This window comes from Schistocerca piceifrons, chromosome X, assembly GCF_021461385.2.
Source record: "Schistocerca piceifrons isolate TAMUIC-IGC-003096 chromosome X, iqSchPice1.1, whole genome shotgun sequence".
Classification (NCBI taxonomy): Eukaryota; Metazoa; Arthropoda; class Insecta; order Orthoptera; family Acrididae; genus Schistocerca; species Schistocerca piceifrons.
In genome coordinates, this window is record NC_060149.1 from 789,932,293 (window position 1) to 790,004,381 (window position 72,089).

Below are 72,089 nucleotides of genomic sequence, written 5' to 3' on the forward strand. Positions count from 1 at the left end.
GGATTAACGGTCCTAAATAAAGCCATGAAAACAATCCCCAGGTCAAACTGCATCCCACGCTGCACTGTGTTGTTCTAGAAGTAGTTTCGGTTTTGTTCTGAGACGATTCTCGACTGACTCACTGCCATCCATCCGTTCTACGAAGCAGATAGCACCAATCATTTGAAAAAGCACGAATTGGCCCTTCGTAGCGCTAAAGGTTCAATAATGCCAACTGAGTTCAAGTTCTATCAGCCTGTGCATCACCCTTCTCACAGGTGCAGGCATCATCAATCTTCTTCGGAGAAAAACGCAGGGGAGTCCGAGGAACTGCGGTGGTAGACACGAGGTTCAGTTTCCCCCTAATTTACATTCATTAGTAAATAAATTAGAGACTGTTACTGTGTCGGAATGAGAGGACTTATGCCATAATTGAAAATGGAATGGACTGGCATTCACGTGACTGGAGATCGTCAAATGGCTGTCAGCCCGGCGATCGAGCACAGAGTGCGCAACATCTCGAAGAGATCGTGGCTGTCCGGCAAGCGTCTGGTAAGCCCGACTCTCTCTACGTGTTCGTGGAGGTAATGGAGTTTTCACGTGCTGTTGTATCAAGGGGGCACTGTGGGTACTTCGATTCAGGGTTCAAATGGTTCAAATGGGTATGAGCACTACGGGACTTAACATGTGAGGTCATCAAATGGCTCTGAGCACTATGGGACTCAACATCTGAGGTAATTAGTCTCCCTAGAACTCAGAACTACTTAAACCTAACTAAAATGTTCAAATGTGTGTGAAATCTTATGGGACTTAACTGCTAAGGACATCAGTCCCTAAGCTTACACACTACTTGACATAAATTATCCTAAGGACAAACACACACACCCATGCCCAAGGGAGGACTCGAACCCCCGCCGGATCAGCTGCACACTTCATGACTGCAGCGCCCTAGACCGCTCGGAAACCTAACTAACCTAAGGACATCACACACATCCATGCCCGAGGCAGGATACGAACCTGCAACCATAGCAGTCACGCAGTTCCGGACTGAAGTGCCTAGAACCGTACAGCCACCAAGGCCGGCTCTGAGGTCATCAGTCCTCTAGAACTTAGAACTACTTAAACCTAACTAAAATGTTCAAATGTGTGTGAAATCTTATGGGACTTGATTGATAAGGTCATCAGTCCCTATGCTTACACACTACTTGACCTAAATTATCCTAAGGACAAACACACACACCCATGCCCGAGGGAGGACTCGAACCTCCGCCGGATCAGCTGCACACTTCATGACTGCAGCGCCCTAGACCGCTCGGAAACCTAACTAACCTATAGACATCACACACATCCATGCCCGAGGCAGGATACGAACCTGCAACCATAGCAGTCACGCGGTTCCAGACTGAAGTGCCTAGAACCGTACGGCCACCATGGGCAGCTCTGAGGTCATCAGTCCTCTAGAACTTAGAACTACTTAAACCTAACTAAAATGTTCAAATGTGTGTGAAATCTTATGGGACTTGATTGATAAGGTCATCAGTCCCTATGCTTACACACTACTTGACCTAAATTATCCTAAGGACAAACACACACACCCATGGCCGAGGGAGGACTCGAACCTCCGCCGGATCAGCTGCACACTTCGTGACTGCAGCGCCCTAGACCGCTCGGAAACCTAAATAACCTAAGGACATCACACACATCCATGCCCGAGGCAGGATACGAACGTGCGACAGTAGCAGCAGCGCGTGACCGGACTGAAGCGCCTAGAACCGCTTGGCCACCACGGCCGGCTCGATTCAGGGGAAAACCACCGTTGCAAGAGTCGCGGCTATGAACAACAACGCCTTGATGAAAGGAGTCATCGCACGCAGGCATGGATTGTAGTCGGGCTACAGAGCAGCGAGTCACTTGGTAAGTCTCTGCTGTACAGCATTAATCAGTGTGCAGCTGTGACGTTCAGAATTACCTTCCTGCCATATGTCACACACAGCTCAGCAGATATCACCAGACGCAGAGTATAGCATGGACACAGGGTTACTGATACTGGATGCCTCAATCATAGAAAAAGATCGTCTTTCTTGATGAGTCATGGAACACGTTGATAGATGCCGACGGCAGGATATAACAGTGATGAAAACAACGTGTGGGAATGGATCCTGCTTCCCAAAACCTCACCATTCAGGCAGACGGTTAAGTTTGTGATAACTATTGTTCCCGAACAGTGTCAGACCGGTTTGAGGACTAATCCACCAACCCCGCCCAACAAACTCCATGAGTAGTGTGCAGAAATTGTGGGGTTACACATCAGGGTGATTCCTTTCGGTGTCCTTTGTCATCCGTGTCATGAAGCACCGCCTCCATTACCATCGTGGTGGTTGTAAGTTCTCACGGGACGAAACTGCTGAGGTCATCGGTCCCTAGGCTTACACACTACTTAATCTAACTTAAACTAACTTTCGCTAAGGAAACACACACACACATGCCCAAGGGCGGACTCGAACCTCTGTCGAGGGAAGCCGCGGGGAAAGCGCCCTAGACCGCGCGACTAATCATCGTGCATTGCACGCTACGACGTAGGTGAATCTACACTACTGGCCATTAAAACTGCTACACCAAGAAGAAATGCAGATGATAAACGGGTATTCATTGGACAAATATATTATACTAGAACTGACGTGTGATTACATTGTCACGCAATTGGGGTGCATAGATCCTGAGAAACCAGTACCCAGAAGAACCACCTCTGGCCGTAATAACGGCCTTGATACGCCTGGACATAGAGTCTAACAGAGCTTGGATGGCGTGTACAGGTACAGTTGCCCATGCAGCTTCAACACGATACTACAGTTCATCAAGAGTAGTGACTGGCGTATTGCGACGAGCCAGTTGCTCGGCAACCATTGACCAGACGTTTTCAGTTGGTGAGAGATCTGGAGAATGTGCTGGCCAGGGCAACAGTCGAACATTTTCTGTATCCAGAAAGGCCCATACAGGACCTGCAACATACGGTCGTGCATTATCTTGCTGAAATGTAGCGTTTCGCAGGGATCGAATGAAGGGTAGAGCCACGGGTCGTAACACATTTGAAATGTAACGTCCACTGTTCAAAGTGCCGTCAATGCAAACAAGAGGTGATCGAGACGTGTAACCAACGGCACTCCACACCACCACGCCGGGTGTTACGCCAGTATGGCGGAGACGAATACACGCTTCCAATATGCGTTCATCGCGATGTCACTAAACGCGGATGTGACCATCATGATGCTGTAAACAGAACCTAGATTCATCCGACAAAATGACGTTTTGCCATTCGTGCACCCAGGTTCGTCGTTGAGTACACCATCGCAGGGGCTCCTGTCCGTGATGCAGCGTCAAGGATAGCCGCAGCCATGGTCTCCGAGCTGATAGTCCATGCTGCTGCAAACGACGTCGAACTGTTCGTGCAGATGGTTGTTGTCTTGCAAACGTCCCCATCTGTTGACTCAGGGATCGAGACGTGGCTGCACGATTCGTTACAGCCATGCGGATAAGATGCCTGTCATCTCGACTGCCAGTCATACGAGGCCGTTGGGATCCAGCACAGCGTTCCGTATTACCCTCCTGAACCCACCGATTCCATATTCTGCTAACAGTCATTGGATCTTCATCAACGCGAGCAGCAGTCTACATCTACATCCACATCCATACTCCGCAAGCCACCTGATGGTGTGTGGCGGAGGGTACCTTGAGTACCTCTATCTGTTCTCCCTTCTATTCCAGTCTCGTATTGTTCGTGGAAAGAAGGATCGTCGGTATTCCCTCTCTGATTTTATCCTCATGGTCTCTTCGCGAGATATACGTAGGACGGAGCAATATACTGCCCGACTACTCGGTGAAGGCATGTTCTCGAAACTTCAACAAAAGCCCGTACCGAGCTACTGAGCGTCTCTCCTTCAGATTCTTCAACCGGAGCCTATCTATCAACACCGTAACGCTTTCGCGATTACTAAATGTTCCTGCAACGAAGCGCGCTGCTCTCCGTTTGATCTTCTCTATCTCTTTTATCAACCCCATCTGGTACGGATCCCACACTGCTGAGCAGTATGCAGGCAGCGGGCGAACAAGCGTACTCTAAACTACTCCCTTTGTTTTCGGATTGCATTTCCTTACGATTCTTCCAATGAATCTCAGTCTGGCATCTGCTTTACCGACGATTAACTTTATATGATCATTCCAGTTTAAATCACTCCTAATGCGTACTCCCAGATAATTTATGGCATTAACTGCTTCCAGTTGCTGACCTGCTATATTGTAGCTAAATGATAAGGGACCTTTCTTTCTATGTAGTCGCAGCACCTTACACTTGTCTACATTGAGATTCAATTGCCATTCCCTGCACCATGTGTCAATTCGCAGCAGATCCTCCTGCATTTCAGAACAATTTTCCATTGTTACAACCTCTCGATATACCACAGCATCATCCGCAAAAAGCCTCAATGAACTTCCGATGTCATCCAGAATGTCATTTATGTATATTGTGAATAGCAACGGTCCTACGACACTCCCCTGCGGCACACCTGAAATCACTCTTACTTCGGAAGACTTCTCTCCATTGAGAACGACATGCTGCGTTCTGTCATCTAGGAACTCTTCAATCCAATCACACAATTGGTCTGATAGTCCATATGCTCTTACTTTGTTCATTAAACGACTGTGGGGAATTGTATCGAACGCCTTGCGGAAGTCAAGAAACACGGCATCTACCTGGGAACTCGTGTCTATGGCCCTCTGAGTCTCGTGGACGAATAGCGCGAGCTGGGCTTCACATGACCGTCTTTTTCGAAACCCATGCTGATTCCTACAGAGTAGATTTCTAGTCTCCAGAAAAGTCATTATACTCGAACATAACACGTGTTCCAAAATTCCACAACTGATCGACGTTAGATATATAGGTCTATAGTTCTGCACATCTGTTCGACGCCCCTTCTAGAAAACGGGGATGACCTGTACCCTTTTCCAATCCTTTGGAACGCTACGCTCTTCTAGAGACCTACGGTACACCGCTGCAAGAAGGGGGGCAAGTTTCTTCGCGTACTCTGTGTAAAATCGAACTGGTATCCCATCAGGTCTAGCGGCCTTTCCTCTTTTGAGCGATTTTAATTGTTTCTCTATCCCTCTGTCGTCTATTTCGATATCTACCATTTTGTCATCTGTGCGACAATCTAGAGAAGGAATTACAGTGCAGTCTTCCTCTGTGAAACAACTTTGGAAAAAGACATTTAGTATTTCGGCCTTTAGTCTGTCATCCTCTGTTTCAGTATCATTTTGGCCACAGAGTGTCTGGACATTTTGTTTTGATCCATCTACCGCTTTGACATAAGACCAAAATATCTTAGAATTTTCTGCCAAGTCAGTACATAGAACTTTACTTTCGAATTCACTGAACGCCTCTCGCATAGCCCTCCTCACACTACATTTCGCTTCGCGTAATTTTTGTTTGTCTGCAAGGCTTTGGCTATGTTTATGTTTGCTGTGAAGTTCCCCTTGCTTGCGCAGCAGTTTTCTAACTGGGTTGTTGTACCGCGGTGGCTCTTTTTCCATCTCTTACGATATTGCTTGGCACATACTCATCTAACCCATATTGTACGATGGTTTTGAACTTTGTCCACTGATCCTCAACACTATCTGTACTTGAGACAAAACTTTTGTGTTGAGTCGTCAGGTACTCTGAAATCTGCTTTTTGTCACTCTTGCTAAACAGAAAAATCTTCTTATCTTTTTTAGTATTTCTATTTACGGCTGAAATCATCGATGCAGTAACCGCTTTATGATCGCTGATTCCCTGTTCTGCGTTAACTGTTTCGAATAGTTCGGGTATGTTTGTCTCCAGACGGTCTAATATGTTATCGGCACGAGTCGGTTCTCTGTTTAACTGCTCAAGGTAGTTTTCAGATAAAGCACTTTAAAAAATTTCACTGGATTCTTTGTCCCTGCCACCCGTTATGAATGTTTGAGCCTTCCACTATATATATCCGGCAAATTAAAATCTCCACCCAGTACCATAATATGGTGGGGAAATCTACTCGAAATATTTTCCAAATTATCCTTCAGGTGCTCAGCCACAACAGCTGTTGAGGCAGGGGGCCTATAGAGACATCCAATTACCATGTCTGAGCCTGCTTTAACCGTGACCTTCACCCAAATTATTTCACATTTCGGATCTCCGTCAATTTCCTTGGATACTATTGCACTTGTTATCGCTATAAACACGCCTCCCCCTTCACTGTCCAGCCTGTCTCTGCGGTATACATTCCAGTCTGAGTTTAGGATTTCATTACTGTTTACGTCTGGTTTCAGCCAACTTTCTGTCCCTAGTACTATGTGGGCATTGTGACCGTTTATTAATGATAGCAGTTCTGGGACCTTTCTGTAGATGCTCCTGCAGTTTTCTATTAGCACATTAATATTGTTATTGCCTGTTGCATTTTGCCTACTCCTACCTTGCCGCGTCTCAGGAGGCGTCGCGATACGATAAATCGCAGTCGCGATAAGCTACAATCCGACATTTATCAAAGTCGGAAACGTGGTGGTACGCATTCTCCTCCTTACACGAGGCATCACAACAACGTTTCACCAGGCAACGCCGGTCAACTGCTGTTTGTGTATGAGAAATCGGTTGGAAACTTCCCTCATATCAGCACGTCGTAGGTGTCGCCACCGGCGCCAACCTTGTGTGAATGCTCTGAAAAGCTAATCATTTGCATATCACAGCATCATCTTCCTGTCAGTTAAATTTCGCGTTTGTAGCACGTTATCTTCGTGGTGTAGCAATTTTAATGGCCAGTAGAGTAACTCAGTCGTCGATGACTATATTTGGATACGGAGTAGCCAGTTGATCATAACGCTCCGCCGTAGTTGATGTCCGCCTTGGAAATCAATGCCAGAAGTAATTCCACGGTATCGCTTACGGCTATTAACGGGTCCATAAATCCCCTCGAAAAACACTTTCACCTCCGTGGATAGTGAATAGTTCAGAAATTTCTGAAACTATTCCTCTCCTCCTCCCCCCCACCCCCCCCCCACCCCCTCTCACACACACACACACACACACACACACACACACACACACACACAATGTCCCGAAACACGATGCTCATCCCATCTTGCTACTTTAATACATTGCTTCGCATACCCCTGACAGCAGGCGCCGAAATGCATGTTGGCAGTCTACAGTATCAGTTTTCCAATATAAATTACTGATAACTACACACGACACGACACATCATAACCTATGTGCTGTAGATGTTTTATCTAGAAGGCAGCAGTAATAATGTGACTCTACATCTGATGCAGTGCGGGCAACGTCCGTCATTGTGACAGAACAACGCGTATCCATGAGACACTGGCTTAGAGGACTGCTGTTCCACGTTACTTGCTTCAGTGAGACATGCATGTTTAAAACATCTCCGAGTGAGAACAGTATTTTAGTTTAAATATTACAGAATGACATGAACTTTAGCTTTTCTTTATTATGGAAATAGAACATCATTGAAATTCTTATTAAATAAAATTGAATTCTAGTTCATTCGCATAGGAGGACATATATTTTCTCTAGTTTGTAGCCATGTTTCATTATGGATATACTCTACTAGAAGAAGTAAAACGTGCCAAAATTTACCGTCAGTTCTCACATTAATAACTGCATCCCAGTCGCCATTTACTTGATTCTTGTAGTTAGCAGGAAAAGATCCGTCGTAAAACTTGTCAGATTAATGTTGTAGGCCAATGTCGCCTATCGTCACTAGAAGTGCCTTCTGTTCTTTTCTGCCGGTCGGAGTGGCCGTGCGGTTCTAGGCGCTACAGTCTGGAACCGCGCGACCGCTACGGTCGCAGGTTCGAATCCTGCCTCGGGCATGGATGTGTGTGATGTCCTTAGGTTATTTAGGTTTAAGTAGTTCTAAGTTCTAGGGGATTCATGACCTCAGCAGTTAAGCCCCATAGTGTTCAGAGCCATTTTATTTTGTTCTTTTCCCCCCACTCTTAAACATTCTTAGCCGTGACAGAAACATGACATTACCTCGCCTTCTCTCCTCACAGACTCTCGACCACGCTATTCGACATGAGACATTAAATACACTACTGGCTATTAAAATTACACCACGAAGATGACGTGCTACAGACGCGAAATTTAACCGACAGAAAGAAGATGTTGTGATATACAAATGATTAGCCGGCTGAAGTGGCCGTGCGGTTAAAGGCGCTGCAGTCTGGAACCGCAAGACCGCTACGGTCGCAGGTTCGAATCCTGCCTCGGGCATGGATGTTTGTGATGTCCTTAGGTTAGTTAAGTTTAACTGGTTCTAAGTTCTAGGGGACTAATGACCTCAGCAGTTGAGTCCCATAGTGCTCAGAGCCATTTGAACCATACAAATGATTAGCTTTTCAGAGCATTCACACAAGGTTGGCGCCGGTGGCGACACCTACAACGTGCTGACATGAGGAAAGTTTCCAGCCAATTTCTCATACACGAACAGCAGTTGACCGACATTGCCTGGTGAAACGTTGTTGTGATGCCTCGTGTAAGGAGGAGAAATGCGTACCATCACGTTTCCGACTTTCATAAAGGTCGGATTGTAGCCTATCGCGATTGATGTTTATCGTATCGCGACATTGCTGCTCGCGTTGGTCCAGATCTAATGACTGTTAGCAGAATATGGAATCGGTGGGTTCAGGAGGGTATTACGGAACGCCATGCTGGATCCCAACGGCCTCATATCACCAGCATTCGAGATGACAGGCATCTTATCTGCATGGCTGTAACGGATCGTGTAGCCACGTCTCGATCCCTGAGTCAACAGATGGAGACGTTTGCAAGACAACAACCAGCTGCACGAACAGTTCGACGACGTTTCCAGCAGCATGGACTATCAGCTCGAAGACCTTGGCTGCGGTTACCCTTGACGCTGCATCACAGACAGGAGCGCCTGCGATGGTGGAGGACTACTCAACGAAGAGCCTGGGTGCACGAATGGCAAAACCTCACTTTGTCGGATGAATCTAGGTTCCGTTTACAGCATCATAATGGTCGCATCCGCGTTTAGTGACATCGCGATGAACGCACATTGGAAGCGTGTATGCGTCACCGCCATACTGACGTATCACCCGGCGTGATGGTATGGGGTGCCGTTGGTTACACGTCTCGATCACCTCTTGTTCGCATTGACGGCACTTTGAACAGTGGACGTTACATTTCAGATGTATTACGACCCGTGGCTCTACCCTTCATTCGATTCCTTCAAAACCCTATATTTCAGCAAGATAATACACGACCACATGTTGCAGGTGCTCTACGGGTCTTTCTGGATACAGAAAATGTTCGACTGCTGCCCCGGCCAGCACATTCTTCAGATCTCTCACTAACTGAAGACGTCCGGTCAGTGGTGGCCGAGCAACTGGCTCGTCACAATACGCCAGTCACTACTCTTGATGAACTGTGGTATCCTGTTGAAGCTGCATGTGGGGATGTACCTGTACACGCCATCCAAGCTCTGTTTGACTCAATGCCCAGGTGTATCAAGGCCGTTATTATGGCCAGAGGTGGTTCTTCCGGGTACTGATTTCTCAGGATCTATGTACCCAAATTGCGTGACAATGTAATTACATGTCAGTTGTAGTATAATGTATTTCTCCAATGAATACCCGTTTATCATCTGCATTTCTTCTTGGTGTAGCAATTTTAATGGCCAGTAGTGTACAATGATTGCTGGAAAACTACCGCTAAGGTCTTGTCTAGGACGTCAGCGACGTATACCTTTCCATAACTGAATTTTCTTTTGGTGCATGGCAAAACACTTTTCTTTCTAGGACGTCAGAGAAGTATACCTTTCCATAACTGCATTTTCTTTTGGTGCATTGCAAAACACTTTTATTTAATAGTTATACTGTTTTCTTGTGCCTGAGAACGTTTGTTGTTGTTGTTGTTGTTGTTGTTGTTGTTGCTGCTGCTGTCGTCGTCTTCAGTTCAAAGACTAGTGTGACGCAACTCTCCTCGCTACTCTCCACCCAGATTTGTCAATCATCCAGGCTATTACCCCTGCAACTATTGAAAAGACTCAGTTCCCTCTTCAGGAAACACAAATCAGTCTGGCATCTCCACAGATCCCCTTCTATGGTGTTTTCAACTATCTGTATAGATGAGGCACTCAAGTCACTTCTCCGAGGCGGCAACGTCCATGGTTCATGGAGGTGGGGGGGGAGAGGGGGGGAGGATATTTATACAGCATGTAAACACACGCTAACAATGAATTTTAGGTAATTGTTCAAAGGTACCCGTTGTGCGTCGTGATACACTCAAACAGAATTTATTTCACAGTTTCAGCTGTATAATATTGACAACGTGTTCTTTAAATTAAAAAAGGTTTCGTGTGGTATTAAGTACTTCTTAATGTAAGATTTGGTGAAAATGCATTGTTCGTAGCCATTCAATTTCAAGTCCATTACCACCAACATATTTGACGCCGATGGATTTTTTATTCTAGGGTACTGGAACTCGTGCGAGAGTCCATAGTGAGTTGCTGTGCGCTTTCTCGTGATTAATGCGGTCGACAGTATGGACTGCTGTTTTAAAGTACCAATAAGCCTTGACCAGTAGAGTACAAATCAGCAAGCATTCTTATTTTAAAGGAAAAAGGAAGGTAGCTAAGAATGATTTGTCCATTGATGGTGACGTCACGACTGAGCATAAACGTGGATTGCCAAAGGAAATTGACCTCAAACATTCAAAGGAACTATTCATGTATTTGCATTAAATGGTTTAGGAAAGGAAATCCGGATGGCCAGAGGGGAATTTGAACCATCGCCCACCAGAACATGAGTTCATTCCCTTACGCCTGTACCACCTCACTCAGCGTTCAATACAAGAAATCATATATTAGTTGTGTTGGATCTTGCCCACTCGTCGCTTATAGTGTGCCTAAAGGATGCTACATTCTCGCAATGCTATACAACAATTCAAACAAATAACATTAGTATTTTATTTCTATAAAGCATTTGACAATACTTAGGAGTTACATTGGTGTCGCAAGTAACATGCAAACAGTAATAGACAAACTCCAGACAAGTAACTGATAAGGATCACAACCAGTTGTTCTTGTAGCACGCTCCACGAATACGTTCCACTAATGTGAGTACACTGAGCCGATCTGAGCGGCTGAGGATGGCAAAAGCGGCGCTTATATTCACTTCTTGTAGATGTCGCTCCTGGCGCGGCGCGGTCCTTGTCAGCGGACTATTGGCTGACGTTTCCTCACCGCCTGCTCTGGTCTTCCGGTCTTCATCTTCGTTCCGACGCTTGTGGTTAAGCCAGAACAAATTGCTACATAGAATTTTTCGTAAGTATCAGTTTTTACAACCTCAGATTTCAGTAGATTTCACTCCACGCATTTCTGTTCTTTTTTTGCTCTTATTTACTGTCTACAGGTACTGTGAAGATGGTTGATACCTGAAACCGGTTTTGTTAAAAAGTCAGTATATAGACAGGTATGCATTTCCTGAAATACACACCTCCCGCCTCCTTGATCCCCCTCACCCCCTGGCTGCTCCACTCCTCTCCCATCCCCACCCCCTGCCACGTCTTCACTGTTGTGTCCCCCCTACCCTCCTTTCCCAGGGTGGCTTCCATCAACTCCCCCTCCTGGATGATGCCCTCTCTCCCTCCATTTATCCCTCCTATCAACTCTGATCCTCACTCCCCCTCCTTTCCTCTGACCTTTTCCTGGGCTCCCTCCCCCCTTCCATCCTCTTTTTTCCCCACCTCCCCTCTCTCTGCCCCCTTCTCTCCCCCGAGTCCTTTTGCTTTCCCCTCCTCTGCCTCTTCTCATTCCCTCTCGCGTCTGCCCTGCCCCTCTCCCCCCTTATGAGTCCTCTCCCTCCTTGGTTCCCCCCCCTTTCGTTTTTTTCCTCTCCTCCCTCCTAGTTTTCCCCCTCCTCCAGGTCCCCCCCCAATCTGCCTTTGGCTCTGGAGTGTCATTTTGTGCCACCATTTTCGTGCAGTGTTTTACAGTGAGTTTTCTACAGTGAGTGTTCCGTGTTGTGTCTTTTGGGAAGTGTTGCGAACGGCCATCACACTGTCGCTGGGTGTGATTTTTTTATCTCTTGCGAACAGAAACCAGACTGTCGACATGTTTTTTAATTGTGTGCCTACTATGGTACTTGTCTGATTCCTGTGTACTTTATTAACATTGCCAACCCCTTTGCTTTCTGTTTTAACTTTCCGCATTGTTCCGCCATTTTACACTTTAAGTCACCGTTTTATTGCCTGTTTTTCTTGTTTCTTTTCTTCTTCTGTTTTTAAAAAAATCTGTAGGCTGTAGAGCAGCGTAATAAGCTGCTGCCAGCCTGCCCCCTTCGGGGGGGGGGGGGGAATTGAAAATCAATAAGAAAAAAAACAACCTGAAATGGTTCAAATGGCTCTGAGCACTATGGGACTTAACTTCTATGGTCATCAGTCCCCTAGAACTTAGAACTATTTAAACCTAACTAACCTAAGGACAGCACATAACACCCAGCCATCACGAGGCAGAGAAAATCCCTGACCCCGCCGGGAATCGAACCCGGGAACCCGGGCGTGGGAAGCGAGAACGCTACCGCACGACCACGAGATGCGGGCTCAACCTGAAATACCACCCCTTTTTTTCCCTCATCTGTCCAGCCCCCCCACATCAGCCCTTGACTGTGGTGTGTCATCTTCATGATGACTTTTTAGAGCAGTGTTTCCAGTGATCGTTCAGTGTTGTGCGTCTTTCCCGAAGTGTTGCAAACGGACATCATATTGTCGCAGGCTGTGATTTTTATATCTCTTGCGAACAGAATCCACATTGTCCCCGTGTTTTTTAATTGTCTGTCTACTATTTTCCCTGTCTGCTTCCTGTGTATTTTATTATCATCGCCCACCATTTGTTTTTATGTATTAACTTTCCACAATTTTCCGCCGTTTTACATTTTACGTCACCGTTTTATCGCCTGCTTTTATTGTTTCTTATCTTCTTATGTTTTAAAAATTCTGAAGGCTGAAGAGTGGCGTACTAAGCTGCTGCCAGCCCGACCCCTTCGGGGGGAATCGAAATCCAAGAAAGGAAAAAAAAAAAGATTCCTGAAATATATAACAGCTGTTGACATTCGCCTACAAAAAATGGCCAAATACTTAACCCCGTCGTTCATAGCTCTAAATCGCTAGGGTCAGAGATTTTTTTACCATGTCAGTTGCACTCGACAGATAAAAAAATCCTTTTCTTTGTTAAATAAGAACTTAAACTCACGAAACAGAATGTCATCTTTGAGATGTTCATATTATGATTCAGTACGTGTTTTCCCTGTAACGAGACACCGGACTCGTATCTGGCAGAATAGCTGACGGCAACTCGAACGTTGGTTTGAAGACAGTTCTTTACTAAACATGGTGCTATTAGAGGAGGTATGCCGTTGCCTTCGAACTGGCTGCCTCAGTTAGTTGTATGGGCACCTACGGCTGTCAGAGGTGAATGAAGTGTAAAGTGACGAGCACAAATCCTAGGATTCACCAGGGATGTAACACACTCGGGCACTTTAACAAGGCGCCATCGATTGGGAGTATGGGGTTGCAAATCCTTGCTAGTTTTCGTGATTACGATTTTTTTTCTGTTTCTATGGTACGTCGATTTTCAACTGCGGAAGAAGTTGTTGAAAGTTATGTACCACAACACTGTACTGAAATGAAATATGGACCATCACTTTGTCATCTGAATAGAAGCAACATTCTATTCCTGAGTGTAAATCATTTTTGCATCATTATTCCATTTCGCACCACACAGATTTCCCTTGCAAATAATATCTTCAATAAGCCTCTTCCACATTTTTCATAGGCACTTTCTGTCACATCCATGGAATGTGACGTACGAGATGTGTTAAATAACTGACTGTGGCCATCGTTCAGTTCGAAGGCTTTTCAATTCACATACCTTCTTACTTATGTAGCAAATTTACCTTTTCTACCACACTGCACAATATTCAGTTTGCCATTTCATATTTTTATAGTAACCGACGCTGATTACACAATTCAAACGTCAGCGATGTCATCAGACGGCGAGAGGTTTAGAGTAGATGAAGCATTCGATCATAGTCTTTCGGAAGTAAAAATCACAGTTTCACCTGCCTCGAGGCTCCTCAGCCCCGGCCATTAAGAAAAGGCCAATGATCGTGTATCGTGGTTTAAGAAATGCCCCTATACTTCTAAGAAAATTGACGTTTCGAGACCCGTGAACAACGTGTCAGCGTATCTTCAAAAACAGAGCTGGACAAGTACAGGGTGGCAGATAAATGTCGTCCGCGTATGTATAAAGGAAATACAGTGAAATTACACAAACGAGGAGCTGAAATGGAATCACCATTTATTTAGAATGAAAAGTACAGTGATACAGTGAAAAATACATTTATAAAAGATACTGAATGTGACCCCGTGCAGCGCCTATACACACCTGTGCACGTCTAAGCGTGTTCATACACTTTCGGCGTCAAGTTGTCTTTCAGTTCCTGTGTTGTGTGTGGATTTGTTTCATAGGTCTTGCTCTTCAAGTGTCCCCACAGGAAAAAAATCACATGTTGCTAGATCTCGAGAACGTGGTTGCCACCAATGTTACTGACAGTTCGTTTCTCAGTGAAGACATCATTAACTCTTTCCAGGGTACCTTAGACGTGTGACATGTTGCCGCACCCTTCCTGGAAAACGTAGTATTGTCTTTCGAATTTAGTGAGTTGAGCACAAAATGTATCAAAAGTGTTCATACATGCAACCGTGTTGAAGTTAATGTCAAAAAAGATCGGTCCAATGATGCGCGCTCTTGTTAAGGCCACCAAACGCCGATTTTTTCATCGTGGAGTGGTTGCTGACACATAATGTTAGGGTTCTCCGTTGCCCAGTACCTCATGTTCTGTGAATTCACATGACCTGAAAGATGAAAACATGCTTCATCACTTATGATGGAACGGAAAAGGTCTAACAAACCATCTATCGTGTTATTCAGAAGCCATGTGGAGTAAGCTACACGTTCCTGTCACACTCCCGTAATTGCTGCACAATGGTATGTCTTCAAATTAAGACTCATCAATCTCCGCTGGCAACTCCTCCCATTTACATGCGTTTGTTGAGCCAATTTACGTGTAGAATTCTTTGTACTCTGAATAATTCTTCGGCAAGTGTGTGCAATAACGTCCGGTGTGCGGACTAAAGGAATTCTTTGTCGTTTTATATTTTGCACAGATCCTCACAAGCGTCAGGTTTCATAAGGACTCTGTATTGCTCTCTTTGTTGGTAGTCCTCTATCAGAATACTTGACCCCGAAAATTTCGCGAGTTTCCTTAATCGAACCAGTTTTCACATATGCTTCCACAATTTCAGTTCTTTCTTCCATCGAGAGAGTCATTTTGCGGAACTCAAAGAGAAATGTCTAACTCCTCTGTTGACATAAAGGGACATCCTGACAGACGAAAGCTGAAAATCAATTATTGCATAAAACTTCCCATTGTTTTAGCTGTTTACTCTACTTCAGAAGCCGAAATATTGCATTCGCATTGAAAGGGGATGCGGGCTACTTTTAACTGCGTCACTCTGTAGAATGTAGTTGCAAGAAGAAGCCACGAATGTAGGACGACATGAACGCTCACATATCATGAAGGAAACGAATATTAAAAATGATGGAAATGGAACTACTGTAGTCAGAAAAAGAATTCGATGAACAATATAGCAAGTACTATAACGAAGACGCTCGCCGAGTCTACAATTCAGAGCCTCGTCCCCATGGTGCTCCGCTGACTAACTAGACAACGCAAGTAGAAAAACTCCATGCCACGACCTTCTCTGGTCATGAGTGCTGAAAATTCATACCCACCATTGGGGAGTATCCCTAAAATATCAAACAACTAAATAAACGACAGTAATGATTGCCTGCCAAACGCTGTAAACTATATTCACGAGTGCTCGTGGGAGATTCAGAAATCCTGAAGTAAAGTCTCTCTCTCTCTCTCTCTCTCTTTCTCTTTCTTCTTTTACCAAACGAGGTGGCACTGTGGTAGGACTTTGGACTCGCATTCGGGAGAACCAGTCGTTAAAATCCCCGTCGGGCCATCCAGAATTACTCGTAGGTTTCCCGTGATTGCCCTAAATCGCTTAAGACAGATTCTTCACGGCAGGACTAAAATGAACAGGTCGTCAACGCTCTATACTTAGTTACTAAAGTAAAAGTTGAAAATTATCTGGACGAGGCAGGCGTCAAACTCACGGAAGATAACAATAGATAATTTAAAAAAAAAAGAGGAACAGAAGTGGTTGTGTGTCTGAGTTCCCCCATTAGGTTCCAGGGCAAACAAGACTATCGAAAGCCGGCCGGAGTGGCGGAGCGGTTCTAGGCGCTACAGTCTGGAACCGCGCGACCGCTACGATCGATGGTTCGAATCCTGCCTCGGGCATGGATGTGTGTGATGTCCTTAGGTTAGTTAGGTTTAAGTGGTTCTAAGTTCTAAGGGACTGGTGGTGGTGGTGGTTAGTGTTTAACGTCCCGTCGACAACGAGGTCATTAGAGACGGAGTGCAAGCTCGGGTTAGGGAAGGATTGGGAAGGAAATCGGCCGTGCCCTTTCAAAGGAACCATCCCGGCATTTGCCTGAAACGATGTAGGGAAATCACGGAAAACCTAAATCAGGATGGTTGGAGACGGGATTGAACCGTCGTCCTCCCGAATGCGAGTCCAGTGTGCTAACCACTGCGCCACCTCGCTCGGTCTAAGGGACTGATGACCGTAGTAGTTACGTCCCATAGTGCTCAGAGCCATTTGAACCATTTTGAAGACTATCTAAAAATATTTTTAGAAGAAAATGTTATTTTCTCGCCGTATTTGCCACATACCATTAGTGGATACTGGGTTTATAGGTTGTATTATTAAAGTTAATGCAGCCTTACGCTATCGGTAATTAAGTTGAGAGTAATAAAATTTTTGTTATAAAAACTACTTCTGAACAACATTTTTTAGATAAAAATACGATTTACGTCTTTCTATGTTTCTTCAAGTAAAGAGGCACCTTTTCTCCCTTTACTGAGCCTAAATCACTCACAAATCTTCTTTGTGCAAAGAAACCAAACTAGGTGATAACGCAAAGAAACAACCGTACTTGAAAAACAAGAGTCTCCCTGTGTGCCATGTTTTATTTTTGGAAGAAATGTGAAAATTGTAAGTTTAGATAAAACTTCCCTACACCACCATTAGAAACCAGTCATTAAATCGAGAAGACGAAACCTAAAATTTTACGAAAGAGAAAAGTTTGCCAAGTGACAAGTATGTGTTCTACAGCTGTTCAAACAACAACTGGATACTGAAATATTGGCGGTCTAACTGGAACGAGAAATGAGCGACTACCAGAATTAGATCGAGACCGGCCACTCGAGACCGAGGCGGGAACGAGGAACAGAGGGACTAGATCCAGGAACTAGAATGACCGCAGTGAACAGTGAACGACCGTCCAGGAAGCGACACCGACAGCGAATGAAGTGATTCGTAAAGGCCTCGATTGAAACCCCTACTGTCGTCCGGATGACGGAGCGTGGAGTGCAGTGGAACAAGCCGATCTGCGCGCTGGGGGCTAATGATACAGCTTTAGCAAGGCCAGAATTGATTACGTTAAAATTGTCAATCCACACTACTGGCCATTAAAATTCCTACACCACGAAGATGACTTGCTACAGACACGACAATGACCCGACAGGAAGAAGACGCTGTGACATGCAAATGATAAGCTTTTCAGAGCATTCACACAAGGTTGGCGCCGGTGGCGACACCGACAACGTGCTGACATGAGGAAAGTTTCCAACCAGTATCTCATGCACAAACAGCAGTTGACCGGCGTTGCCCGGTGAAACGTTGTTGTGATGCCTCGTGTAAGGAGGAGAAATGCGTACCATCACGTTTCCGACTTTGATAAAGGTCGGATTGTAGCCTATCGCGATTGCGGTTTATCTTATCACGACATTGCTGCTCGCGTTTGTCGAGGTTCAATGACTGTTAGCAGAATATGGAATCGGTGGGTTCAGGAGGGTAATACGGAACGCCGTGCTGGATCCCAACGGCCTCGTATCACTACCAGTCGAGATGACAGGCATCTTATCCGCATAGCTGTAACGGATCGAGCAGCCACGTCTCGATCCCTGAGTCAACAGATGGGTACGTTTGCAAGACAACAACCATCTACACGAACAGTTCGACGACGTTTGCAGCAGCATGGACTATCAGCTCGGAGACCATGGCTGCAGTTACCCATGACGCTGCATCACAGACAGGAGCGCCTGCGACGGTGTACTCAACGACGAACCTGGGTGCACGAATGGCAAAATGTCATTTTTTCAGATGAATCCAGGTTCTGTTTACAGCATCACGATGGTCGCATTCGTGTTAGGCGACATCGCGGTTAACACACATTGGAAGCGTGCATTCGTCATCGCCATACTGGCGTATCACCCGGCGTGATGGTATGGGGTGCCATTGGTTACACGTCTCGGTCATCTCTTGTTCACATTGACGGCACTTTGAACAGTGGACGTTACATTTCAGATGTGTTACGACCCGTGGCTCTAGCCTTCATTCGATCCCTGCGAAACCCTACATTTCAGCAGGATAACGCACGACCACATGTTGCAGGTCCTGTGCGGGCCTTTCTGGATACAGAAAATGTTCGACTGCTGCCCTGGCCAGCACCTTCTCGAGATCTCTCACCAATTGAAAACGTCTGGTCAATGGTGGCCGAGCAACTGGCTCGTCACAATACACCAGTCACTACTCTTGATGAACTGTGGTATCGTGTTGAAGCTGCATGGGCAGCTGTACCTGTACACGCCATCCAAGCTCTGTTTGACTCAATGCCCAGGCGTATCAAGGGCATCATTAAGGCCAGAGGTGGTTGTTCTGGGTACTGATTTCTCAGGATCTATGCACCCAATTTGCGTGAAAATGTAATCACATGTCAGTTCTAGTATTATATATTCGTTCAAGGAATACCCGTTTATCATCTGGATTTCTTCTTGGTGTAGCAATTTTAATGGGCAGTAGTGTAGTATTCTTCTCTGATTCTGCGGCCAGGCCAGCGGCTGTGCAGCACGTGACCTCAAAACGTGCTGACCCGTCTCAGCAATCTGCGGAGGACGTCGGCCGGCGGCAAACATTGTGTGCGGGTAGCAGGCATAGCCTGTACAGAAGGACAGCGACTGCTCAGCAAATTGCATGGCATCGAGATAAACAACATCATATCCCTAGGCGTAGGTTGTACTTACAGGTACTAGTCGGGGGCAGTAATGGTTACTGCACCTCCACAATATTACAACAGGTGGACACTATACCAAACACCATCAGTTCAGCTTAGCAAGCTGGTGGTACAACGCTTCAGGTCTTTGCATCAGTGTTTGTGAGGTCGGCAGCTAACAGTGAGTGAACACTGCAGACCAGACAGGTATCAGTCTCGAAGGCGGCAGTCGTTTTGGCGAAGAGTAGCAGCGCATCACAGGTTCGGCCCCATAGCTGGTGTACTGTAACGTTAAGACGTCAAGTCTTGGAAGCCTGAGTATTTATTACTGCCTGTCTGAGAGAGTAACGTTATGGCTGGCCGGCGATGATTGAATGCGGCCTGCTATTCCGGGCTCGTCAGTTATCTTCACCGCCCCTCTATTTTGCAAGGACGGCTTTCAGGGCTTCAACTTTCTGCCATATCAGCTGGCTGATACGTGTTCTTGTGAAACTTTGACACTCCCTTGTGAAATCAAGCTGTGCAGTTAGAATGACGTGATATCTTCTCCTCACTGACGTCATACTGCTAAGTTTAGGATTCCGGCTTCTTGGTTGCGTGAGCTGAGGCAATATCTTCCGGGTTTATTCTGCTTCCCGTAATGTAGGCTTTCCGCCTCTGTTTCGTTTTGATTGCCACACAGAGCGATGACCTTGCTTGCCTTGGCTAGTCCTGCCAGGAGAGGACTTTGCGAAAATTTTACATTTTTCAATAGTACATTTCTGCTGTTTAATAGAATGATGAACGACCGTTCCTTAGAAGTCGTTTCTCCGTCCTTAATGTTAACTTTAGCGAATCGTTCCTTTGAACCCGTTCATTTGTGAACTACTCTGCTTTATTACAAGATCAATCCAAGACTTTTTTTTCTATCCTCTAGGTTGACAGCACCGACTCAAAGATAACATTCTTTAACCTCAGTTGTTCCTCTGTTCATTCGGTAAATAGACCTATTGATGGCGATTTCACAGCATTTTATTTTGTGTGGCTGTTGTCTGTACGCATCAAGGAAGAAAGACAAGGGGCACCTGCAGGCTTCAATGTCAGCAAGGACATAACATTTCCACCAGAAAGCCGCGCGGGATTAGCCTGTAGGCCTAGGGCGCTGCAGTCATGGACTGTGCGGTTGGTCCAGGCGGAGGTTCGAGTCCTCCCACGGGCATGGGAGTGTGTGTTTGTCCTTAGGATAATTTAGGTTAATTAGTGTGTAAGCTTAGTGACTGATGACCTTAGCAGTTAAGTCCCATAAGATTTCACACACATTTGTCATTCAGAAAATTTGAGGACTTATCTGCTCAGTATTGTCTCCCATCGGTTTCTTCAGTGCACTTTCAGAACCCGGTCAATGTGTCAGATGCTGGGTGTGCTGTGAACACGACCTCTTGCTTATCAGGTGCGCCGTTAGTATGCAGCTTAGACTGATGTTGAGTCTACCAGCTCAGATCGTACAAAATGATAGACTACCCACATGAGGCTACATCGAAAATCAACTGCCGAGCTCATTGGCAAACTTTATTTGGTAAGTTCCTGAATTATTCAGGGACCTCGCCTGATAATTTACTCTAATGGTTGCTGAATGAGAGAGTTTCATCTGACAAAATAACATTTATTCATACAGTGTATAAAAATTACTAATGACCCATAAACGTCGAGGTTATAAAACAATTTGAGAATGAATTTACATAATTAAAATAGGACAACGATAACAAAATGAACGCTTTTTAGGGTCGCCACCAATATAGTGCTCGACAATTACAGCTGAGATGGCGCCCAGACACATGGAGGAGTCGAATTGTGTTTTCAACTGTGATTGCAAATTTTTGTAATTACATAAAACATATGAATTCGAATACAGCATACAACAGATCAATGAATAAAGGAATAACCAGAAAGAAATATCACAAGACTGAGCTCCAACGAGTTAAGTCGATAATGAAACTAACATGAGTGGTTAAGGGAAAAATTCCCTCTCAAGCAAGAATTACACTACTGGCCATTAAAATTGCTACACCACGAAGATGACGTGCTACAGAAGCGAAATATAACCGACAGGAAGAAGATGCTGTGATATGCAAATGATTAGCTTTTCAGAGCATTCACACACGGTTGGCGCCGGTGGCGACACCTACAACGTGCTGACGTGACGAAAGTTTCCAACCGATTTCTCATACACAAACAGCAGTTGAATGGCGTTGCCTGGTGAAACGTTGTTGTGATGCCTCGTGTAAGGAGGAGAAATGTGTACCATCACGTTTCCGACTTTGATAAAGGTCGGATTGTAGCCTATCGCGATTGCGGTTTATCGTATCGCGACATTGCTGCTCGCGTTGGTCGAGATCCAATGACTGTTAGCAGGGTATGGAATCGGTGGGTTCAGGAGGGTAATACGGAACGCCATGCTGGATCCCAACGCCCTCGTATCACTAGCAGTCGAGATGACAGGCATCTTATCCGCATGGCTGTAACGGATCGTGCAGCCAAGTCTCGATCCCTAAGTCAACAGATGGGTACGTTCGGAAGACAACAACCATCTGCACCAACACTTCGACGACGTTTGCAGCAGCATGAGCTATCAGCTCGGAGACCATGGCTGCGGTTACCCTTGGCGCTGCATCACATACAGGAGCGCCTGCGATGGTGTACTCAGTGACGAACCTGGGTGCACGAATGGCAAAACGTCATTTTTTCGGATGAGTCCAGGTTCTGTTTACAGCATCATGATGATCGAGTCCGTGTTTGGCGACATCGCGGTGAACGCACATTGGAAGCGTGTATTCGTCATCGCCATACTAGCGTTATCACCCGGCGTGATGGTATGACGTGCCATTGGTTACACGTCTCGGTCATCTCTTGTTCGCATTGACGGCACTTTGAACAGTGAACGTTACATTTCAGATGTGTTACGACCCGTGGCTCTAACCTTCATTCGATCCCAGTGAAACCCTAAATTTCAGCAGGATAATGCACGACCGCATGTTGCAGGTCATGTACGGGCCCTTGTGGGTACAGAAAATGTTCGACTGCTGCCCTGGCCAGCACATTCTCCATACCCCTCACCAATTGAAAACGTCTGGTCAATGGTGGCCGAGCAACTGGCTCATCACAATACGCCATTCACTACTCTTGAATGAATGTGGTATCGTGTTGAAGCTGCTTGGGCAGCTATATCTGCACACGCCATCCAAGCTCTGTTTGACTCAATGCCCAGGCGTATCAAGGCCGTTATTACGGCCAGAGGTGGTTGTTCTGGGGACTGATTTCTCAGGATCTATGCATCCAAATTGCGTGAGAATGTAATCACATGTCAGTTCTAGTATAATATATTTGCCCAATGAATACCCGTTTATCATCTGCATCTCTTCTTGGTGTAGCAATTTTAATGGCCATTAGTGTAGATTTCAGAAGACTTGCATACCAGTGCGCGAAACCCATAGATCAAGTGAGGAAGACTAAACATTAGAAACCAGAAATGAACTCCTCTTCCCCCAATATATTGCGATTCCCGAAGACGGGGGTACATTTCAAATGTGATCTTAACAGTAACTGCCACTGACGTGGCTGCCGACGAGTCTGGGTGCTCCGAACTGAGGAGGACGCTGTTGCTGAGTTGAGCCGATGTGATGGGATTGCGAATCGGGGATCACACCATCCTCCTGATAACTCTTTGCGGATGCGTAAGTTCACAGTGAAATTTCGAATACTACGCAGAAGGCTGAAGTCAATAAAAACACGTACAGATGCAGAGTCCAGAGTAGCCTCACCAAACAGAAGTTCGAATCAGAATACCCATAAGGATCCCAAAACGACTACGAATGCCTCTTTTCATTTTGTGGTAGCCTTCCTTCGGACCTCGGAAATGCACCCTGCACAATCTTTTGCTGCCAATCTCAGAAAAGGCCTAAGTGCTCTTCTAATCAGGGATATGGAAGTCCGTTCCCTAGCCACCACCACAAAGTTGAAATATATCCGCGAATGACATACGTGTATATGGAAAGGAGAGGAGAGTCCCCACGTCCAGATTTTTTTGTCGGAAATTCTGGAAATATTGTTAAGCATCGCAGGCCGTTCCCACAGGAAGGCCAAAGTTTGGAAATTTGCAGACACACGAGTGGCTATATATTTTGTATGAGTAAACGTACCTGGAGACGACACACACAGCATAACGTAAATTGGACATCTGAGGACTCCACTCGAAGTTTATTAATAAGGCAGAGTTCTCACCCCCTGCTCCAGTGGTATCCCGTTCTGGTATTGAGGACATCTGTCTTACGTTCCGCCATTCATTGTTCACGGAAGCTTAACCAGGAAGATAATCCCTACAAAGGCTCGTCACTGTCCATGCGGCCTACTAGCTTGAGACCCTGCACTATAAATTCCCGACAGCTCTTCCAGAACGTGCGAAAGTTCCTCCTGTTTTTGTCCCAGCGAAAAGGGGTTCCCCTGGTCAAGACTAGACGCATTTAATGGAAAATACACTCCTGGAAATTGAAATAAGAACACCGTGAATTCATTGTCCCAGGAAGGGGAAACTTTATTGACACATTCCTGGGGTCAGATACATCACATGATCACACTGACAGAACCACAGGCACATAGACACAGGCAACAGAGCATGCACAATGTCGGCACTAGTACAGTGTATATCCACCTTTCGCAGCAATGCAGGCTGCTATTCTCCCATGGAGACGATCGTAGAGATGCTGGATGTAGTCCTGTGGAACGGCTTGCCATGCCATTTCCACCTGGCGCCTCAGTTGGACCAGCATTTGTGCTGGACGTGCAGACTGCGTGAGACGACGCTTCATCCAGTCCCAAACATGCTCAACGGGGGACAGATCCGGAGATCTTGCTGGCCAGGGTAGTTGACTTACACCTTCTAGAGCACGTTGGGTGGCACGGGATACATGCGGACGTGCATTGTCCTGTTGGAACAGCAAGTTCCCTTGCCGGTCTAGGAATGGTAGAACGATGGGTTCGATGACGGTTTGGATGTACCGTGCACTATTCAGTGTCCCCTCGACGATCACCAGTGGTGTACGGCCAGTGTAGGAGATCGCTCCCCACACCATGATGCCGGGTGTTGGCCCTGTGTACCTCGGTCGTATGCAGTCCTGATTGTGGCGCTCACCTGCACGGCGCCAAACACGCATACGACCATCATTGGCACCAAGGCAGAAGCGACTCTCATCGCTGAAGACGACATGTCTCCATTCGTCCCTCCATTCACGCCTGTCGCGACACCACTGGAGGCGGGCTGCACGATGTTGGGGCGTGAGCAGAAGACGGCCTAACGGTGTGCGGGACTGTAGCCCAGCTTCATGGAGACGGTTGCGAATGGTCCTCGCCGATACCCCAGGAGCAACAGTGTCCCTAATTTGCTGGGAAGTGGCGGTGCGGTCCCCTACGGCACTGCGTAGGATCCTACGGTCTTGGCGTGCATCCGTGCGTCGCTGCGGTCCGGTCCTAGGTCGACGGGCACGTGCACCTTCCGCCGACCACTGGCGACAACATCGATGTACTGTGGAGACCTCACGCCCCACGTGTTGAGCAATTCGGCGGTACGTCCACCCGGCCTCCCGCATGCCCACTATACGCCCTCGCTCAAAGTCCGTCAACTGGACATACGGTTCACGTCCACGCTGTCGCGGCATGCTACCAGTGTTAAAGACTGCGATGGAGCTCCATATGCCACGGCAAACTGGCTGACACTGACGGCGGCGGTACACAAATGCTGCGCAGCTAGCGCCATTCGACGGCCAACACCACGGTTCCTGGTGTGTCCGCTGCGCCGTGCGTGTGATCATTGCTTGTACAGCCCTCTCGCAGTGTCCGGAGCAAGTATGGTGGGTCTGACACACCGGTGTCAATGTGTTCTTTTTTCCATTTCCAGGAGTGTACTACCACGAGAATGAAATTTAGAGAGGTGGGTTACCTACATTGCTGCACGCTAGTCTCTAGGCACTCTTGTAAACAACACGCAATACAGATGGAAAGTTGACAAATAAAATTGAATCGGAAAGTAGATGGAGCAAGAGTCTCTTCTGCAAATTCAGTATGCAAATACAATAAAACGTGATGAGAAAGGCCTGAAACAGATCGTCGCCTCACACATATTATAAACATAAACAATGTAATTACAGTAAAACCTGTTTTACACTCCCGGAGTTTACGTTTTCCCATCATTTATGATATTTTCTGTTGGTCCCATCGTAAGCCCTATTCTCTCAATTAACTGTTTTCCTGCCTTAACGACGAGAAAACAGTTAATTTAATATGGATAAGATTTCTCACATTTTGCGCTTTTGAATCTCTACCGAAAAAAGTAACACAGATCTTCGAATCGACCGGCCGGTGTGGCCGTGCGGTTCTAGGCGCTTGAGTCTGGAACCGCGTGACCGCTACGGTCGCAGGCTCTAATCCTGCCTCAGGAATGGATGTGTGTGATGTCCTTCGGTTAGTTAAGTTTAAGTAGTTCTAAGTTCTAGGGGACTGATGACCACAGATATTAAGTCCCATAGTGCTCAGAGCCATTTGAACCATTTTACTTCGAATCGTTTTATGTAAAAACTACGTAGTGTTTCCGCTCATGCACATCCTGTAGGATATGAATAACATAAAAGTGTACAGTTTGTTTCAGAATCTACATCGTTTGGGATTCTATGGGAAAAGTAGGTGGCATTTTCAAAATGTTTCCTGAATGTTTCGTCATCCGAGTGTACTCTTAACTGCAATAAATCATCTAAACAGAATTTTAATTTGTTTTATCTCTCGATGGCAAGTCACGTACCGTAATGCATAAAACAAACGCAGGAAACAACTGATTTCAATTTAGCGCCATCAGTTTATACTAATTTTGCTCGATTCTCTTTGACGAGATATTCTACACTCTTAGTTTCCTTTGTCATAACATTAACTGTACCTTTATGCCATTCGGAATTCATATACATTTTTGAAGGCTGGTGAAACTCTTTGATACTAATAAATGGACGGCTTATGAGTGCGGCGTGATGACTGCCATGCATTATAGGTGACCAGAAAATCACAAAGAACTTACAAAGTCATCTACATAATTTTTGTTAGGTTAACATAAATTCAATGAAATCCTATGCTTTAGGGAATCGTAAAAATCCTTTCCTTTTCAACACAGTTTCCGACATCGGAAATTCTAACCAGGAGACTACTTGCTATCACTTGCGCCCTGTCTCGCAGTTACGTAGGGTCGGTCATGGTTAACTGGATTTGGCATGTTAATTTTAAGGGGTGCCTGGATGCCCTTCCTGCCACCACCCCGTACCCCCCAGGACGGAATTAATAAACCCCAGCTTTCTGCGTCGAGTTTAGATCGTGAAATAGTGTGAATGTGTTTCAAATGTCTGTGAGTCGTGTAACTGAGGCGGGACTTGGGGATCAGCCCGGTATTCACCTTGTAGGATGTGCAAAACCGCCTAAAAACCACATCCAGGCTGGCCGGCACACCGGCCGTCGTCGTTAATCCACCGGGCGGATTCGATCCGGGGCCGGCGCACCTACCCGAGTCCAGGAAGCAGCGCGTTAGCGCTCTCGGCTACCCTGGCGGGATTATTAAAAAATCGGAGGATGAAGACAAAATTGTTTAATGATTGCCTACTGGAGGGTAGAGTTCCGGCCATCTGGAAGTCGGCTAGCGTCATAATTATTTAAAAAATCGGAGGATAAAGATCCGACGGATGCCAAGACGTACAGGCCAATCTGCCTACTAAATATCTTAGGGAAATTGCAGGAGAGAGTACTGTGTGATAGACTTAAGACTCACCGGCAGCTGAGGGGCCTATCATCCCATCAGTTTGGCTTTCGCCCGAAGAAATCTATTGAAGATGCAGTTAACAGAGCAATCGATATTACCAAGAATACGGACTACAGTTATGTTCTGGCAGTGCTCATAGACATTTCAGGCTTCTTTGACAATCTCTGGTGGCCTGCAAATTCCAACTACATTGTACGCAAACTTGCTTGATTACTGCAGACATACGATGGTAGAATGGAGGGCAGGGAATCAGATGGCTGTCAAAGGGACATCCAACGGCTGCCCTCAAGGCTCCATCTGTGGTCCCATTTTTTGGGACATTGTAATCGAACCACTGCTGCAAATGATAGATGAGGATTGGAGGGCCTCAGGGTTTGTTGCTTATGCCGACGACCTAATGGTGTTAGTATCAGCAAACTCTCAGAAACACTAGAGATTATGACTACTGACTTGCTTCGTGACATTACTGACTGGTCTAAGAAAAAGAAACTGACTGTGGTTGCGAATAAGACTGTTTATATGCTCCTAAAGGGTCAGCTGCTACGTAACCCAATAATTAAACTTAATGACGTGTCCCTGAAACGACAAGAGGTAGCGCGGTATTTAGGGCTTTATTAGGATGAGAAGCAGTCTTTTATAACACATGCAAGAATAATGACGGAAAAAGGATTGAGTATTATGCATAAAGTGGCGAGACTGAACAGCGCCTCCTTCAGGTTGCCACTGAACTTCATGAGAGCGTATCACACTGCGCTATTTGAATCTACAGGATGATTCAAAAAGAATACCATAACTTTAGGAATTTAAAACTCTGCAACGACAAAAGGCAGAGCTAAGCACTATCTGTCGGCGAATTAAGGGAGCTATAAAGTTTCATTTAGTTGTACATTTGTTCGCTTGAGGCGCTGTTGACTAGGCGTCAGCGTCAGTTGATGCTAAGATAGCGACCGCTCAACAGAAAGCTTTTTGTGTTATTGAGTACGGCAGAAGTGAATCGACGACAGTTGTTCAGCGTGCATTTCGAACTAAGTATGGTGTTAAACCTCCTGATAGGTGGTGTATTAAACGTTGGTATAAACAGTTTACACAGAATGGGTGTTTGTGCAAAGGGAAAAGTTCTGGACGGCCGAGAACGAGTGATGAAAATGTAGCACGCATCCAGCAAGCATTTGTTCGCAGCCCAGGAAAATCGACTCGCAGAGCTAGCAGAGAGCTGCAAATTCCACAATCAACTGTATGGAGAGTCCTACGAAAAAGGTTAGTTATGAGACCTTATCGTCTGAAATTGGTTCAAGCACTGTCTGCAGCTGATAAGATTAAAAGAATCGATTTCTATGATTTTATCCTTGCTCAAATGGAAACAGATGAATCTTTCGTTTCAAAGATTGTGTTTAGTGATGAAGCAACTTTCCACACTAACGGGAAAGTCAACCGTCACAATGTCTGTATATGGGGCACTGAGAATCCGCGGGAAACAACTCAGTATGAACGTGACTCGCCTAAGGTGAACGTTTTCTGTGCCATTTCAGCCAATAACGTTTTTGGTCCCTTTTCCTTCGAAGGTGCTACTGTAACTGGACTACAGTATCTGCAGATGTTAGAGAATTGGCTGTTCCCTCAGCTCGAACAAGAAGCACAACAATTCATATTTCAGCAGGATGGAGCGGCACCACATTGACGCTTATCTGTCCGTAACTACCTGAACGTCAACTACCCGAGGCGATGGATCGGCCGCCAGGCAGCCCGTGACAGAGCACTTCATCACTGGCCTCCAAGAAGCCCTGATCTTACCCCCTGCGATTTTTTCTTATGGGGGTATGTTAAGGATATGGTGTTTCGGCCACCTCTCCCAGCCACCATTGATGATTTGAAACGAGAAATAACAGCAGCTATCCAAACTGTTACGCCTGATATGCTACAGAGAGTGTGGAACGAGTTGGAGTATCGGGTTGATATTGCTCGTGTGTCTGGAGGGGGCCATATTGAACATCTCTGAACTTGTTTCTGAGTGAAAAAAAAACCTTTTTAAACACTCTTTGTAATGATGTATAACAGAAGGTTATATTATGTTTCTTTCATTAAATACACATTTTTAAAGTTGTGGTATTCTTTTTGAATCACCCTGTATTACATGCTTTGCAGCTAGTGTCTGGGCACATCGGCTGCACCTAGGTACCCACGTAAACATTGTTAGGCGTAGCCAACGGAGTGTTCTGCTCCGATTGTCTGGGGCGTTCAATACCACTTCCATCAGAGCCTTGCGTGTTGTACTAGGTGTATGCCCAATTGATCTTACCATCATGCAACGTGCGGCAGCCTACTGGTTGAGCAGAGGGGAAGAAGGGAAGGTGAGAGATATTACAGGGCAAAATCTAAGGAACATGAAAGATTTAAGAGACTGGAAGCTACAGACGTGACAGTCTGAATGGGAAGCGACAGAGAAAGGACGACGAGTGTACAACTTTTTTCCCGATGTACGTGAGAGATTAAGATTGCGACACTGTGATCCTACGCGCGGTATGGTCCATTTCCTGACGGGTCATGGACCATATCCTGCGCATTTACAACGAGTGGGATTGAGAGAGTCAGATGTATGTGCAAGTCATCAAGTCGGTACTCTGCACTGTCACAGGCTTTCAAGGACACGAGAACCAACTGTTAGCGAGGATTTATATATTTTAATAAGACAGCAGGATGAGTGGGCGAGGCTGAATAATTTAAGCAACGACATTTCAAATGTACTCCACGAACAGTTCAGGGAGGGTCGGCCTTATGCACAGGTCAGACTGGCTGCACAGGTTAGGCAGTATCAATGGAGTGACACTGACAGAGACTCAAATTGAGACTCAGGCTCAGATTCAGTTGTGGACGATAGGAACTCAGGACATGAAGGTTCTGGCATCCTAAGAGCGACTGGCTCGAAGTCAATTCCGAGCCCTCGCACTTGGGTGTGCATGCAAACAAGTAGATGTGTATTAAAATGATTCATATGGTTGTATAACCACTATGTATTCCTTAGAACTGTTCCTGTTTTGGTAACTAATGTTAATGTGTACTGTATTGGTAACTATGTGTAATGTTTTGGTAACTAATGTTAATGTACTCCTTAGATTAAGAATTAGTATACATTGCTCATGAACACGGTAGTATACATTATTCTTGTTTTCTTGTATGATTAAACAAGTTATACCTAGACTATTAGATTGTCTGAAGTGTATTACTAATTCTTGTTGTGCTTCTTGTTTGCAGTAGTGTAACGATCATATATAGAGGTTCAAATGTACAAAAGCCACGTCCACTATGACAGGCTCGAAGATTTGCCGAGCCCTCATGTGGGTGTGGCTCACTGTGGAATCAGAGCTTTCAGTTTTTAGTCATTCTTGTTTTGCCCTATATGCTAAGGAAGTAGATCTTAAGTATACAAATTATCTTATGTAAATTTAATTCTTCTTTGATTATATATATTTCCTAAATTTCAAACATTTTAAATTATTTTTAGAGTTTCTTTGTATTAACAATATACACAAAAAAAGGAATAATAAACAGAGGAAGGTTAGTGGCACACCGTGCAATAAATCTGATCCGCCTCCATGTGGCTAGGGACGGGCAACGGTGTGAGAACTTTCACGACCATCTAAAATTCTCACACTGGCTAAGCGACCATGAGTGCCACTAACGCTACGTATTGTAGTAGCAGTACAACCCACCATAGCTACTAGACGATGGGTTTCTCTGTAAGTTAAATGAAAAAAAAAAGTCCTGGCGGGTAACCAGGAGACTTCTATCCCACAGGATACTACTATTCTTTACCTCAAAATACTTGAAGCCAGCAGATGTACTGACTAGGTCTGTATTTTCTCCTTCAGTACAGTTACTGCGATTTTTAATAGAGATATTTAAGTTTGACTCAACCGTTGTTTGACATTTCATCGCAGGTAGTATACTTTTCCGAGTCTGTAACTTTCATTTTCGGTTTTCATTCATTCACGAAGAACAGAAACCTTTCGAATACCCGTCATTTCTTTTCACTCTATTCCCTAATACAGGGTGGGGCAAATAAAAGTGATTCGGACGGTTAGATACGATTGGACGCGAATGTACGCCCAATACCTCTGTGACGCGCACACCACATGTACGCCCACCAAGTGAACCACTGGTTCAGAGCGTAGTGCGAGCTGTGTCAGTTTGAGTGGAGCAGCGCGGGTGTTCGTTGTGGAAAGTTAGTGACAACAAAGTCGTGGAAACGGCGTGGTCAGCTGTTTGCTGACAAGTTTAATGGTGTCAGACTGCTAACAAAAAGTTCCATGCAACACTTAGTTCGAAAATGGCGCCTGACAGGATCTGTTTTGAACAAGTCAAAAAACAATCCTAAATGTGCCCGCACTCCAGAAAATGTGGCTGCAGTTCACCAGAAAATGCTGCAGAATCTCAACAGATCTACCTTTCGCCTGTCGCGAGAGACAGGCATATCACGTCGATCATGCTGACTAATACTCCACTTGGACCTGCACATGCATCCCTACCTAGAGCCTGTTGTTCATGCTTTAAAACCAGCAGATGCTCCTCAGCGACGTCAGTTTTGTGGATGGCTGTTCACTAAGATAACAATGAATGGCTTGGACATGGGTCTGTTCTTTATGTCTGATGAAGTCTGGTTTCACCTGAGTGGCAATGTCAGCTCACAGAAGCACAGGTTCTTGGCAGCGGAGAATCCGCATAACTTCCACGAAACACCACTGCATGATCAGGAGGTTGGGATTTGGTGTGCAGTGTCTGCAACCCTCATTATTGGTTTCACCTTCTTTCATCAGACGCTGACTTCGGCACGTTACATTGCCAACATTCTGAAACCATTTGTGGCGGCGTTAACGAATGAGGAAAAAACCTACAGCTACTTCCAACACGATGGAGTAATTATCCGTACATTTGGCCGAACCTTGGAGCACAGTTACACGATCTTCGCTCCTGACAGAGTTGGTAGCAGAGATCAGTCTGGTCGCGGCCTTAGTTGGCCACCCAGGTCTGCTGGTCTCTCAGTGTACGGTGGGGAAAAAAATGTTCAACTGTTTGTGAAATCTTATGGGACTTAACTGCTAAGGTCATCAGTCCCTAAGCTTACACACTACTTAACCTAAATTATCTTAAGGACAAACACACACACCCATGCCCGAGGGAAGACTCGAACCTCCGCCGGGACCAGCCGCACCGTCCATGATTGCAGCGCCTCAGACCGCTCGGCTAATCCCGCGCGGCTACGGTAGGGACCTCTCAAGTCTAAGGTGTATCGCAACAACCGCCATAGTCTTCAAAAACTGCAGCAAAGCATTTCGGATGAGACTGCAGTAATTCCAGCAGTCCAACTTCGATCTGCCTTTACCAACTTGCTGACCAGGGCCCAGAAGTTCCAAGAGATGAATAGTGGTCACTGTCAACATCTGCTATAGTCAGGTTAGTACTGTATTTCTTTTCCTCTGCTGTATTTCCTTGTACCCTGGAACTCTTGTTTCTGGGTCACCTTTATTTGTCCCACCTTGTATTTCATGCCTCAGAATGCACAAAATTATAAGAAAATCACAGTCACGCACCACTGCTCACTTACCACTAATTGTTGACTGCGGAAAAATTGAGAGATTTATTCGCTGCTGACAAAGATCTCGCGCCACATTGATCAGTTGAATTTCGTTGCAGCGCACTATAGAGACTTTAATGCGCAAAAGTGATGCCTGTTTGCAATAGTGACTATGAAATTATTAAATGAAGGCTCTTATATAACAGTTTTTCAGTGCGTGCCACCCACTGTTAGGTCGCAAGTTCGACAATAGTTTCAACGGCGATGACATCCTATTTCTACCGGCATATACCAATCAGCGGCCACACAGCACAAATGAAAGCCCTTCAACAAATGAAAAGAAACATAACACAATATGCTACTTTAAATTAGAGCCTGACAGTTGATAACCATTATTTGAATTTTGAAGGAGTAAGCTTTTGTCTAGTGTGCAACTGCTTTGGTACATCAAATTCCATTTGAGATTTATGAAGACGTGTGCGCCTGGTGACGTGGAAACTGGGAGGGTGTTCTAGTAAGGCAACATTTCCTAGACCCAACTCTCATCATGAATATCGGACCAAGTAATCATGTCACTCAGTTGACTGGCAGCTCCATTTCATTTTAATATTGCTTATTATTAATGCCCAGAGTTCGTTGATATGTAAACTTTCTTTCGTATGTACTACACATTGTTCACAAATACTAGAACCCCGAATATTTTGGCTATAAAATGGTTCAAATGGCTCTGAGCACTGTGGGACTCAACATCTGAGGTCATCAGTCCCCTAGAACTTAGAACTACTTAAACTTAACTAACCCAAGGACATCACACACATCCATGCCCGAGGCAGGATTCGAACCTGCGACCGTAGCGGTCGCGCGGTTCCAGGCTGTAGCGCCTAGAACCGCTCGACCACACGGGCCTGCATTCTGGCTATAGAAAAGTAAATTTGGTATTCCGTTTTTGGTGATATGGGTGCTGTAATGGCCGACCTGAGAGGCCGAGCGGTTCTAGGCGCTTCAGTCTGGAACCGCGCGACCGCTTCGGTCCCAGGTTCGAATCCTGCCTCGGGCATGGATGTGTGTGATGTCTTTAGGTTAGTTAGGTTTAAGTAGTTCTACGGGACTGATGACCTCAGATGTTAAGTCCAATAGTGCTCAGAGCCATTTGAACCATTTTGGTACTGTGCTGTATTTAATTTTTCAAGAATAATGTCGTTTTTAAAATTTACTTCGCTTTTTATATGTTTGTACTTAACATCCATCTACATGTTTGTACTTACTATCTATCTATGAGACAACAATTCATTCTTTTAATGTTGGGAAGAACAAACAACGCACGCGACACTAGGGAAACTGCAAGAACGTTGCAGGAGCACATACTCGTACACGTGAAAAAATTAATGGTTCATCTGTGTATTGTCACTACTGCGTCACTTACTGTTCTTAACTTGTACCAGATATCAGCGTTTCCAGACAATTTTCGAAATTTCCCCGTGGCAGACAAAAAAGTTCACTAAAATGATGCCATGTCGGCAACTTTTCCCTAAGTATCTTAAACCTATCAATTCCTTTTAACTATTATTTGTTACCAGTGTTGGCAGCTTGAAGAGGTGGAATTATATGTTCTGGACCGCACAATTGTCGTAAAGAACAGAAAAGGAAACCACGTAAACTAAAATTTTTAATTTGTAAATAAAAACAAAATCCTGGTCAGAAAAAAACTGCTCCAGAAGCGCCAAATTTGCTTTCGTCATCCTTTTTGTATTGTTATATTATTTTAACGTTAGCGTATCAACTATATCTCACTTCGCAACTCGATATCTCTCGACTACGCTACTGTGAACACACAATATCTCTGTGCCTGTGTTTTTTACTTCTACCTCCTAAAGAGCTTGCTGAAATCTCTTAAGGCTTTCTAGGTAATACACACCTTTATTCTTCATGTCTACATATTTGCAATCGTCTGCCACTAGAGGGCTCCGAGTTGTAGCGTGCAACATGGAAGTGTGTAACTTAAATATGTCGGTGCGAGGGAGACAGACTGTCAGAAAACAGAAAGCCCGGATTCGAAGAGTTCGTCCACACATGGATCACCATCTCCTTCAGCATTAAACACGATTGCTGCGGCGTCTGCAACAATCCGACGCCTTGAGTTCATTGTTATCGATCATTCTCCATACAGTTCCGACTTGGCCGCATCCGATAGTCATCAGTTTTCAAAACTTAACGAACATCTTCGAGGACTTCGCTTTGATAGTGATGAAGCAGTGCAAGCAGAAGTGAGGCTGTGGCTCCGACAACAAATTCAAACATTTATTAATTTCCAACAGTCAACCTGTAGTTTGCAGCCACCCTGATTTTAAGGATATTCGTGTGAAAACTGTAAGGTGGCATAGATTTGAAGATTTGAAAAATGCAACAAAAAAGCCTTATCCCTTAGCTTTTTTCAGCTTATTACAAATGTATAATGTGGAATATGAAATGAAGACCAATTGTAATTTTGAAATACATATATTTTCAATAACTTGTTTACAAAGGTAAATAAAATATTACATTATACAAAATAAATATTACACTTGTTTTATTTCATATTGACCGTTGTACACGGATGATTCCTCATTTCTTTTTACATTAGACATATATATCATATCAGAAACTTGAACATTTGGTACATTTACGCGAGGATAATGAGTTTCTAAACCATCTGAGTATACAGAACATTCAGCTATCACTCTCGTTGAGTGGGAGAAATGTGTTCCGTCACCAGGAAGACCATGTCGACAAATAAATGTATAGACTCGAAGAATAAAGATGTAGAACGTTAATAAATTTATATTATTTAGAAAGTTTTAAGAGTTTCCACATAAAAAATTCGGAGGCATTACTTTTCAGTACGCGAAAGTCTATAGACATCCCAAACGATCGAAACTGGTCATGTACACGTCATAGTGACATCACGGACAGGTAGCACTGCTGTGGGCCTAATATCTCCGACAAAATGAAAGGTGTGTCGACTGATATGAAGAGAGAGTGACGTCCAGTAAATATCTAGAGACCTAGTATGTGTTGCTTGAACTAAAATATCAGACATGGCATTAGCAGTAAGGCTAAGCAGACAAAATCCTCCTCTAATTTCCCTGGTATCGAAATTTCCTCCCCCAAAAATTTCCGCAAGGTTTTCGTTTCCCCAAAACTTCTCCCAAAAAAATTTATCCCCAAAATTGCGAAAAAGAAAAACAATCTGGAGTCGCTGCCAGGTATGGATACTGAAACAAAGATGTCGATATTTTTGTTCCAATATTGTATCAATGTAATATCAGTTTGTGAAATATCGATATACGTGTGGAGTTTTTAGATTTGTTTTTGTAACTAAAGAAAAATATCAAATGGCGCACTTCAGTTATTTCAGCTATTGTTAAGAGATCTAGCTGCAGGCACGAGTTGTCTGACAACAGATGTTTCCTCACATTCGACAACCTGTGCATGCTGAATGACAAATGCTACTATAGCTCTATATGGTTGTACAACGACTCCTACACATCCCTTAAGTAGAAGATAGCGATTTTTAATTATTAATCCGTTTTGTAATTTCAGTTACAGCGTTCTAGAAAGTTTTTTGTTGCTGTAGTTCATTTAATAATTCACTTTATCGGTTTTATATTAGTTTTATGCAATTTTCTCGATATTTTCATCCCATCTTACTGATAATTAGCCAGGTCAAAATATTCCGTCCCTGCTGTTTTATAACCGTAAACTAAATGAATTCTCACTATGGGCAGCTGCCCCTAATAGCGCTCCTTCGTGGGCTAAAACTGAGCAGAATGTAGTTGCAGTATGGTGATAGCTGTTTTAGTGAATGGATTCATCGCTTTAAAAGAATGTGCGTATACGTCTGTGAAAAATTTTTCGTTCACGAAAGGGAGCCAGTGGGTGCAGCTGCCCTAGTGAGAATTCACTGCAAGGCCCGGACTTTTTGACCTTGAAAGTTGCCACTAACATGGCCTGGAAATATCGATAAAATGCGGTAAAACTGATATAAGACATACATAAAGTGAGTTATTAGATGAACTAGACAACGGTAATAAAAAGCTATATAGCACAATGTAACTGAAATAAAAGAGATTATTAATTAAGAATAGCTATTTCTTCTGTAATAAATCTCATGAATACATAGGAAATTGTTGTATGACCATGTTAGAGCTCTTGCAACGTCTGACAGTCAATATGCACAGCTTCTCGAATGGATACATCACTTTAAAAGAAGATATCTATATTTTTGCGATAAATAGCATTAGGGTAGGTCATCCTTTTCGAAAAAAAAACATTCAATTAGTTTCTTTTTCTTTATGCGCGATGTTTTGATGCCTTTGGTAACTTATCTCTCTTCGGTGTCTTATTAAAACCTCATCTCATTGTTTCCTTATGAATGCAGTTGTTAAATACTGGCAGAAATCCATGTAACAATACATCAAAGTCCGAAATGTCAGCTTATACACATCACTCGAATCCGCTTCCCGTACACACAGGCGACTTCATGCAAGCCAGAGTAATAAGTGTAAACAATGTGAAGACGGCTACTACACTGATGCAGCTCTATGTTCATATGAACACAGATTGTTGAAAATCGATTCTCTGTTTATAAAGGTGAGTTTCCCGACTGATCTATTTTTGTAGAAACCAAAAGCGCTCACGATTTGCAATGGATGTTGCCTATAAACTTGAAAGTGACTCGGTTGTCTTAGCTAGAGTACTTCCTGTAGAGGCATGTATCCACTGAAACGTCCTTTGCTACTCTATCCTTTGCAAGCCTCTTCACCTACTGCAACCTACATATAATACTTTTGAACCTGGTTACTGTATTGATTTCTTGGTCTTCCTCGAGTGTTTTTACGCCCCACACTCACCTCACCCCCCCCCCCCCCCCAGTACTAAACTGATGATCCATTGATGTCTCAGACCTTTTCGTAACAATCGATTCCTTCTTTTAGTCAAGTTTTGCCACAAATTTCTTTTCTCCCATTTCTGTTCAGTACCTCCTAATTACTTACATGACTTACCCATCTAATTCTCTAACACCACATTTCAAAAGCTACTGTTCTCTTCTGAACTGGACTATTTGTCGTCCACTTTTCACTTCCATACAAAGCTACATTCCAGACAAATAACTTCAGAAAAGATTTCCTAAAACTAAAACCTATATTCGATGTAACAAATTTCTCTTCCTCAGAATCTCTTCACTTGCTACTGTAAGTCTACATTTTTTATCCTCTGCTTTGGCTAGCATCAATTATATTACTGCCCGAATACCAAAACTCATCTATTACCTTTATTATGTCGTTCGCTAATTAAATTCCACCAGCATGTCTGACTTAATTTGACACATTGCATTATCTTTGTTTCTCTTTTGTTGATATTCACCTTATATCCTCCTTTCAAGACAAAGCTCATTTCGTTCAACAGCTCTTCCAAGTCCTTTGCAGTCTCTGGCACGATTACAACGTCATCGGCAAACCTCAAAGATTTTATTTCTTCTCTCTGAAATTCAGCCCCTACTTAAAAATTTTTCCTTAGGTTCTTTCACTTCTTGCTCAGTGTATGGATTTATAATAATGTTGTATACTTGGAATAAAATTTCTATTCACAATATTCTTATCACATATTACTGTTATGACTCTGCAAGATGTCAGAAGCTGCAAAACAGGTAGCAGTGGGAACAGCATTCACGCCAGTTTCTTGTCTCAACAAATTATGTTATGTGGTCCAAAAAAGGTACAGTGTCAGTATTTTATACTGTTTTAATATAGATATTTTAACAATCAAGTGCAGAATGTTGTGCTCTCTGTAAAACCTGTCTTCTATCCAGTACATTCAAACCAAAGACAAAAATTAATTGCTCCTTAACTATTTCAGCCAAAAACAAGTGAAGTAGCTGTCATTTTCTTAAGACAGTACCATCCAGATGGCATGAAGAGGAAATAACATGTACTTTACAGTTAGGTGAGATATACATTCGTCCAGAATTTCAGTCAAGGAAGTTGTTGTTTCTGGTGGTCCTGAGAATTTATTAAGAACTGAAGCTGCGACAAGTTTGGTTTTTCTGCATTTGTGCACATGGAAGAAATTGTTTCATAGCATCCAGCGAAAGGTTTGTCTTGACAGACATTATATGAAAAAAGTCACTAGCTGTTTTGCAACTGGTAACAAGTTGTGGAGGCATAACAACAGTATGTAATAAGAATGTTGTGAATATAAATTTGCTTTTGAAACTGAGTGAAAACTCTGTAAAAAAATCTTTCATTTTTTTGCAATAATAATGATAATGGGATGTATGTTATGTATGACACTGTGCATTTGTTCAAGAACATCACAAACCAGAATTAATATTTCACACAGCAGAGTGTGTAATGTAGGATACACGTCGAAGTTAAGATGTGAAGGCAGGTCTGGATCGCTCCGTCAGGAAGAGTATTTTGCATGAACGGCAAGGCTCTTGATTTGAGTCGAAGTCCAGCACACAGTTTTTATCTGCAGGGAAGTTACACTATCAGAAAACAATTGGATAATCTTAGTACGCGCAGACAAGATTTTTATACACCAATCATTCGATCATAATTGTTATTAAGTCAGAATTGTTATTAAGTTTTAGAAGTTAAGTTTTCTGATGTAGTCACCTTATATGAGCAGAATGCATGGACATCAACATTGCCGGCCGCGGTGGTCTCGCGGTTAAGGCGCTCAGTCCGGAACCGCGCGACTACTACGGTCGCAGGTTCGAATCCTGCCTCGGGCATGGATGTGTGTGATGTCCTTAGGTTAGTTAGGTTTAAGTAGTTCTAAGTTCTAGGGGACTGATGACCACAGATGTTAAGTCCCATAGTGCTCAGAGCCATTTGAAAATCAACATTAATTAAACTCCAAAGCTAAATTTCAAAATTGTGTTTCTCTATGGTATTGAATGTCGAAATGTGAAATTGGCAAACAACTGTTGCTGTTTTGATGAGTTCTGAAGTACAGAGTGAGCCTGCAGTTCAGTTTCAAAGAATAATTATGAATCGGTGTAAAAATACAGGTCACAGATTTGTTTGTGATGATTTCAGATTATGTTTTTGTAAAATTTTGAATGTTGCTTAAGCAGGAGGCAATCATTACATACACAATCTTCATCACTTTGAGAGTAAAACCCAAAATGTAGTAACACACAAATGAAGTTCTTCTTTGCATTTTCACTTTCATCACAATAATTTCGAAATTCAATATTATCTTTTGGGTTGTACAGACAACTATCTGGATCAGATTTTAGAATTCAAGAGTTTACTTCCTTTATGTTGTCTACACTGTAGAAGTATTTCTTCCAACCATCAGAATTTGAGTGATGGTATTGGAACAGTCAAATGTGACTTTTCTGATGAGAATGACTGCATTTTTGTATAAAAGCCAGAATCTGAAGATTTATACATTGAACTCATTAACAAAAATGATATGACTAATACGGTTTTGGTTGTTTTGGGATCTGTAGCACAGAAGGCTGTACAAAAGAAGTACTGTCAAACTTTTGTGAAATTTCTAAAGTTAAGTGAATGCTCTAATCCATATTTTAACATTTATAATAAGGGTAGGCTAACTTTTCCGACCTCAAATTATGTCACTCAACTTTGAGTATTGTTTGTTTACTAGTATATGATTCATACGAATCACCCTTGCTGAAACTGTTTAGACAGAAGAAGGTTCTTAGGTTAGCTTTTCAAAATGCCAGTTTCTTCAGACGTTACACTACACTACTTACTTCATGATACGTGTTTGTGTGAGAATTCTCTAAATTACATGTGTTAAAATATGTCCAAAACAGTATCAAATATTCTGATGAAGATTGCTATAAAATATAAAAATAATAGTACACAGTCCAAAAAACACTAAAACATGAAGAGGAAGCTTGATGTATTTCAAGAAAAATAAAAGTTAAGAAGCTACATAGTGATAAGACATTGTTAGTGCTGCGAACATATATCCAAAAAAATATATTTTATGCTTATTTTTTTGTTTCTTGGTTTTACTTGTTTATTTTTTGGATTTAGAGCCGGCCGTTGTAGCCGAGCGGTTCTAGGCGCTTCAGTCTGGAACCGCGCGACTGCTACGGTCGCAGGTTCGAATCTTGCCTCGGGCATGGATGTGTGTGATGTCCTTATGTTAGTTAGGTTTAAGTAGTTCTAAGTTCTAGGGGACTGATGACCTCAGATGTTAAGTCACATAGTGCTCCGAGCCATTTGAACCATTTTAGGAAATCTTGTATTTCGGTATGGAGTAAAGTTTACACTAAATTCCAATCACTCCATGTGAAGCCTCACTGTACCACGACACTTTTAGTATAGTTACTTAAAATGGAAGCTGTGTTCACATGGCACTTTTTTCCCCGCAGTCTCTAAATTTTAAACTTTCGTTTGAGTAAAAATTTGGAAATTTGTGGTAAGTTCTTATGGGACCAAACTGCAGAGGTCATCGGTCCCTAAGCCTACACACTACTTAATCTAACTTAAATTAACTTACGCTATGGACAACACATACACCCATGCTAGAGGGAGGACTCGAACCTCCGACGGGGGGAGTCGCACGGACCGTTACAAGGCGCCCTAGACCACGCGGCTGTTTGAGTAATTGCTGAGTGTTGGTTGGCGGCTCAGTCGTAAAGTACTAAACTACAAATCCAAAGGTCTCAGGTGCAATCCTCAATCCATGCTAGGATATTTACCATTCACTTATTATTTCGCCTCTGGCAACGTTTGTTGATGTGTAAAATACAGAGTTGCACCATCGCTCGGAATCCACATTAAACTATATGACCTCCTACAGTATATGTGTCTGGCAAGTCATTTCAGAGGTTGGAGGAATGTAATGGCATAGCACCTTCAACAGAACCATATCCAGCAAAGCACTCTGGTGTTCAAAACAATCTGCAGACTCATGACTGCTTTACATCCATTTTATTTAACTACTTCTGGCTTTAAAGAAACCAGGAATAACTCTATCAAAACAGCTCTTCGTAAGTTATAGACCACCTGGGTCAGAATCTGTAGTTGTGGAGCCCTTCAGACAGAACTTGCAGAATATCATTAGAAATTTTCCTGACCATGGCGTTGTAACAGGGAGTGACTTCAACTTGCCAATTATAGATTGTGGGTGTTATGGCATCAAAACTGGTACCAGAGACAGGGAAACGTGTGGCACTGTTCTGGATGTCTTATCCGAAAATTACCTTGAGCAGACAGTTAGAGAATCAACTCGTGACGGTAACGTTTTAGACCTGCTGGCAACGAACAGACCCGAACTTAACGCATCAGTTAACGGAGAGGAAGGTATCAGTTATCATAAGGCTGTGACAGAATCTATGACGACGGGTCCAACAAGGAATGTTAAGAAAGGTAGGAAGATATATTAGCTCAGCAAAGGTGACTGGATACAAATTTCAGAATATCTCAGCGGTCAGCATCAAATATTCGGTAATGAATACGAAGACGTTGAGAGCAAATTGAAAAAATTCAGAGGCATCGTTCAATATGCCCTATACAAGTACGTTTTAAGGGATGGGAAAGATCCACCATGGTTTAATAGCCGCGTTAGAAAAGCGCTACGTAAACCAAGAGCACTTCATTTCAGATTCAAGAGAAGTAAAAACCTAGCTGACAAACAAAAGCTGAGCGCAGCGAAAATGAGAGTAAGGAGAGCAATGAGAGAAGCGTTCAATGATTTTGAAAGTAAGACGTTGTCAACCGAACTGAGTAAAAGAAATTTTGGTCGTGCGTAAAATCAGTAAGTGGGTTAAAATCATCTATTCATTCTCTCAGCGACGACACCGGCACCGAAACGGAAGATAACAGAGAGAAGGCCGAAGTACTGAATTCGGTCTTCCGAAGTTGTTTCACCGCGGAAGATTTTAACACTGTCCCTCCTCTCAATCGTTGTGTGGACGTCGAAATGGCAGGTATTGAGATAACCGTTTGCGGAATTCAAAAGCAGCTACAATCGCTTGGTAGTGGAAAGGTTTCAGGACCAGATGAGATACCTATAAGATTCTATAAGGATTATGCGAAAGAACTTGCTCCCGTTCTAGCAGTAATTTAGCGTAGATCGCTTGAGCAATGAAAGGTACCTAACGACTGAAAAAAAGAGCAGGTCATGCCCGTTTTTAAGAAAGGCCGTAAGACAGATCCACACATTACAGACCTATATAGTTTACGTCAATCTGGAAATCTGTGGTAAGGTCTTATGGGACCAAACAGCTGTGGTCATCTATTCGCGAGTGGAACAGGGTTGGAGGGATCAGATAGTGGTACCGAAAGCACCGTCCGCCACGCATCATTAGGTGGCTTGCGGAGTATCATGTAGATATAGATATAAGTAAGATGCTTTCGTCAAACCAGGTATGCTGCTGCCACCTACAGTATAAACTGTGGAAACTGCTATTAAAATTCTTCTGAATTAAGCGGTCTTGAAAAAACAGTACAAACACCCCAGGAAATGTCATGTTTTCGTCATCTTCTACATCTGTTAGTGTCGAAAATGAATCTTTTTAGTGTGTGACACATGTGGATACCAAACATGTTGTCCTTAACTTTACAGCTGCACCATGTTTTGTTTTCATTTATCAAAATTTTCTTCAGTTGTTAAAGTACCATTCTTGAGAATTTAAATGGGAAGGGTAACAGTGATTCGTACTTGTGTACATGTGTTGACAGTAGAATTACGCTTATGTGCGTGCATGCCACACGTCCTGACTTCATTTCTGCACAATGTTCCATTTCTGTGTTTCACTTTTCTTCCTTCGTTGAAACGGGAGAATATTAGTGATTCCTTTTTCGTGTGCATGTGATAATCGTACCATTCCACTTATTGGACAGTGAAAAGCTTCGTTTTTAGTGTTCTACGAGACATGCATTTTAGACTTCTCGTCATCAATAGAAAACTGTGCGATATTGCTACATTGAAGTAAAGTGAATTGTGACATAAGGCCAGCTGGAAATTTTCTGTCAACTGTTCATTAATCATTTTCATTCTTTTCTATGATACCATTTCATTGTGATTAGTTATCAGTTTGCCGCATACCCAAAGAGCCGATTCACTACCGAAGAAAAGCATTAACAGTTACATGAATGTTTAAACATTAACGAACAAAAATGTAGTCAGTTTGTATTCTTCTGTCTTATACAATTTTGGTTGGAATTTCTGCTTACGAGAGTTAAAGTACTTTTTGTTGTAACTAGCTGGCACCAGTGGTCGCGAGTGGCCACTTCTGATGGTGATGATTAGTGTGTGGAAAGCTGTGGGATGGATTCTTCAATGTTGTGACAAGTGCGGAGTCAAGAATGCCTTCTTAATAGGAAAACGGTTCATCATTAGATGCCTCTCATACAGCATTCCACTGATACTGCCCAAAGGGAGGGATGAGGGAGTGCGAGTGAGATATACCGAGACAGCAGAGTACCGCAGCGGCACAACAGCAGCATAAACCGGATGCGGCCCGGTTGGGTGGCAGGAACATGCAGGCATCCGGAGTAAGCCCAGGACCCTAAGATACTGGCTTGACTGTCGGACGATAGCATCCACAGGGCGTCCTTGTATTGCTAGACCCAGTTTGAAGCCCAGAACTATCAGGGCTAGCTGATGATTTGTAGGTCAACGGCTTCATCTACACCACTGGCCATTAAAATTGCTACACCAAGAAGAAATGCAGACGGTAAACGGGTATTCATTGGACAAATATATTATACAGGAACTGACAAGTGATTACATTTTCACGCAGTTTGGGTGCATAGATCCTGAGAAATCAGTAACCAGAACAACCACCTCTGGCCGTAATAACGGCCTTATAGGCCTGGGCATTGAGTCAAACAGAGCTTGGATGGCGTGTACAGGTACAGCTGCCCACGCAGCTTCAACACGATACCACGTTCATCAAGAGCAGTGATTGGCGTATTGCGACGAACCAGTTGCTCGGCCACCATCGACCAGACGTTTTCAGTAGGTGAGAGATCTGGAGAATGTGCTGGCTAGGGCAGCAGTCGAACATTTTCTGTATCCAGAAAGGCCCGTACAGGACCTGCAACATGCGGTCGTGCATTATCCTGCTGAAATGTAGGGTTTCGCAGGGATCGAATGAAGGGTGGAGCCACGGGTCGTAATACATCTGAAATGTAACGTCCGCTGTTCAAAGTGGCGTCAAAGCGAATAAGAGGTGACCGAGACGTGTAACCAATGGCACCCCATACCATCATGCCAGGTGATACGCCAGTATGGCGATTACGAATACACGCTTCCAATGCGCGTTCACCACGATGTCGCGGCCAAACACTGATGCGACCATCATGATGCTGTAAACAGAACCTGGATTCATCCGAAAAAATGACGTTTCGCCATTCGTGCACCCAGGTTCGTCGTTGAGTAGGCCTACACCATCGCAGGCGCTCCTGTCTGTGATGCAGCGTCAAGGGTAACCTCATCCATGGTCTCCGTGCTGATAGTCCCTGATGCTGCAAACGTCGTCGAACTGTTCGTGCAGATGGTTGTTGTCTTGCAAACGTCCCCATCTGTTGACTCAGGGATCGAGACTTGGCTGCACGATCCGTTACAGCCATGCGGATAAGATGCCTGTCATCTCGACTGCTAGCGGTACGAGGCCGTTGGGATCCAGCACGGCGTTCCGTATTAGCCTCCTGAACCTACCGATGCCATATTCTGCTAACAGTCATTGGATCTCGACCAACGCGAGCAGCAATGTCGTGATACGATAAAACGCAGTCGCGATAAGCTACAATCCGACCTTTATCAAAGTCGGAAACGCGATGGTTCAAAATGGCTCTGAGCACTATGGGACTCAACTGCTGTGGTCATAAGTCCCCTAGAACTTAGAACTACTTAAACCTAACTAACCTAAGGACATAACACACATCCATGCCCGAGGCAGGATTCGAACCTGCGACCGTAGCGGTCGTGTGGTTCCAGACTGTAGCGCCTTTAACCGCTCGGCCACTCTGGCCGGCTGAAACGTGATGGTACGCATTTCTCCTCCTTACACAAGGCATCACAACAACGTTTCACCAGGCAACGCCGGTCTACTTCTGTTTGTGTATGAGAAATCGGTTGGAAACTTTCCTCATGTCAGCACGCTGTAGGTGTCGCCACCGGCGCCAACGTTGTGTGAATGCTCTGAAATCTAATCGTTTGCATATCACAGCATCTTCTTCCTGTCGGTTAAAGTTCGCGTCTGGAGCACGTCATCTTCGTGGTGTAGCAATTTTAATGGCCAGTAGTGTAATTGGTTACGCTACTCAATGAGTCTGTAGTTGTTAGCCGCAAATTCGACCCGCGACTGACGCAGGAGACTGCGCTAGTTGAATGCACGGCACCAAAGAAATGCTGCTGCTGGCTGAAATGAGAGGCTGTATACCCGCTCTACCCAGATGTGTTCTGACAGGACTAGATCCCATTACGTAATTGGCTGTGGAAACACCACATCGAGTAACCTAGTCTACCAATGACAGAAGAAAGCCACATTTCTAGTTGCTGCTCCAGTCCTACGGCTGCGTCTAGATGCAGAATTACGTCGGTTGCTGGCCCACATAGCCCTTGGGTTGCGAAGGCGAGCCTAAAGCTGATGCCGCAATATTTCCTCCCCAATTGGGAGAATTCAGTCGTTATAATTCCAGGCTGTTGTAGAATCTGTGAAGTACTAGAACAACATGTTACTACTGCATCTACGTTGTCCTCTGCTCCTGCAGCTCACTCTCTCTCAGATCATTATTTACATTTTACACATTGTCCGTTCTTCTTCCCTAGACACTCCATCACATGGTGTACCATGACTAGCCGGCCGGGGTGGCCGAGCGGTTCTAGGCGCTTCAGTCTGGAACCGCGCGACCGCTACGGTCGCAGGTTCGGATCCTGTCGCGGGCTTGGATATGTGTGATGTCCTTAGGTTAGTTAGGTTTAAGTAGTTCTAAGTCTAGGGGACTGATGACCTCAGATGCTAAGTCCCATAGTGCTCAGAGCCATTTGTACCATGACTCAGACACTCGCAATCTTCCGTCACTTTGGTCATATCTTCGGTCTAGCCATTGGGTTGATAGGTAATGGACTGAGAGATCGGATGGGCACATAGCTCTCCATCAGTGATGCACATAGGCAGCACAAATGACCAATATTAATAAAGTTTTCGAGGACGAAATTCTCGTTACCGTGATTCGGAGCTGGTGCCTGTACGCGTTATTACTGGTAAGGTTCTTCTCTGGCAAGATTTCGTAAGGATTATCAGGTAGCCACAGCACAGGATACGTCAGGTTCAGAACCATAGTCCCCTGTATTGTCACATGAAGCCAAAAAGTCGGTCGCAAGATTTCGCATGATCCCCTTTAGCAATATTCTGCATTCCATAAATCCAATCGTTCTGTTCCACTTGAGGGTCCTTGCTCGTAACATGTGGTGATAATTATGAGTGAGTTGTACAATGACTACCCACAGTGAGTTTCCACTTTCTGAAAATACTGACGAGCTGTAGGGATGTCTGCTTGCATCTGCTCCCCTGAGAAATAGTTCCATTTAACATGTCCCCACGATAGTCTGGAAGAGCATTTCGTAACCTACTAACTTTGGCGCCGGCGTAGCTCTTCTATCATCCACATGCGAGTCTTCCTATCCAGAACCTTCCTCGTTCTGAGATAAATAAATTTCACTACAGCTCCTCAATTCACTGGATATAGATTTATCGCATAGCATTAATATCTGCCATTAGCGCCTACTACGTGTAATCGTACTACTACGTGAAATTAGGCATGGTCAATGCTTATCTCCACTGTTGCGAGATGGTTGTTCAGACACAGTGCGTTTTCTTCTGGAGGTAAAATTAGTTCAGACATGGTTGTTAGCTCGGATTGTGCTTGGTGTAACCCCGTCAGAAACTGTCCCAACATTGAAAGGATTGGAGTCTGCTGACTTTGTACCACGTGGTCTAAGGCTTCCTGTAATTCCTCTACTTCTATTCGAGCAAGTTCCATACCATCAGTGAGGCCATGCAGAAGTCTCCCACACCCATTCGCGTGTCTGTCATAGTCTAGTAGTGCATATACAAAACGCGTGTCTGCCATGGTCTAGTCTTGCTTGTACAATGTGTAAATCCCAATTCGGCATATCAGACACCCTCATAACGTCGCCGGTCAGCTCCACAGTTAGCCTTCTTAGTAATCTAGTGTTATTTAACAATCCCTGTTCCATATTAGCCAGCTGGTTCAAATGGTTCAAATGGCTCTGAGCACTATGGGACTCAACTGCTGTGGTCGTAAGTCCCCTAGAACTTAGAACTACTTAAACCTAACTAACCTAAGGACATCACACACATCCATGCCCGATGCAGGATTCGAACCTGCGACCGTAGCGGTCGTGCGGTTCCAGACTGTAGCGCCTTTAACCGCTCGGCCACTCTGGCCGGCCAGCCAGCTGGTCCGCCCCCGGTAGCTGAGTGGTCAGCGCGACGGACTGTCAATCCTAAGGGCTCGGGTTCGATTCCCGGCTGGGTGTTGTGTTGTCCTAATCATCATCATTTCATCCCCATCGACACGCAAGTCGCCGAAGTGGCGTCAAATCGAAAGATTTGCACCAGGCGAGCGGTCTACCCGCCGGGAGACCCTCCTCACACGACATTTATTTATTTTATTAGCCAGCTGGATTGTATAGTTTTCAGAAAAAAATTGTTGCCCTTCGCTTCTTCCTGCACATGCTGTAGTGTGTTATTCACCCGCATCATATGGTCAGCGCCAGCTGTTCAGAATACAGTCTTCAACAATCTTCCTCCTGCATCTATCCATCCCCGTTTACGCGTTCTACAACTACATCTACATCTACATTTATACTCCGCAAGCCACCCAACGGTGTGTGGCGGAGGGCACATTACGTGCCACTGTCATTTCCTCCCTTTCCTGTTCCAGTCTGCCGGAAAGCCTCCGTGCGCGCTCGAATCTCTCTAATTTTACATTCGTGATCTCCTCGGGAGGTATAAGTAGGGGGAAGCAATATATTCGATACCTCATCCAGAAACGCACCCTCTCGAAACCGGGACAGCAAGCTACACCGCGATGCAGAGCACCTCTCTTGCAGAGTCTGCTACTTGAGTTTGCTAAACATCTCCGTAATGCTATCACGCTTACCAAGTAACCCTGTGACGAAACGCGCCGCTCTCTATCTCTTCTGTCAACCCGACCTGGTACGGATCCCACACTGATGAGCAATACTCAAGTATAGGACGAACGAGTGTTTTGTAGGCCACCTCTTTTGTTGATAGACTACATTTTCTAAGGACTCTCCCTATGAATCTCAACCTGGCACCCGCCTTACCAACAATTAATTTTATATGATCATTCCACTTCAAATCGTTCCGTACGCATACTCCCAGATATTTTGCAGAAGTAACTGCTACCAGTGTTTGTTCCGCTATCATATAATCATACAATAAAGGATCCTTCTTTCTATGTATTCGCAATACATTACATTTGTCTATGTTAAGGGTCAGTTGCCACTCCCTGCACCGAGTGCCTATCCGGTGCAGATTTTCCTGCATTTCGCTGCAATTTTCTAATGCTGCAACTTCTCTGTATACGACGGCAACATCCGCGAAAAGCCGCATGGAACTTCCGACACTATCTGCTAGGTTCTCAGTGTATGTGGCAACAAATCAATGGCCTGCTGTGACTGTCCATGTAGGCGATCGTAATTGATCTATAATACCTGGTATTCCCCATGCACTTTCTTCAGCATCTCCCTAGTTTCGTTATAGATCTGCAAGAAACTATGTCAGCCTGCGAACTTCATCTCTTAATGTGGAGGTGGTACACATTAGTTTCAATGTCTACCAGCGACCTGTCATAACGGCGTCTTCTTGCCGGTTGAATAGAAGTCCACCCTCTATTGGTCGCACCTGCAGGGTGTCGGCCGCGGTGGCCGAGCGGTTCTAGGCACTACAGTCTGGAACCGCGCGACCGTTACGATCGCAGGTTCGAATCCTGCCTCGGACATGGATGTGTGTGATGTCCTTAGGTTAGTTAGGTTTAAGTGGTTCTAAGTTCTAGGGGACTGATGACCTCAGAAGTTAAGTCCCATAGAGCTCAGAGCCAATTGGACCAATTGAACCTGCAGGGTGGCCACACTTCCATGGCTGCAGGGGCGCTTTAGTGCCAACAGCGCAACGCTCCTTATGGCCATCTCTTTCGATGAGATGGCAGGAAACTCCTGTCACCATCTTCTCTTCCCTATATCGACCTATCTCTTGATCTTTGTGCATAAAGCATTTGATTGATCACTTTGCGCGATAATTTCCTGTCTGACGCCCTCTCCCCTTTCTGCGACCGACGCCGGTAATGGTGTTAAAGCCTCCGGTGCGAACTGAAAGAGTTGAATAAGCCCAAGGAGGATGACTGTTGTTCGAGTAGGAAGCTGTAGCTTGACATTTACTGCGGAAGATCTGTCTCTTCTAATGTCGTTGCAGTCGCTATGGTTTTGTCTAAGTTCTTATGGAACTCTGCCGATACTTTTATTGACACATCGGGTGGCAATCCCCGCAAAAATGTATCTAATGCATTCCGTTGGTATCACATTGTGTTCAACTCATATGTCTTGACATTCAGCTTTCCAGCCCTGTTCAAAAAGTTTCCGAACGACTCCCCTTGATCTTGAGACAAATTGTTCAACTGTTCCCTATAATACTGACATCTATTGTTCCTTCTGTATCGCTTCACTTACCCCGCCCTCAGAATTTCAAATGTCCGTACTTTCCTTATCTACTCATGATACATTACATATGCCATAGTCTCTCCCACCAAACGAAATTTTTCTATATGTAAAAGCTTTTCATTTGACCAACATCCCAGTTTTGGGCCTGTTGACAGTTTCTCTATTAATGCTAATATGTCCTCTGACGCCTTACCCGACGAAGGAGAGACTGTGGCTGCAGTACCAGTATCATGGATGGATACCGACACACTGGATGATTATTTATACGTCCTTTCCCCTCTCAACGCATCCAACAGCTTGTGCAGCCCTGTATTGTCTGCCCGAATTTGAACCATCTCAGTCAATAAGGCCTGAACCGTCTCTGCTGTGTTAGCCTTCCCCACCTCTGGTTCGTTCACTGCAAAATCCGTGGTCAGGTACTCGCCCCATGTCTGTTGTCCGGACACGCGGATAACCGAGTATGACCGGTCACCGCTGACGTCTCACCTCACCTCGCCCGGGCTCGCTGCACTGTACTGTACAAATCCAACGCCTCTCTGTCTCTCTCTCTCTCTCTCCCTATCTCTCTCTCTCTCTCTCTCTCTCTCACACACACACACACACACACACACACACACACACACACACACACACAAAAGGTATTTATCTCTGTCTCTCTCTCTTTTAATACAAAAGTAACGTTTCCAAGAACGAGTACGTGACACATCTAAATTCATAAAGCACTTGGAAAGGAAAACGATATTTCAACAGCCGGCCGGTGTGGCCGTGCGGTTCTAGGCGCTTCAGTCTGGAACCGCGTGACCGCTACGGTCGCAGGTTCGAATACTGTCTCGGGCATGGATGTGTGTGATGTCCTTAGGTTAGTTAGGTTTGAGTAGTTCTACGTTCTAGGGGACTTATGACCTAAAATGTTGAGTCCCATAGTGCTCAGAGCCATTTGAACCATTTTTTCCAATTTTCCAAAGCCTTTATTACATTAGCAACCTGGTCAGAGACAAAAACAAAACTGTGCAACATGTGCGGCGAAAAGTCCCAATCAGCCACCCTCTCTTCAATTTATTTCATGATGTTTACTCCCGTCTCCTTAACTTCAGGGAATAAAACATTGTTCACAGGAGACCAATCTGTGTTAATGTAATGTGTTGTAAGTGCCAAACAGCGCACCAGATTATGCGAATCAGTCCACTTATCAACTGCCGCAGCACTTGTCTTATTAATAACTTCCGCAATAACAGAGGGCATTATGCTGCTTCGCATTGCATCAGCTTGTTCTCTGACATGTCTGCTTATAGTAGAGGGATGTGGCATGATATCTGCCACGTTAACTTCTACATAATGGGTACATAGATATATTAATTCTTAGCCTAGTCTCGGAAAACTTTACCGGAAACAGCATTAAAAGGTCTCACATCCTTAGCACACATTGCAACACATTTTGCTGTAATACTATTTTTTATTACTGCCGGTATCCCTGAAGGAGCTGTATCTTTGTGAGGCTTCCTGCAACTGTGTTTCTTTAAATGAGGGGTTCCTGACTGGAAACACAATAATGAAGAGCAGTTTATGCACGATACGTACCCAGTAGACGCACTGTTTTCGTCTACAACCAATAGAAATGTACTCCATACTTGGCTTTTTAGACCTTCCCGTTCCTTCAATGTGTAAACATTGGTTTCAATCTTAGGTCTTACTTCACTGGCTTCCTCGCGCTGCATGATTACAGAAACACACCACAAATGATAAGCCCGTACTGGCTGCAGTCTCTCACGTGTAATGTGTTTGAAGTTACGGGCTACGTATTCGGTCACGGCTTGTATGTTCGGTCACTAGAACTAGTACGGGCAGCCTATCCAGTTCACCGCGCTGTCGCCAAACATGGATGCAACCATCATGGTGCTGTAAACAGAACCTGGATTCATCCGAAAAAATGACGTTTTGCCATTCGTGAACCCAGGTTCGTCGTTGAGTACACCATCGCAGGCGCTCCTGTCTGTGATGCAGCGTCGAGGATAACCGCAGCCCTGGTCTCCGAGCTGATAGTCCATGCTGCTGCAAACGTCGTCGAACTTTTCGTGCATATGGTTGTTGTCTTGCAAAACGTCCCCATCTGTTGACTCAGGGATCGAGACGTGGCTGCACGATCCGTTACAGTCATGCGGATAAGATGCCTGTCATCTCGACTGCTAGTGATACGAGGCCGTTGGGATCCAGCACGGCGTTCCGTATTACCCCCTTGAGCCCACCGATGCCATATTCTGCTAACAGTTGTTGGATCTCGACCAACGCGAGCAGCAATGTCGCGATACGATAAACCGCAATCGCGATAGGCTACAATCCGACCTTTATCAAAGTGGGAAACATGATGGTACGCATTTCTCCTCCTGACACGAGGCATCACAACAACGTTCGACCAGGCAACGCCGGTCAACTGCTATTTGTGTATGAGAAATCGGTTGGAAACTTTCCTCATGTCAGCACGTTGTAGGTGTCGCTACCGGCGCCAACCTTGTGTGAATGCTCTGAAAAGCTAATCATTAGCATATCACAGCATCTTCTTCCTGTCGGTTAAATTTCGTGTCAGTAGCATGTCATCTTCGTAGTGTAGCAATTTTAATGGCCAGTAGTGTACAATGTTACAGAGACTGCGGTATAATACGCGCTGTACCACGCAGCCACAGTTACAGTACGTAATGAAAGCGGTTTCCATGTGCCTCAAAGCATACGTGTACTTGCCGTAACATACTATGTCTCACGCGTATATATCAGCGAGGCTGCATCCGAACAATGTCATAGGCGGCTTGAATACTCTCTTCTAATGTCTCCATATCTGGAATGGTCTCTGTATGTACGATGGCCCCATAACCAGATATCGCACGGGTTGAGAGATCCTGTGAACCAGCAGGCCATGCAAATGGACCCCCTCGTCCGATGCATCGACCAGGGAAGACACGATTGAGATGCGTCCGGACGTTAACGGCGAAGTGGACTGGAGCACCATCATGTAGCAGCCACATAACCCTTCGAATCATCAATGGCACTTCTTCCAGCATGGGAGGCAAAGTCACCACCAAGAAACGCCGATAGTTCCAGCCTGTTAGGCGAGGTGGAAGGATGACTGTTCCCAAAATACGGTCGCCAATTATCCCGGCCCACACATGCCGGCTGCACAGATGCTGACGATTCGCTGTCACCATATCTTGGGGGTTTTATCCCACAGATGACTGTGTGCATGGCACAGCGCGTATTAGACCGCAATCTATGTAACAAAATGACACTGAATAAATGGTCTCTATCATGGAAACCATGCATTTGCGGACATAAGTTCATTAGACTTGTTTTCTTCCGTATTCTCTCATCGACCAACCCCTAGAGTTTGTACAAGGTGGAAAAAATTACCCTGTATATGTGGCAAAAGAGATAGTGCCATATAATAATTTTCCAGTTGTATTTTCCAACATATAAGAAACTCTATTAAATATAAAAACGTAGAACCATTAGAGAGTGTGTGAAGTTTCTGAACATTTTAGCATTACCATCTGGTAAATAAGACATTATAGTGCTCACAAACGGATTTGTTTTGATTTCACAAATTCCCAGTCATGTACGAAATGGACAGCAAAAGGGAGATTGGTAGGATATGACGAAAGTATCTTATATTCTAAGTTTAAAAGTACGTATACAATAAGAGGGAATTACAGAGATCTTAAAATGTGGTAGTGACTAATAGAAATGGATAACTTAGCATTTAGATGTTGATAACTCTCTGCAGTATAAAATTAATTATGGAATGTATAACTGAATCATTTTTCAACGGAAACATTAAGTCCCATGTAACTGGAATCTACGAATATGTTTACGTGAACACCAAAGACAATACAGAATGACATTTTTACCTTGCAGCGGAGTGTGTCTGCCTGTGTGAAACTTTTTGCCAGATTACAGCTCTGTGCCGAAATGGGACCTTTGCAAGTGCCCTACAAACTGAGCGCCAGAGCATGAATCACGACCCGTCCTCACAGCTTTACTTTCACCAGTACCTCATCTCCTACTGTCCAAACTTCACAGAAGTTCTCCAGCCTAACTTACAGGATTAGCATTCCTGAAAGAAAGGATATTACAAAAAAATGTTCAAATGTGAGTGAAATCTTATGGGACTTAACTGCTAAGTTCACCAGTCCCTAAGCTTACACACTACTTAACCTAAATTATCCTAAGGACAAACACACACACCCATGCCCGAGGGAGGACTCGTACCTCCGCCGGGACCAGCCGCACAGCCCATGACTGCAGTGCCTCGGACCGCTTGGCTAATCCCGCGCGGCAAAGGATATTACAGAGATATGACTTAGCCACAGCTTAGGGGATTGTTTGCGGAATGAAATTTTCACTCTGCGGCGGAGTTTGGGCTGATACGAAATTTCCTGACAGATTAAAGTTGTGTGCCGGACCAGGTACTCGATCATGCGACCTTTGCCTTTCGCGGCCAAGTGCTTTCGCAGAGTAGTCCTGCAAGTTTCGCAGGGGAACGTCCGTGAACTTTAAAAGGTAGGAGATGAGGTGCAGCCGAAAGTAAAGCTGTGAGGACTGGTCCTGAATTAGCTGAGCTGATACAGTCCGCTGTTGGCGGTGTCGTATGCGTTAGCATTGCCGCGGTCAGTCCACGCCCTGTGCTAGCGTTAGAGGGCAGCTGGAATTCGTGAGAACTCACTTTAGAGTCGTATTATGGATACGAAGTACAGGAAGTCTTCCTTGAAGTCTCCTTTCCGTGTTGATACGAACGTCCCGAAGTGTGAGAAATTGTCGACCGGTTTTACGATAACATTGGTTTGAAATATGAGGAAATCGTCGGTTATACTTACGATTTTCTCGGTATGATGTGTATCTAAAGCTGCTAGATAACGAAACTTGTATTCGAATAATGACGCAGACAAGCGGTTTTGCAAAATTTCAGAATTCTAAAGGTAAAGTTGTGAATGTTGTAATCAGTTATGCTGGGATAGACCTTCGATCAGTTCGAGTATTTAACCTTCCATCTGAAATGGAATTCGAATATATTCGACAGGCCCTGTCACCCTACGGTAGCGTTATACACTGAAGAGCCAAAGAAACTGGTAAACTTGCCTAAATCGTGTAGGGACCCCGCGAGCACGCAGAAGTGCCGCAACACGACGTGGCATGGACTCGACTAATGTCTGAAGTAGTGCTGGAGGAAAATGACACCATGAATCCTGCAGGGCTCTCCATAAATCCGTAAGCGTACGTGGGGATGGAGATCTCTTCGGAACAGTGCGTTGCAAGGCATCCGAGATATGCTCAATAATGTTCATGAGTTTGGTGGCAGCGGAAGTGTTTAAACTCAGAAGAGTGTTCTTGGAGTCACTCTGTAGAAATTCTGGACGGGCGGTGTGTCGCATTGTCCTGCTGGAATTGCCCAAGTCCGTCGGAATGTACAGTGGACATGAATGGATGCAGGCGATAAGACAGGATGCTTACGTACGTGTCACCTGTCAGAGTCACATCTAGACGTATCGTGAGTCCCATATAACTCCAACCGTACACACCACACACCGGTACAGAGCCTCAAAAAACGTTCAAATGTGTGTGAAATCTTATGGGACTTGACTGTTAAGGTCATCAGCCCCTAAGCTTACACACTACTTAACCTAAATCATCCTAAGGACAAACACACACACCCATGCCCGAGGGAGGACTCGAACCTCCGCCGGGACCAGCCGCACAGTCCATGACTGCAGCGCCCTGGACCGCTCGGCTAATCCCGCGCGGCACAGAGCCTCCACTAGGTTGAACAGTCCCCTGTTGACACACAGGGTCCATGGATTCATGAGGTTGTTTCCGTACCCGTACACGTCCACCAGCCCCATATACACTCCTGGAAATTGAAATAAGAACACCGTGAATTCATTGTCCCAGGAAGGGGAAACTTTATTGACACATTCCTGGGGTCAGATACATCACATGATCACACTGACAGAACCACAGGCACATAGACACAGGCAACAGAGCATGCACAATGTCGGCACTAGTACAGTGTATATCCACCTTTCGCAGCAATGCAGGCTGCTATTCTCCCATGGAGACGATCGTAGAGATGCTGGATGTAGTCCTGTGGAACGGCTTGCCATGCCATTTCCACCTGGCGCCTCAGTTGGACCAGCGTTCGTGCTGGACGTGCAGACCGCGTGAGACGACGCTTCATCCAGTCCCAAACATGCTCAATGGGGGACAGATCCGGAGATCTTGCTGGCCAGGGTAGTTGACTTACACCTTCTAGAGCACGTTGGGTGGCACGGGATACATGCGGACGTGCATTGTCCTGTTGGAACAGCAAGTTCCCTTGCCGGTCTAGGAATGGTAGAACGATGGGTTCGATGACGGTTTGGATGTACCGTGCACTATTCAGTGTCCCCTCGACGATCACCAGTGGTGTACGGCCAGTGTAGGAGATCGCTCCCCACACCATGATGCCGGGTGTTGGCCCTGTGTGCCTCGGTCGTATGCAGTCCTGATTGTGGCGCTCACCTGCACGGCGCCAAACACGCATACGACCATCATTGGCACCAAGGCAGAAGCGACTCTCATCGCTGAAGACGACACGTCTCCATTCGTCCCTCCATTCACGCCTGTCGCGACACCACTGGAGGCGGGCTGCACGATGTTGGGGAGTGAGCGGAAGACGGCCTAACGGTGTGCGGGACCGTAGCCCAGCTTCATGGAGACGGTTGCGAATGGTCCTCGCCGATACCCCAGGAGCAACAGTGTCCCTAATTTGCTGGGAAGTGGCGGTGCGGTCCCCTACGGCACTGCGTAGGATCCTACGGTCTTGGCGTGCATCCGTGCGTCGCTGCGGTCCGGTCCCATGTCGACGGGCACGTGCACCTTCCGCCGACCACTGGCGACAACATCGATGTACTGTGGAGACCTCACGCCCCACGTGTTGAGCAATTCGGCGGTACGTCCACCCGGCCTCCCGCATGCCCACTATACGCCCTCGCTCAAAGTCCGTCAACTGCACATACGGTTCACGTCCACGCTGTCGCGGCATGCTACCAGTGTTAAAGACTGCGGTGGAGCTCCGTATGCCACGGCAAACTGGCTGACACTGACGGCGGCGGTGCACAAATGCTGCGCAGCTAGCGCCATTCGACGGCCAACACCGCGGTTCCTGGTGTGTGCGCTGTGCCGTGCGTGTACAGCCCTCTCGCAGTGCCCGGAGCAAGTATGGTGGGTCTGACACACCGATGTCAATGCGTTCTTTTTTCCATTTCCAGGAGTGTAATTTGGAACGAGACTCGCCCGACCAGGCAATATGTTTCTAGTCATCAACGGTCCAATGTCGGTGTTGATGGGCCCAGGCGAGGCGTAAAGATTTGTGTCGTGCAGTCATCATGGGTACTCGAGTGGGTCCTCGGCTCCGAAAGCCCACATCGGTGATGTTTCGTTGAATGATTGACACGCTGACATTTGCTGATGGCGCACACTGAAATCTGCAGCAGTTTGCAGAAGGTTTGCACTCCTGTCTCGTTGAACGATTCTCTTCAGTCGTCGTTGGTCCCGTTCTTGCAAGATATATTTCCGGCCGCAGCGATGTCGGAGATTTGGTGTTTTACCGGATTCCTGATATTGACGGTAACTCGTGAAATGTTCGTACGGGAAAATCCCCACCTCATCGATACCTCGGAGATACTGTGTCCCATCGCTCGTACGCCGAGTTTAGCACCACGTTCAAACTCAGTTAAATCTTAATAAGCTGCCATTGTAGCAGCAGTAACCGATCTAACAACTGCGCCAGATACTTGTTGTCTTATATAGGCGTTGCCGACCGCAGCGCCGTATTCTACCTGTTTACATATGCCTACAGGGTGGTCCATTGATAGTAACCGGGCCAAACATCTCACGAAATTAGCATCAAACAAAAAAACTACAAAGAACGAAACTCGTCTAGCTTGAAGGGGGGAACCAGATGGCGCTATCGTTGGCCCGCTAGATGGCGCTGCAGTGGGTCAAACGGATATCAACTGCGTTTTTTTTTTAATAGGAACCCCCATTTTTATTACATATTCGTGTATATATGAATGATTTAGTTGCACCACTTTTTCGCTTTGTGACAGATGGCGCTGTAATAGTCACAAACGTAGTAGTACGTGGTATCACATAACATTCCGCCAGTGCGGACGGTATTTGCTTCCTGATACATTACCCGTGTTAAAATGGACCGTTTACCAATTGCGGAAAAGGTCGATATCGTGTTTATGTATGGCTATTGTGATCAAAATACCCAACGGGCGTGTGCTATGTGTGCCGCTCGGTATCCAGGACGACATCATCCAAGTGTTGGGACCGTTCGCCGGATAGTTACGTTATTTAAGGAAACAGGAGGTGTTCAGCCACATGTGAAACGTCAACCACGACCTGCAACAAATGATGATGCCCAAGTAGGTGTTTTAGCTGCTGTCGCAGCTAATAAGCACATCAGTAGCAGACAAATTGCGCGAGAATCGGGAATCTCAAAAACGTCGGTGTTCATAATGCTACATCAATATCGATTGCACCCCTACCATATTTCTATGCACCAGGAATTGCATGGCGACGACTTTGAACGTCGTGTACAGTTATGCCACTGGGCACAAGAGAAATTACGGTACGATGACAGATTTTTTGCAGGCGTTCTATTTAGCGACGAAGCGTCATTCATTAACAGCGGTAACGTAAACCGTCATAATATGCACTATTGGGCAACGGAAAATCCACGATGGCTGCGACAAGTGGAACATCAGCGACCTTGGCGGGTTAATGTATGGTGCGGCATTATGGGAGGAACGATAATCGGCCCCCATCTACATCTACATCCATATTCAGCAAGCCACCTGACGGTATGTCGGTGTATCGATGGCAATCTAAATGATGCAATGTATGCTGATTTCTTACGTAATGTTCTACCGATGTTACTACAAGATGTTTCACTGCATGACAGAATGGTGATGTACTTCCAACATGATGGATGTCCGGCACATATCTCGCGTGCGGTTGAAGCGGTATTGAATAGCATATTTCATGACAGATGGATTAGTCGTCGAGGCACCATACCATGGCCCGCACGTTCACCTGATCCGACGTCCCCGGATTTCTTTCTGTGGGGAAAGTTGAGGAATATTTGCTGTCGTGATCCACCGACAACGCCTGACAACATGCGTCAGCGCATTGTTAATGCATGTGCGAACATTACGGAAGGCGAACTACTCGCTGTTGAGAGGAATGTCGTTACACGTATTGCCAAATGCATTTAGGTTGACGGACATCAAAATGGTTCAAATGACTCTCAGCACAATGGGATTTAACTTCTAAGGTCATCAGTCCCCTAGAACTTACAACTACTTAAACCTAACTAACCTAAGGACATCACACACATCCATGCCCGAGGCAGGATTCGAACCTGCGACGGTAGCGATCGCGCGGTTCCAGACTGTAGCGCCTAGAACCGCTCGGCCACCCCGGCCGGCTGACGGACATCATTTTGGGCATTTATTGCATTAATGTGGTATTTACAGGTAATCACGCTGTAACAGCATGCGTTCTCAGAAATAATAAGTTCTCAAAGGTACATGTAGCACATTGTAACAACCGAAATAAAATGGTCAAACGTACCTACGTTCTGTATTTTAATTTAAAAAACCCACTTGTTACCAACTGTTCGTCTAAAATTGTGAGCCATATGTTTGTGACTGTTACAGCGCCATCTATCACAAAGCGAAAAAAGTGGTCCAACTAAAACATTCATATTTCTTTACATACTACACGAATATGTAACAAAAAATGGGGGTTCCTAATTAAAAAAACGCAGTTGATATCCGTTTGACCGATTGCAGCGCCATCTAGCGGGCCAACCATAGCGCCATCTGGTTTCCCCCTTCAAGCTAGACAAGTTTCGTTCTTTGTAGTTTTTTCGTTTGACGCTTATTTCGTGAGATATTTGGCCCGGTCACGATCAATGGACCATCCTGTATATTTGAATACGCATGCCTGTATCAGTTTCTTTGGCGCTTAAGTGTATAAGTAACAGCCGAAAAATGGCAAGGATACAAATAGTTTAACGTTGACAATGGATTCAGGAACGTTAAAATCGACTCAACGTAACATGTGCCTTCTTTTGTCATGACTCAGAGCTTCAAAACCCTCGCGATATACGACGGGCAACCACGGACGTGCGTCATTCTGGGGCTCCACAGGACATTTGAAAAGCGGATGTCCGCTATCAAAACGCAACGTCAAGAGCGACACGTTGAAGCAGGAAGAATAACATACGCGCTAATGGCAGTAGAGCCGCCGTCGCGAGGCGCAGAGCTGCCTGGGCCGAGTACAATGGGGTCAGCCGCACCTGCACATAACAGGCACGCGCGAGCTTGCTGCCTCTAGCCAAAATACAAGTCGACACGCGGACGATTCCGACAAACGACAACTTCAGAATGAAGACACAAGAGACAGGCCCACGACCAGAGGTGTAAAAATTCTCCTTCCAGCCCGTCTGCTCCTATCTCCGCCGCAACCATTAAAGCAGCTTAACCTGTCGCAACTCAAATCGCTTGATACGGGCAAGTCTTCAGGTCCAGATTGTATACCGATTAGGTTCCTTTCAGATTACGCTGATACAAAAGCTCCCTACTTAGCAATCATATACAACCACTCGCTGACCGATAGATCTGTACCTACAGATTGGAAAATTGCGCAGGTCGCACCAAACGATCTATTGACACGTAATCAGCATGGTTTCAGAAAACATCGTTCTTGTGCAACGCAGCTAGCTCTTTATTCGCACGAAGTAATGGACGCTATCGATAGGGGATCTCAAGTTGATTCCGTATTTCTAGACTTCCGGAAAGCTTTTGACACCGTTCCTCACAAGCGACTTCTAATCAAGCTGCGGGCCTATGGGGTATCGTCTCAGTTGTGCGACTGGAATCGTGATTTCCTGTCAGGAAGGTCGCAGTTCGTAGTAATAGACGGCAAATCATCGAGTAAAATTGAAGTGATATCAGGTGTTCCCCAGGGAAGCGTCCTGGGACCTCTGCTGTTCCTGATATATATAAATGGCCTGGGTGACAATCTGAGCAGTTCTCTTAGGTTGTTCGCAAATGATGCTGTAATTTACCGTCTAGTAAGGTCATCCGAAGACCAGTATCAGTTGCAAAGCGATTTAGAAAAGATTGCTGTGTGGTGTGGCAGGTGGCAATTGACGCTAAATAAAGAAAAGTGTGGGGTGATCCACATGAATTCCAAAAGAAATCCGTTGGAATTCGATTACTCGATAAATAGTACAATTCTCAAGGCTGTCAATTCAACTAACCTGGGTGTTAAAATTACGAACAACTTCAGTTGGAAAGACAACATAGATAATATTGTGGGGAAGGCGAGCCAAAGGTTGCGTTTTATTGGCAGGACAATTAGAAGATGCAACACGTCCACTAAAGAGACAGCTTACACTACACTCGTTCGTCCTCTGTTAGAATATTGCTGCGCGGTGTGGGATCCTTGCCAAGTGGGATTGACGGAGGACATCGAAAGGGTGCAAAAAAGGGCAGCTCTTTTTGTATTATCACGTAATAGGGGAGAGAGTGTGGCAGATATGATACGCGAGTTGGGATGGAAGTCATTAAAGCAAAGACGTTTTCCGTCGCGGCGAGATGTATTTACGAAATTTCAGTCACCAACTTTCTCTTCCGAATGCGAAAATATTTTGTTGAGCCCAACCTACATAGGTAGGAATGATCATCAAAATAAAAGAAGAGAAATCAGAGCCCGAATAGAAAGGTTTAGGTGTTCGTTTTTCCCGCGCGCTGTTCGGGAGTGGAAAGGTAGAGAGATAGTATGATTGTAGTTCGATCAACCCTCTGCCAAGCACTTAAATGTGAATTGCAGAGTAATCATGTAGATGTAGGTGTAGATGTAGAAACGGACACATAAGTGTACTGAAGCCCAGTGGTTAAAACGGGCAAGCTTGGCAAGCTTCAAGGGGCCAGTTCAGCGTGCTGCACCTGACAACAGGCTGCGCTATCACTCCAACGTGACCATCCAGTTGCATGTTTGCGTGGGTAGTTTCACTGCAGCTCATTTATCATAAAGGTGGGAGCCGCAAAATGAACAAACCAAAATTTTCGGAAGAAGAGGAGAAATTAACAATTGCGGAATGTATACCAGTCACGAAGCGGAGCCCAAGTCCAGTAGGGAAAAAAAATATTTGCTGTGTTTATGAAGCAGCTTCAGCTAAATCGACAGATGTCTCGCAATGCAGATCGTGCAAAAAGTTTTAAACACTCGTGCATGTTACGACAAATGATTCAAATGGCTCTGAGCACTATGGGACTTAACATCTGAGGTCATCAGTCCCCTAGAACTTAGAACTAATTAAACCTAACTAACCTAAGGACATCACATCCATGCCCGAGGCAGGATTCGAACCTGCGACCGTAGCAGTCGCGCGGTTTCGGACTGAATCGCCTAGAACCGCTCGGCCACCGTGGCCGGCGCATGTTACGACATGTTTGTAAATTTGACCAGCAAATTCGTTTCTCAATAAATATTTTGAAAAACAACAAAGGCTTCGTGGATGACAAGTGTATGGAAACGTGCACTAAGGACTTGAGGGCATTTGGCGGTGTATAGGTTTTCTAAATTTAGAGCAAACGTTGATTGAAACAGGAAAAAAATATGTCTGAGTGGATATGAAACACCACATTCTGGTGGTACGCAACGTAGTGCAGGGAAAGCTTAGACTGAAAGAGAAGCTTATTCTTTCAGATATGTACCTTTCAGATCAAAATAATATGGAAACGAACTTCTTGTTAGCTAAAATGCATCCGGGGAATTTAGAATGAACTGTTTTGGTCCCTTAGAATGAATTTAGCAAACCTGCAATACAAATCCTGGAAAACATAATTAAGATTTGTAGAAATGGCGTCATATTTGACTGAAACACACAAAGGTTACACAAACTATTCTTTCTAACCCTTAATTATTTGGCGTTACTGTATAATACACATCTTCAGGTTCTTAGGTGCAAGGGATCTCGACCTTCAGAGATAGTTCTGCTTACAACAAAACGTGTATTAGAGATGACCTGATGATGGTTCGAATAGAGAATAGCCATCACTAGTCGAAAGAGGGTGGAGTTGCAGAGAAAACTGTTCGTATCGAAACAAATAAATAAGCCCGAAACACGCTAAAAGGGAAAAGAGACAAAAAATTTACTATTTTATGGCCTACAATGATAGAAAATAAGTATGCAGCATATTTCATCGAGCCTCATCTTGTATTACTCGGGTGAAAAAAAAACTTTTCATAAACTTCTGAAACCCTACTCACAGCACTACAAAGAAAGCGTACAGAATAAACTGGCAGGTAATGTAGCACAACGGGAAGACGAGCAGTCAAGCAATATTCCTTCAGCCTGCTTTGGTTGGGCATTGCTTGGCTGGGATGGGAGTGAAGCAGCCTGTCCGTTCTGCTGCTAACCTGCAACAGCTTGTCTGTCTGGCTAACAGGGAAGCATGGACAGGTTAAAATCAGAATGTGTACACCTCTGCCTACAACAGACTTACCAAGACCTCCGAGCTGACGGACGTTGATCGTACTCTGAGCAATGGTAAGTTTGAGACACTGAGTGTTCAGTAAGTGTAGTCGCCGGCCCCGAAGAAGATGGCAAACAGATTAAAAACGACAACATGTCAACAAGACTGCCGGCAACTGACAAAATTCATCACAGCAAGCAACCCTCGAAATCCAAACGGATACTTAAGAGAGACAGCACAGAAAGTTTCGACGTAGAAAATGTAGGAAAAAAAACAACACCACGCCGGTGTCGGCGATGTTAATATGACAGTGGTAGATAACACAGAGGAACCCCTGGACACAGCAGAAGCCAACATTCTTGACAGCATGCCAGCGTGGTCCGACGGTACCGATCGAGGATAAATGCCTCACATTCTTGCAAGCATATACGATAGCGACTGTTAATGTTAATAGAATTGAATCCGACGTCAAGAAGGAATGTCTACGGGATTACTTATAAGCAACTGGTGAGGACGTCGCTATGGTTCAACAGGTGGTCACAAATAAAATCGCCAACATCTTTGGATACGGTGTTCTCATGGATATGGGACAGGAATGTGGGACTGCAATAATGTGTGGGGTGGGCATACCATGCCAAGCACTACCTATACTCCAAACTGGCAGAGGGTCTGCAACGAAGAGCCGGCGGAGGTGGCCGAGCGGTTCTAGGCGCTACAGTCTGGAACCGCGCGACCGCTACAGCCGCAGGTTCGAATCCTACCTCGGGCATGGGTGTGTGTGATGTCCTTAGGTTAGTTAGGTTTAAGTAGTTCTAAGTTCTAGGGGACTGATGACCTCAGAAGTAAAGTCCCATAGTGCTCAGAGCCATTTTTTGCAATGAAGATGCACGACTTTTTCTTAGTAAATATTTGTGTCCCGACTGGCTCCACAGGGAAACATGGCAGCATCGATTTGATTCGTTACAAAATAGTGAGTCTACTAACGGACATTCGAGTTAATGTTGTTTTCGAGCAGATATTAATTGTGTTGTGCGTCAGGAAGGTCAATGCCCTATTTTAATTTCTGAGGAGAGCTGAGTGACTTGACGATGGGATGAGACTTAGTAGACACATGGATCCACCTCTGTCCACAACCTGAAGGTTATACATTTGGCAGTTGCAGCTCCAGAAGTAGGCTAGACAGGATTTACGTTACTAACAATTTTTTACATAATGTTGTCGATTCGAGCGAGTTGACGCTGGGGTTAGCACATTGTACTCGCACCTGGAATGACGATGCTTCAAACCCATATCTGGCTATCCTGATTTAGGTTTTCCGTGATTTCTATAAATCTCTTCAGGCAAATGCCAGGATGATTCCTTTGAAAGGGTATGGCCGACTTCCTTCCCCATCCTTTCCTAATACCATGGAACCGATGGCCTCATTGTTTGGTCCCCTCCACCAAATCAACCAACCAATGTGGTCGACTGCAAGATATGGCTAATTAATTTTTCGGACCACTGTGCCAATCACATCACAGCACACTACATCCAGTAACAATGCTTCCTGGGGTGAGGGTCTGGCAACTAAACCTTTCACTCCTGTATGACGAGGAACTGCACCAAGTGTAAGGTTGTAATGTTGTTGCATTAATTTGTTCTGAAAGCGGTGCTGATAGACAATAAAAGTGGATTAAAACTGTGAGCTGTCTGGGGAAGTTAACCTTGCATTACTGAGCAACTGTTTCACCAGGTATCCAGTCTAGCTTACCAAATTCCCAACCAGACTAACATTAATTATAATCTTTTAATCGTCATAAGACAACCAGTGATATATATATATATATAAAGAGAATTTAAATAAAAAGAAATAAATCAGTTTATATTTGGAAATTTATTTTAACATTGATCATTGAAATTTCAGCATATTAAACTTGATTCATAACTAAACTGGTGCCTTATTTAGGATTGTGAAAATGTGAGTTTGTAATCTTACAGAATACATCAAATATGGAGCCAAGATTGGGAGACTGCATACAACACTGCATTCATAAAATAACACACGAAGAACGTTGAAACATATGCAAGAGGAAATTAACCACAACCAACCGATTCAATTTTCACCCAAAGAAGTTACGTTCGTAGTGCAATCCTGTCCGTCATGTAATTATCACACACTGGTATACTAAATTCGTACTAACTCTCTGTGAAATCTTCCCGAAAAGAATAGCTGAGGGCTACTTTGATGATTACACCACATGCTTCACGTTGTCAACTTGGTTTACACAAAGAGTGTAACTCCACAATAATTTTGATAATTAAAATAAATTAGATCAAAAAGCAATTTACAAAAGAAAAACCTCGAACTGCTTACTATAGTCTTACTATTAACCTGATGGGTCAAACAATTGTATAAGCACGTGGTACTGGTCTCATAAAGTACAGCCCACGTGGGTTGAACATAAAGAAAAGTTGGTATATTGAAAAATATTGTCAAGACGAGACGTTATGATCTCATGCACATTCGCATCTAAGATTGATGATCTTAGTTAGAGTTACTGATCAACATGTGGTTCCACTTTCCTCACCAAGTAGTGACAAAGCAACTAGCGGAAGATATTCTTAACTTCACACTCGAAATACACTGCGTTGCAATTTAAGATAACATTAGATATTTTAGAGCTAAACCTGAAATAAAGGTGATTAAATTTTCAGTTAGGCTGAACTTAAGAAATCTATTGTCCTACGGACTTAACAGACACGCGCTTAGCCGGAGATCTTACCACTTCAGACGCTCGCCGTGGACAGAGTGACTTGGGATCCTACCGAGCATGCTTAACAGATACAAACGGAAGTGACCAGAGAGGCAGCTTCCTATACCAACATGACAAGAGATGGACAGGACCATACTAAGAATAGAAACCTCTCTGCTTTTAGAAAGCGTAGCTACCTGTTCCGACGTTGGTCCTACTGTTCTCTAGCAGACAGGCTTGTCTGCTACCATCAAGCATGCAACTAGAAATACATTTGCTCATTCATCCTCTCACGCAGAAGGGAAGGGGGATGACAGTATCTTATCATATACAGTATATAAAAGAAAGCGGATGTAGGTTCCGTATGAGACTGTGTGACATGAATTACATATAAACTGTGTTTTAAAGTGCAGTAGTGTGACAGATCGTTCTTGTTTATGTGTAAAAGTAACACGTTTCACTGCTCAGTCTCCTCCCAGATAGTCAGAAACACCACAGTAAATTTAGAAGAGGAATTTATCCCGTAACTGACAACAGATTTAAGAAATTAACATGAAAGGAATCCAACAGAGACCTTTCAAGGTGGCAGAATAAATGAAGGTCAATTTCGCACCTTACATAAGAGTTTTATACATCGTAACGGGAAGGTGAATATGACGCTTAACTTACTTCAGTGGTAATGAGCAGATTTGCCCATAAGTATGTAATGCAAAAGGGATAACACTCAATCGACAGTATTAACACACCTCTCCTATATAATGTATGCCAATGAGCAGAAGGTGAAACATGCAGCGAGAGGATACGTATTGTGTGGAAGAAGGTGTGGGCAGAAGCAGAGGTCGCACCACAGGAGGCACCAGGAAGAGCTCTTAGGGGGGTCCCGCTGCAGGAGTCAGCGACCGGACAGGAGATGCGTACTGGAGAGCAAGTAACGGGTCACCAGAGGTAGGACAGAAAGAAGATTTAGAAAACTGCATTTCGGAATTCCAAACGGATACGAACAAAACCAGTGATACAGCTCATCACGTGAACAGCGAGTAATGCACATGTGATGTATGCCTGTAACTTTTGGGCGTCTGGAGCGGGTACAAAATGTCAGATTGGCGGAAACAAACTATGAGGGAGTAAAGTGCCGAGATTTCGATGCAGATTAATGGTAGGGCCCTTGTGATTGGCAGAGAGAGTTTCCACAAAATAAGATGAACGCTCCTATTGGTCGATAAAAGCCGTGACGTGGAGAACGAAAGAACCCAGGTGGGGAGGCAGTTCGTCTACGAGAAGACAAGAGTGAAATTTTCGGGGACTCTTCTCTTAACTGGCATCAAGTGCAGAATGCGCGCATAATGCTCTGTATGACGCACTGTAGAAATTTGTGTGAACACAGAGTTCACTGCGGCTGACATTCATCTAGATATTAGCTGTAGCGTCGTTGAGCTCCAACTGTGGAGAAACGAACCAGCCAGTCAGTTAATTGTTCATGCAAAGAATGAGAGGGCATTTTAAAATGCACACTGCTCCAGTCATGCACGTGCATATCGTCATATTCCAAGACTGGAGATGAGTACATGTTTCCTCACATAACAAGAAACATAGGGAGACTTTCTGCTGGAAAAATCAGCTAGTTTTTATAGGAATTTCAGAGGATGAGAGCAGCCAAGCAGACGACAGCTCATTGCAGCTAAGGTAAATACCGCATGCTGAGGTGTAAACTTGTTGATTCACCAGCATGCGTCCACTGTAAACTCGAGTGACCTTGGGTAATCTTTTGCTCAACTTGTCATAAAACTAACCATCCTTTGTAGACTTGATTGTCATCCTAAATAGTACTGAACTTTGAACTGGAATCAGATGATTTATCGTAGTACTGGCTAACATCATGACATAGCCATAAGAATAATTTTGTAAAGAAACTTCTAGTTAAAATTTACCATTGTTGCGTTGAGGATTATTTCACTTTCTGAGAACGAGATGTGTTCGTTTGACAACTGTCGTAACATTGCCACATTGTAAACTGTGTAAATGCGTGTATTGCTGTGATAAGTTTGCAACATTAAACCAAAAATACATACAGCTTACACAGTTGTTGTTCTGTCCTCAAAACCTTACAGAATGGCGACCCTGCCAGGATGGCAATTGGTCTGCCTGGATGGCAATTAGTCAAATTAGAAAGGGAAATTAAAATTTTCGAATTGAAAGAATTTTTTTTTTATTTTGTTGTTTTTGTGACGTGGTTACCCAATGTATGTGTATGTATAGTTGTCAGAATACAGTAACTGTGTGATACAAAGTGTAAAAAAGTTGTATTAATAAATAAGATAATGTTTATGTTTGTGTAAAAGTAGCTTGTGCATGACCTTGCTGGCGTGTGCGAAGTTATTCACGGCGTTGCTGAGTTGGTTTGAGATTCTACAAACAGTGAAAGGCGTTGCTAATGTTGTGTACATAGTCTACGAGACTTTCCATTATTTTTTGGAAGCGTGTAAGATCATATAACTTGATGTTGACGAAAGCTCAGGCGCGCGCAATTCGAGAAAGACAGAGGTTAGTTACACGATCGTATATGGCGGTGGAACGGAGATTATCGCAGATGGCCGGCCGGGGTGGTCGAGCGGTTCTAGGCGCTACAGTCTGGAATCGCGCGACTGCTGCGGTCGCAGGTTCGAATCCTGTCTCGGGCATGGATGTGTGTGATGTCCTTAGGTTAGTTAGGTTTAATTAGTTCTAAGTTCTAGGGGACTGATGACCTTAGAAGTTAAGTCCCAAAGTGCTCAGAGCCATTTGAACCATTATCGCAGATGGGGCAAACTGAAGATCTTGACAGGATAGAGATTGATGTACAACGAAAAATATTGAGTGCGAATCACGGAACGTAACATAGTGATAGTGCAGAGGGACTGGTGGCAGTTTCGCGATTGGTATTGTGGTGTCACCGCCAGACATCACACTTGCTAGGTGGTAGCCTTTAAATCGGCCGCGGTCCGTTAGTATACGTCGGACCCGCGTGTCGCCACTGTCAGTGATTGCAGACCGAGCGCCGCCACACGGCAGGTCTAGAGAGTCTTCCTAGCACTCGCCCCAGTTGTACAGCCGACTTTGCTAGCGATGATTCACTGACAAATTACGCTCTCATTTGCCGAGACGATAGTTAGCATAGCCTTCAGCTACGTCATTTGCTACGACCTAGCAAGGCGCCATTATCATTTGCTATTTATCTTGTGATGCATGTACCGTCAGACCGATGTTCACCAATTATGGATTAAAGTTAAGTATTCCAGAAGCTACGTACCTTTTTTGCTAGTCTCAATTCCTTGTCATTTTTCAGACCTCACGCCAGCCTGCGTGAGCTTAAACGCGTGCCTTTCGGCTTCCTGTCATAGTGGATTGGCTGTCTTGCCAGTCCACAACAGGTATCACTGTCTCAGAATGCACAAAAACAAACAAATGACGGATCTAGTGGATGAGAAGTAGAATCAGAGGACGAGCAACTTCAGTACGTCGAACCAAATATAGTAATTCCAAATCATACGGGACAGTTTCCAACAGAAAGAATGTGTGTAAGTGCGACGCGAACGGCAAAATTTACATCAAATAGTGGCAGGTGACGATGGCGAAGAGTCAGATAGTGTGTTCGCAATATTGAATCAGCTCACTATGGCCGTAAGGCAGACAAATGCAGGGTTAGCAGACTTAAACCTGAAACAAATGCAAGGTTAGCAGATTTAAAAACGGAGACAAATGCTGGCTTCAACAGTCTCAAATTTGAAACCTATGCTGGATTCGAAAAAGTCCGCGAAGATCAGCAAAAACTACGAACGGAAGTTCATGAACAGTTTACTAAAATCCGGAGAGGGCCGAGAGACTCGCGCCAGGTTATACAATCGTTAATGGCTGACCAGAAAAAGATGTTTTCTGACGTTGATCTGGTGCAAGTTCATTGTCTAATGTTAATCAAAGAGTTGATAATTTAGCACGTAAGACGTCTGGTAAGGCGCAACAAATCGTGGAAGAGCTCAATTGCAGAAAACGTGTCAAGCGAGCAGCATTAAAAAGATTCGATACAGGCATTGGAAACATCGTCTCCAAAAATCAGAAACAGTATGAACAGCTTCATGCAGAACTGAAACAGAGTATCGAGAACCGTACAGGAAGCACTATTGAGGCAACGGTATCAGTAGTATCATCCGACATAGTGACGGACAGAAGTCCAGAAATAAACAAGTCAGTTGTGCAATCTTCCGTCGCCGTAGCGGAAACACAAAGTCATGAGATTCCAATCGTATGTCTACAAGAGGTTGCGTCAATAATTACCGAAACGAAACAGAAGCAAGTGGGAAGAGAACAGTTAACACAGGTGAGGAAGCAGGTAATGTGCGGTCACAACAGACACGGTAAACGCGTGCATTCCTAACAGAGCGGCAGCCGACACTCCGAATGTACGCGAGTGACGCAAGAACAGAGCAACTTGCGACGACACATGTACCAATTTCTCAATTTCCAAGTTATAGTACAACAAGTTATAGACCGCAAGTCAATATGAATCAAATAGGAAGACAAAACACTGATCCAGTTACGGAAAATTTGAACGAATCTTTCAGTCCGATACACGAGACCGGTACGGTTTAGATAACTGCACACCACTGCGTAGATACGATGCTAAATGGGACGTAAATCTGTCATGGACCCAAATATGGTAGAATGAATACAAGAAAACATGACCCAGTTGAAGGGAACGGATAATGTTGTGAAAACACAAACGCCGTACGGTGGAATAGAAAAATTTGACAATGATCACTTTTTGACAGTCAGAAAATTCCACCATTACAAAGAAAGCGGGAACGGCTTACACCCACGCACGTTTATAAATCAATTCCAGATCGGTCTACCGCAGCATTGGTCACTTAGACATAAACTTGACTGCATTTGTGGGCATATGGACGGCGTAATAGCGGAAACCATGCAAAGACTAGCTGCAAACTATCAATCGTATGAGCAATTTAAATCCGCATTCTTGGAGCGATACTGGTCCACGGAAACCCAAAATAGAATAAAGTATGAATTGTTACAGAAAGAGCTATCCAAAAATTCAGGAGAAAAGGAACCAGTTAGATTTTTCGAGGAAATGACAAAAAAGAATCAGTGTTTAGCTAATCCATACAGTGATGGGGACTGATACGTATGTGCACAATGAAGTTACCGTTGCGTTATCAGCAGTCATTGGTTGGTAGGGCAAGAGGTAATATACAAGCATTTAAAGGGATGTTAAGAGAACTTGAACTCATCTTCAGTGAAGATGACGCTAAGAAACAACGTACAGTGAGAGAAAACAATGGTAGGGGAAATGATACCAACCGATTAGGTTTTAATAAT